Genomic DNA, 72,089 nt, shown 5'->3' on the forward strand with positions numbered 1-72,089 from the left:
ATCCTCATTCCCATTTCAGCACATATTAAACCCCTGTTGGTGAGTGATTCCCCACAGCATCACAGCTCAGAGAAGCAGGTGTTTGACTAATGTTCAGTGAAGATGAAAACATTTTGTGACAGATGTTCAGAGAAAAAGAAAACATAATCATTATTGCTGGGTAATTATAAATTAATTGAGTTTTGCTTTAATTGTGCCTTAGTCCATAAGTGCTGGAAGATGGTAAAGCTGTAGGAAAAGTCCTGATAATCATGTATGTCTGTATCTCAATGGTCTGCTGCCTGTACTCCAGTGGAATATAGTCAGACACACTTCAGATAGTTTTAATAGACCGGTGAGGGTAACGCCGGCAATCTAACCATAGTAAAATGAAACTCATCATAGCCTAATTAAACCTTCATTCACTTTAACCCTAGATTAAACATACCTACACAACACTGAAGTCCTAATTGTAGATGCACTTGAAAAACGTTACTGTTAAGATGACTCTGTATTCAAGAGCTTGCTAGTTGCCCTTTTGAGAATACGTCTTGAAGACTAAGATTAATGTAAGACACTTTTACTTTTTTAAACTCCTAATGGCTATCAAACCTAATGAAAGTTGTGTGGACCATCCAAATATGGCTACCTAATAGTGCTTAAATGCTAATTGAAGATACTTATCATCTGGAATGGGGAACCTTACTGAAGTCAGTTCACAATTTTAGCCTTTTCTGCTGGCAAGCTATTATATTCTAGAAATGATAGGTTAATTAATATATCATAACCATGGGGGAGGTTTTTGTTTGCTTTTTTCTTCCTGGAAAGAAAAACGACATCTTAGCAGATGAACATGGCAAGCAGCATTGTGTCCTGTGAAGAGATCCTAAGTCAATGAAAATCGGAAAGTTTCTCAAGTCTGTTTACTTGTGACAACTGTCTCTCTAAAAAATAAATTCTAAGGGAGGAGTTAAGGCTATTTAATGGATGTTTTATTTTGGATTGAGTAGAATCTTTCTCCATATTTGTACTTCATTCTCCTGTGGCTCTTCCAAGGATAAGGCGTGACAGAATAAAATGTTTTCTTTTTGTTTCCTACCAGTCCTTTTTGACCTGTTATGCCTTGATGGTGGATCCCTTGTAAGATAAAACTTTTCACCATGCTCCATTATCCCTGGTTCTAATTGCTTGGATGCTGACTATTTGAATAATGTTAATTATGATTATTCTGAGAACATGAAAACAATTTCTGCTGCAGAACAAAAAAACCCACAGAAGGAATTTATTTATTTATTTATTTATTTGAGGAAAAGTCTATTTTCCACTTTGCCAATACAGAAGGGATCTGACTTCTGACACATTCTTTATTTTTCTTAAGTTTTTACATACTTATTTGATTTTTATTTAAGCCATACAACTTTCCTGCAAAATACTGCTATATTACTTTCCTGACAAGAACAAGATTCTCCTTTTAGTGATACTCCTCTCTATAGCATAAGTGGGGAGCCCACTGAAGTAACATAATTTGAGCATGATAATGGTCTCTGCACTATTAAACACTGAGGGTTTAATTCATGATCATAATCTCCTCAGTCCAGAAGAAACAAAAGTGCTAATCAATTTTCCTTATTTATTCTCATCCACTCAAATGTTATTGCAATTAACATATTCCAGAAGGTTCACTGAGACTGTGTTTCAGTTTCTGCTCATTGTATTCATCATTCAGATGAATCCGGCATAAACAAGACAGGATTAGCCAAGTCCCTATTCAAGGTTAGTTCAGACAGCTACTGTGAGTACTGGTATCTTCAGTAATCTTTGACAAGATCAACAAAGTCATACGTTCTTGAATTTAAAATAGAAATGTGATCTCTAAGACTGGTCTCTCTCACCAGCCTCTGAGACTAGTGGGAAAGTTTGGGGCAAGGAAGACTTACCCTTGGTGGAGGAGAGTTAGGTTAGGGAAGATTTAAACAAACTGGGCATACACAAGTCCCTGAGTGGACCTGTCTTGGCAACTGCTGATGAAGTTGGCTGATGTCATTCCAAGGTCACTCTTCATTGTTTTTGAATGGTCACTGTGTCTGGGGGAGCTTCCTCAGGACTAGAAGAAAGCAAATGTCATTTTTATCTTCAAGAAAAGCAAGAAAGAGGACCTTGGGAGCTACGCACTGGTCAGCCTTACATCAGTCCCTGGGAAGCCATGGGGCAAATAATCAGGGAAACCATTTCTAAACATATTAAAAAAAGAAGGTGATTTGGAGTAGTTGGCATGCATTTATGGAAGGAATGTTGTGCTCAACCAACCTGTCAGCCTTCTGTGAAAGGTTGACTGACTCAGTAGATGAGAGGAGAGCTGTGAATGTTTATCTTGATCTTAGGCTTTGACGCAGTCTCCAAATTGCATTCTCTAGACAAACCTATGAAGTAAGTTATGACTAGAGAAGTGGACAGTGGGTTGGACTGAAAATTAGCTGAACTGCTGGGCTCCAAGGTTTTCTTATCAGCAGCATGAAGTCCAGCTGGAGGCCGGTCACTGGAGGTGTACCCAAGGGCCGATACTAGGACCAATACTGCTTAGCATCTTCATTGATGACTTGGACGATGGGGGCAGAGTGCACCCTCAACTTTGCAAGTGATACAAAATTGAGAGGAGGTGCTGACACACCAGATGGTTGTGCTGCTATTCAAAGGGACCTCAATAGGCTGAAGAAATGGGCTGACAGGAATCTCATGGAGTTAAACAAAGGGAAGTGCCAAGTCCGGTACCTGGGGAGGAACAACCCCATGCACTGGAGCAGGGCTGGGGACCAACTGGCTGGAAAAGAGCTTGGCAGAAAAGGACTAGGGGTTCCTGGTGGATGACGAGCTGAATATGAGTCAACTCATGCATCAACAAATGTCAACAGCGTCCTGAGCTGCATTAGGAGAAGCGTTCACAGCAGGTCCAGAAAAGTGATCATTCCCCTCTACTCAGCACTGGTGAGGCTACATCTGGAGTGCTGTGTTCAGTCTGGCCTGACCAGTGCAAGAGAAATATGGACTCGGAGCAAGTCCAGGGAAGGGCCACAAAGATGATTAAGGGATTAAAAAATCTGCCATGCTGTGAATGAACTGGGATTGTTCATCCTGGAGGAGACTCACGGGGGTTCTTATCAATGTGTATAAACAGGTGATGGGGCAGAGAAAAGGAGAGTCCTCTCAGTGGTGCCCAGCGATAGGACAAGAGGCAATGGACAGAAGTTGAAACACAGGAAATTGCATTTGAACATAAGAAGCAGCTTGTTTGCTGGGAGGGTAGTCAAACACTGGAACAGGCTTCCCAGACAGGTTGTGGAGTCTCTGTCCTTGGAGATATTAATAACTTGTCTGGGCACAGTTGTGAGCAACCTGCTCCAGTTGATACTGCTTTCAGCAAAGGGATTGGACTAGACGATCTTGAGAGGTCCCTTCCAACCTCAGCTACTCTGTCGTTCTGTCTGCTAATCTAAATACTGTGGCCTTTGTCTTCTTATATTTAGAAACATCAATGCAGAATTCCAAGTTCATTTTCCAATGTGTCTATGTTAAGTTGGGTCAATTTGTGAATAAATAATGAAACCAGTTTGGAGGTAAGAATCACAGTTGCTTCTGTCTGATGAATTAGTTTCATAAGAAGGATCTGGTAGCCAGAATGCTACCCTGAATTCTGCTGTGCAATGCTGTATTTTTTAAAATGTTGCTTTACATCTATGTGCTAACAATGTTGGTGTTAGCGACACCTCGAGTAGCATTATTTGAAAAGGATTTTTAAATGTTCCAATTATATTTACAGGTCAATAGAGAGTAGGATTTTTCTTTTAAAGTTGAATTGGCTCTGCAAAACTGATAGCAAAAAACGTTAAGATATTACTTTAATCATTGAGACTGGTACATGAAGCTGGTTATACAGTGGAAATTAGAGGAAAGGACTAGTTTTTTTTATATAGTGACTTTTCATAAATAAAACTGCACATAGAATTATAAGTTAAGCTTAAGGAAAATAACCTACTCAGCATTTTGAGCATGAAGGAAAAAAATTAGCACAGGTTTTTTTAAAGCAAAAAGAATTCTTTCCCTAACCGAGACACACCTTGAAGCCTGCCTGTGCAGGTATAAGAAAGATCTTAACAATCTGGAAGATCTTCAAAAACAAGCTGGAAAAGTTGCTGAATCACCATAGGACAGTTGAGAACAACGTTAGTGGTGGCTTGTTCCTGCTCTGTAAGCATAGCAGCTCCTTGTAAGCCCTTGTGTTTCAAAAAAGGTCACTTAGGAGATTTACCTTGCTGTTAAAGCTCCTTTTGATGCCAGCCAGCCTAGAATAAATTGTCACTGATGAAGACTTGCATAATAGAGTCCCCTGTGTAGTCCTGAAAAATAGTCAGGTAGTAAAAATTATAGCCTCTATCCACAGTCATGGAAAGTCATCAGGCAACCCAAAAAATTGTATATAGCCAGATTGGTCTGATAATTTGTGTGGCTTGATCACACGTTAACTGTACATAGTTCTACATTAGGTTGCTTCTTACTTTAGCTGAATGATGTAGCTGATAAGCTTGCTTGGTCTGTAGATCTGCAGTGGTTTTTATACTTACTGATACTCCTGACCACAAGAGTATTGCCCTAAATTTCCTTGTCTACTGAACATAATGTGTCTGAGAGAAGAGATTTAAGCAGTTCTGACATGTCTTGTAGCATATTTTTTTGCATCCCTGAGCTAGAAATCCTAAGCTCTTAAATCATTATCTAAAGCTAGAGCTTCTACATAGACTCATGGAGCTGCTTCTTTCTTTCCACTTCACAAATTTTGCTTCTTCAATGGTATTAACATATGCACTCATCTCGCTATTTTAGTCAGAGTAAATGTTCCAGCACTAACTATCTTCTCCCTGTCTGCTTTCAGCTAAAACTTAAACTGATCATGCAGAAGAAACAGAGAGCTCTTTAGTGTTTAAGTCATTTTCACTTAAACATACGACTTGGGATTTAATTTGAAAAACTTTAAAAGCACTTGTTTTTTCCTGTAATAGGAGCCAGAGCAATTGACAGGAAATACAAATAGAAAATGCAGAGTGATATTTTCAATGGATAACTAAAGTAACTACATATTAATAATGGCATTTGTGAGATTACTGAAGGGAAATGGAAACTGCTTTGTGTGATATCCATGTGTGTTCATAGAACTCATTGAGTATAGGCTTTTTAAAGTTTTTTTTACCATTGTACGAACATCTAGAAGCTTGCCTTCAGGGTTTTGGGAACGGTGCACACGTGCAACAAAAATATATCAATGCTTTGAAAAGCTTTTAGCTCGTTCAAAGAAACCTCAAATAAACCTTATCAATAAGTATGAAATAACAGTTTCAGAATAGAGAGAATTTTGTTGGACAGTTATAATGACCAAAAGCATATTACCAGATGCATGTTTAACTGTCAGATCGAAAAGCCTGAATTCTTTCTATCTGTACTGTAAGCATGTGCGAGGAGTTGAAAACTTACATATTCTGATAAGGCCTCTAAAGGACTTTCAATTTTTTTTTAACTGCTGGGGAAGAATAGACCTCATTAGCCAGAAAGTAAAAATGAACACTGAACTCTTAATTTAGTTATGAAAGAAACAAAATAAGAGATGTGGAATCATTATTAGGGGAGCTGATAGTGAACCATCTCTTTAGATTGCCTAACATTTTCCATCATGTAACATTTATTATAATACGTTGGGGTTTTTTTCCTCAAGGCTTTAATACCTTATTGTTTTCACCAACCTTTGAAGTTTGTCAGGGTCAAAGACCTGCAGCTAGAGGCAGGTCTTTTGTAAATCTTGAAATTCTCATTGAAATATAAAATGTTACAAATTACTATTTCCCTTCTTTCGTTTGCATTTCTGAAAGAGATTTTTGTAGACTGCCAAAAATGACTGAACATAAAGACTACAAGTCCATACTGCTGCTGTGATGGAACAATGTGTATTGGGAACATTCAGGACCTGCAGAAGCACCTACGGCAGAAAGGAATGATGCTGAAAGGAAAGTGTGATTGATTCATGATCGATCACCTGCCCCAAAAATACATCCATTTTTCCCCAAGGCTTCTTAAAGGATAAAAGAGGAGAGGAGAAAAAGATCTATATACTTACTTCTGTTCTACCAGACCAAGCATGAGACACTATCCAATCTCCCACTCTCGTATGAAACCCTTTCTTCAAAAGGAAACATTATTTTGATTCTAAAGTCTTCTTCTCAGACACTATACTACCTTTGTGGTTGCTCACGTGAATTTTATTCTTTTCCTTTGAATCTCTGTATAGTAATACAGCAGTTAATTACATGATCATGTTATTGGTATGTAAGAGTTGTGCATCATTTAATACATGAGATTTTTACATAAGGGAAAAGATGAAAGCTTGATGAGGAACTTTTTCTGTAAGGTTTTATTTTTAATACAACATTTAACGTAAAGTAAAGAAGGAGCAATAATGTAAGTAGAATAGACTATTAGTCTGTTTAAAATACCAATTCTAAAGGAAGAGGCAGCATGAGGAAAATAACAACCGTAATATTTTTCTAGGAAAAATAGTCGCTGTTCAGTTGGAAGGTTTACTCCTTTCTGAAAGGAAAATAGTCCAGAGATGCAGTGACCTGAGCTGATAGGTATATCATTCTGCATAACTTAATACTTGTTAAGTTTTAGAACTGTGCAGAATATTTTCACATAGTGTAAAAATGTAGGAAGAGGTAGGCAGGCTAAGGGAAACCTGTCTGGTTTATAGAAAAAGTTGGAGGCAAGGAAAGGAAATATTGAGAATTAATATAAAAGAGACAGCAGTCAGTGAGCATTTAAAGAAAAAGGGATGTGACGATAGGGTAAATTATAGTTATAAACATTTGCAAGTAATCAGATATTAGATAAAATAAATTATCAGGATCTTAAATTTTTAATGAATATAAAAAGTGCAGGCAGTTAGAAATTATAGAAATGTACAGAAAAATTAAACACAGCCATATATATGGTAACACTTTTATGCTATTTATTTGAAAATCTATTCAGTGAAATACTTGCAGGAGCACAGTCAAATTTATGTTTTTTTTCTAATTACCCACAGCTACAAAACATGGAAGACTGAGACTATGACTGGTAAGGCTGGAGAATCCTCAGAAGGTAGGTGTGGTCACTGGATAAGACCAGTGTGTGATGGTGTCTGGCACTTTAATCTTCAGGTTCAGTTGTTGGTATTAGTGTTTATGAAAGAGAGAAGGCAAGCAAAGCAGTGGGTCAACAGTCAGGATTCCCGTATTTACTTAACTTGATCATATTGGACCTACTAGTAATGAAAGATACCTGTGAAACACCTGATGAAATCTAAGGAGAGAAACTGTACATATGGAGAGGCTTTGTGTAATATGCTGTTTGCACTAATTAAGGCAAATTTACATTTACCTCTAATTTTCACACAGGTGCTGTGAAGGTTGAATAAGTGATACATAAAGTCTTTTTTCTTTCTATTATGCAGCTCAGAATGTGAATGCTAAAGCATTTATGACAGTGACCTGAAACTACATCACAACATTGTTTTATTCAGCCTTCAGTCTCTGTCGTGAACTTTGGAGCCCTACAAATGGACAGTGTGTGAAAGAACAAATGTTTTTTTTCCTTATTTCATTAATAATGCATAAAGTAGATAATAGCAAGTTATAAAAAAAAATTATGCTGTGATAACGCTGATTAGGTCATCATTTGGAATGCACTTTGGTGCGAAACAAAATCACAAACTGCATAAATACCTGTGATGCACACTTTTCTCCTTTTCTGGGGACTGTATGTTTATTGCATTTATTCTGAAATATATAGAAGGTATGACATGATAGAGGTCAAATTTGCTAGTAGGTAAATGGAATAAAAACACTTCCCGATACAGTTACTAACATAAAGCAAGAAATGTCTATGGGTCAATCAGACATGCAATTAGCATTTGCATACACTGATATGCAGCTATGCTTATTTTAACTGTCTACTGTGCTGTGTCTGCAGCTTGGTCAGGTGTAAGTGAACTGACACTAAGCTATATTGGAAAGAAACTGGATAAGAGAGGGGCTGCAGAAGCAAAGAATGCAGTGTACACTAATGGCCCAAGTATTTGCACAGCTCCTTAAGTGGGATTTTACAATACATTTTGTATTGGAATTTGTTTTATCCTCAGCAATGGCAAGGGCCTATTGTTTTGGAGTTTTATGCTTTATTGTTTACTAATACACTGGTATTAATACAGAGCTGTTGGTGATTAACTGTCTGCCTCTGAGGATCATCATGTCATTTGTTACAACTGACTTACACATTCTAGAATAGTCCCGGACTTGGGTATTAGTGTACCATGGAGCAAAGCTGTGTGTATGGTTTTCAGCTGAAACAGAGGAGGATATACATGTAATTCTTGAGGTTCCTTTGCAGAATCTCTGGGAGGATGATCTATAAATTTAAGTCAGAACACAAGTATATGCATTACCAGGGCTGCATAGAGCTGTGGTTTGAAGTTTGAGAGGAATAAAAACATGGACTGTAGTAGCTCAGTAGCTCAACATGTGCTATAGAAGTTCCATAGGTTCTGCCTCTACATGATTCTAGATAACACTGTCACATAATTATGTTTTCTGTGTCTGTTAAAAAAAAAAACCCAAACCCAAACAAAAAAAAAAGGTGCTAATTTTAAACATATTATATTTACTTTCTGAATGAAATCAGAGGTACAGATCTATGTGTATATATTTCTATGCAAAAATGCTTGACATGAGCACTGGCCTTCGAGGGCATAATAATTGAATAGGTGAGATTGTTTAAAAATAAACAACTGTTAGGTAGCCTCCCTGACGTTAATTTTATAAACTACTGCTGATACTGCAATGACTTGTGTATTTCAAATTAAACCCAGTTTAGGATAATTTCTTTTTCTGCTGTTCGAACCCATCAAGTCAGTGTAATTGTCACAGCAGGGTACTAGTGATATGGTAAGAATGCCCAGGCTCACTTTTTCCTGAAAGGAGTAAATGATAAATAGAAAAACTCCCAGCAGTTCTAATATAATCCACAGATTGTGAAGAAAGAACATTTTTAATAGGATCCACTTAAAATTCTGCCCCTTGGTCATCGTCACTGGATTAAAATTTAATCCAATTTATTAATTAGCATATATCATAACAATGTCATGCACAATACATATGTAATCAACAAATATATACACTGTGTAAACAGTATTATGCTCTGTGTTTCTTTGGATCTTCCACTTGAGGATGTCAGACAGAACTACAAATGTTAAATGAAAATAGACTCATTAAATTCTGCAGGATTTTCAATTTATACCTGAAAATCCCATATTCTGTCCACAAGATTTTATGTTATTCCCTTTCGTATTCTTTTGTATAACAAACAAGATAATCCTGGGCACTGTCATATGCAGATATTATATTTGCTGTTGTATCAATGGGTGAAATCCTGGCTTCATTAATATCAGCAGGAATATGTTGAAGGAAGCCAGGTTTTCACTTAAGTTCTTTTTCTGGATGTCCTTTCAACTGTTTTGTTTGAGATAATAATAGGGATTTTTCTGTTGCATATCCCAGTTAAAGTGTCAAAGATGCTTGCAAGGTTGCTTCTAATGAGAAATGAAGATAAACATTTCCAGGTAAATACCTCTAAGTAAAAATAGATATAGTTTACTTTTCTTTGCTAAGAATCTTGTAATCAAAGATAATACATAAGATTAGGCCCCTTATGCCTGCATGGGAGCTAAAATGCTGATTAAATACAGTTCTTTTGTCAGTCTGTGTATATAGGACAGTCCCCGTAGTGTTTTTCACCTGTGTGGACAGACCCTTTTCTAATCCTAAACTTGAGAAGGGGAACGCGTCATGCATCCGATTGATACGAGAAGAAAGCTTTTTTAATCTTCTGATTTTAGTTTTTCTTGGATACCTGTTAATGTGCCATTTTTGAGATTGAGTGTTATGATATTAAGCTTTGGTCTTTTAATCCCCGATTTTTGTATCCATAACATAAGAAATAGCTGTCTTCTGAGCAAATGTCACTTTCATCTAGGTTATTTAGACTGCAACAGCTTTGTCTTCTGTCTTTAGAAGAGGTAAAGCACCTCTAGTAGCTGTAAAACAGGAGCCAGTTTGTTTTGTCCATATCTGAATTGATCCTCTTCCATGTGAGACACTATAAACGTGAAAATTTAATGAAGTGTAGAAAGAACAGAGATACTATAAACATCATTGCCTACCTATACCTGATGCATCTTCTCTGTTCTTGTTACGAAACTCTTCAGGTTTTTTCTGAAGTAAACTAGAAATTTCCAGTAAGCGAGTTGAAGAAAAGTCAGAAAGTAGCAATGTTGATTCCAACAGCCTGGATTTTAAATGAAGGCTCTGGTAAGTACCCACAATAGCGTGGTAGTGCCAAAATATTTCTGACCTTTTCAAGTTAATTGTCTTGAAAGTCACTGGTATTCTGTTTTTGTTACTGAATCTTTCCCCTTCCAGTGTTCACAGTGTAAATGTTTTCTGAGTCATGTAGCTTAAAAAATTAGAGATTGCACCAGGTGGTAACATAGAAAGGACCTTGATATGAAGTAAAGAAATGATTAGGTAATATCTGGTTACCTTTCTTTTCCTCTGAATGATCTGTTTTCAGATTATTTCTATTACCTCTCTTCTTAAAAATGTAAATAGTGGACTGTTCTACCTGGTGAAAGTTTTGTTAAGGAATAAGGCAATAACTAAGGCTGCGGTAAATAGGTATATCTTAAAATGTGGGAGAGTATGGAAAAGCAGATTTAATGCAGCCCATGATACTGTCAATCTTTGTTTCAAGAGCATATTGCTGGTTCACGTTCAGCTTGGTGTCCCCCAGGACCCCCAGGTCCTTTTCTGCAAACTCTTTTCCAGCTGGGTGGCCCCCAGCGTGTACTGGTGCCTGGGGTTGTTCCTCCCCAGGTGCAGGACTTGGCACTTCCCTCTGCTGAACTCTGTCGGATTCCTGTCGGCCCATTTCTCCAGCCTATCGAGGTCCCTCTGAATAGCAGCACAATCCTCTGGCTTATCAGCCACTCCTCCCAGTTCTGTGTCACCAGTGAACTTGCTGAGGGTACGCTCTGCCCCATCATCCAGGTCATTAATGAAGACGTTAAACAGTTTTGGACTCCAGTATTGACCACCAGTTACTGGCCTCCAACTAGACTCGGTAACACTGATGACAACACTCTGCGGCTGGCCGTTCGGGCAGTTTTCAGTCCACCTGCCTATGTGCTCATCCAGCCCATACTTCTTTAGTTTCTCTGTGAGGATCTTATGGGAGTTGGTGTCAAAAGCCTTACTGAAGTCTAGGTAGACAATATCCACTGCTCTCCCCTTGTCTACCAAGCCAGTTTATTTCATCACAGAAACTCATCAGGTTGGTCAAGCATGACTTCCCCTTGGTGAATCCATGCTGACCACTCCTGATTACTTTCTTGTCCTTCATGTGCCTGGACATGGTTTCCAGGATGGGTTGTTCTATCGCCTTCCCTGGGATGAAGGTGAGCTGACCAGCCTGTAGTTCCCTGGGTCCTCCTTCTTGCCCTTCTTGAAGATAGGAGTGATATTTGCTTTCCTCCAGTCCTTGGGCAGCTCTCCCAGTCGACGCAATTGTTTGAGATAATTGAGAGTGGCCTCAGAATGACATCAGCCAGATCCCTGAGCACTTTTGGGTGCATCCCATGAGAACCCATCAACTTACCAGTATAATGTATGACCAGTTTGCTTAAGTATTGTCTAACCCGATCCTCTTCCACCAACGGTAAATATTCCTTGCTCCAGATTTTCCCCCTGGTTTCTGGGTCCTTGGATTTCTGAAAGCTGGTCTTACTGGTAAAGACCAAGGCAAAGAAGGCATTCTGTACCTCAGTATTTTCCATACCCTGTGTCACCAGGGCCCCTGCCCCATTCAGCAGTGGATCCACATATTCCCTAATCTTCCTTCTGCTACTTTTGCACTTGTAAAAGACTTCACCAGGTTCAACATCAGGTGGTCTTTGGCTTTCCTAACTGTGCCTCTGCATGCTCAGGACAGCATCTCTATGTTCCTCCCAAATTGCCCATCCCTGTTTCCACCTCCTGTATACTTCCTTTTTGCCTGAGTTTTGCCAGGAGCTCCTTGTTCATCTATGCAGGCCTCATGAGAGTTTTTGACTGGCTTCCTCCTCATTGGGATGGACTGCTCTTGAGCAGTGAATTGACAGAACACTTTTGTCCTGCAGTGCACCTGTTAAAGAAAATATAATTGCAGAGGAGTATATTAAATAGATCACGGAAATGTTTCCTTCTGGTGTTTCTTCTTGGCAGATGTGCTAAATGGTTATTCCTTTCTTCAGATGGTTCTTACACTGTAAAATGTGACCTGCTTTTTCTCTACTACATAAGCCAGGCAAACTGCCTGTGCACTGGCAGAAAGAAAATAGATGAGCATTCTGAAACACTGGAATTTATCAGAGCTATTTAACTGGCACTTCATTTGTGTGTGCCATAGACATTTGAACTGGCACAGTTTTTGTGACTTCACACTTCTCCTTTTTCCACGTCAAATACAATTTCTGTTGGAAATGAGCAGACAGTGAGAATTAATACTGAGGCTTTATTAATCTTTGAAGTGATGAGAATCAGGATTTTTTTTTAGCTGGGGCAACTATGGATGAGTCTCTAATTGAAGGTGTTGCAAGCTGCTTAGAATCCCACCAATAATTCTTCAGAGGGCAGTGGTTCTAATAAGGAAAATCATGGGAGTGGAACACTTCTAAACAGTACCATTAGGGTTCTTCTAACAGAACCCAGTTAATGATATGGAAAGAGGACAAAAACAGATGTTATGTTAGACTTAGGAAGGTCCAAAGCTGGGCTGAAAAAAAACCATACGCACCCACATGGAGATACTGCAGACATAGTCCTCTTCCTATCTCTTCCCTCTCAGTGGTATTTTGCTGTTTTAAGAAACTGATGTAACTGTTTAATAAAGAAGCATCTGTGGAAATAAAAAATAACATTACTCTGAATATATTCTTTGGAGTTTCAATTGAGGGAGCTAACTTCTTTTTTTATCTAATTCAACTTTGTTTCTTATTCATGAATACTTTGGAATTTGTAGATGAATGAACATACGCATAATAACTTAGAAGAGTTGTTTCATTTAAATTTCTAAATGGGATTGTATGTGTTGTTTACTGTCCTCTAAAGACCAAGCAAATCTAATAACATGAGTCTGAGTGATGACAAAATATTAATCTTGCATTGTTGAAGCCAGATATCCTTTAAAAAATATTCAAGGAAAAAATAATTAGCCCACATCTAGGGACTGCCACACAAACGTCCTTCAGTGAAAAATTACTTACGCATTCAATACGTCTTGAAAGGCTTTATTAAAGCATAATACAAAATTCTCTCAGAGCACTGACAAATGCCAGAGGGCAGATTAATGAGAACTGGATAGCCAAGCCACCTGCCTGATTTCTGTACTGACAATTTGCTGGAGTTTTAAGAAATTGCTGAATGAGTCTGTAATTTTTCATTGTCAGAAGTACAGAGTCATAGACTTGCCTTGACTTCTGTGTACAATATAAAGGGTAACAAGAGAAAAGAAGTCTCAGCTGCAGGGACACTTGTAACCACTTCTGGCTGTAATATCAATATAACATTTGTCACCTGACGTGGCAATTATGTGTATCGCAAAGAGGAGACACTTGCTTTGCTGTAGAGTATTGTGGCTCCATATTCATAGCCACTTAGCTAGAGTCAGAAAGTTTATTACAGAAAATTGCAATTAATTACAAAATTGACACATAGCATATTGTGATCAAAACTGATGTATCTCTCTGGGTTTCTGAGCTCTTAATTAGTAAAGCTATGCTGGTTTGAAGATGTACACTAGTAAAACACTTCCTCTGCTGTGGTTGGTTGTACCATACTATATTCCATTTCAAAGAAAGAAAAAAAGACTACAAGTCGTGCAGGTTTCAGTGCTGTTTATTTCTCAGCTTTTCAGAGGTGTGTCTGATAAAATGCTATGCAAACGTTAATTTCCCTCCCAGAGAAGCACTGTGTTCCTTTCTCGCATTTACTCAGGTCTTAGTTCTGTTGTTGATGGAAGGGTTCTTCTACATCTCTCCTAGTTATTGACTAATGCTAACTGGTCACAATCCATAGTAAAGAAAGTTACCCCTGGTGCTGCTTGGCAGACTAGGAAAGTCAGCCCTTTTCAGTCCTGCTGCAAGGTGCAGGCTGTCTCGGTATCATCATCTGGCTGTCATGGTTTTACCATGCTTTGTCTGAGGCAGAAGCTTTATCTCTGGTAGCTGGTCTTGGAAATGTTTTGACAAACTAGCAGCTAGTGTCCGTCTACTACTTCTGAGTGTTTATAGGGTTGTTACTGTAACAGTAATGGCAATAGTTATCCAGGTCTCAGTCTAATTTATCTAGTGATTATCAGGTGATAGGGGTGAACACACTTTTAAATAGAAATATCTGGGGGGAGGTAGCTGATGAAACCTCTCTGCTGCATAATTAATGAGACTCCTCAGAGTATCTTATGGCAGTTTAAAGTACTGAGAATGACAAATACGAGAAATTTACCTCTAAATCCACTGGTTAGACATCTAGTCCTCATTTCCTCTGACTTACAGATGTGATGTCATGTTGAATATTCTATACAGAATGATCTGAGGAGAGTTATAACCTGTGTCCTACTACACAAGTCATCATATTGCAAAAACACTATAATTGGAATGAAATGCTGCCGTAGACAGCTGTCTCAGTGGACCCTAGGAAGAAACAAAGACTAAGATCCTGTCTCAATTCAAGCTGCAGTTCTTCTTTGTGTCTACATTATTGGCATATTTCCATATCTTTAAAATAAAGCACGAAGTCAACCCTGTCAGCAATTTCCTCATACTCTGGACTTGCAGATCATTTGCTAGAACCTTTACTTCACCAGCATTTTTGAATGACCTTGCTTTTCTTACTGGGGTTCCATTTTTGTGTGGTCCTCTCCGTGGAGTTTTCTTGCATGATTCTTTTCATCCATCTTTTAATTTACTGCTTCTACCTTTTTTTTTTTTAAAGAGTGGAAGAAGATCCCAATGCCCACAGTTGTTGAAAAAAGGTTTGACTGAGGTGAAAATACACAGATTTTTTTGCTAAAGACATCTCAGTGGCCAGAAATCAGACAGATAATAAAAGTTGCCATCCCTTTGTAATTCAGTTCTACAGTGTGAAATCAGGGTATGTCTCCCTACAAAAGGGGGAGATTCTATGTGGAGACAGATTCAAACTCATGCAACCTTAGGTACAGACTTTTAGACTTGACTAGACTAGAATATGTCAGTTGAAAGGGACCTACAGTGTTCATCTGTTTTGGCCAACCTGAATTTGAAAGCATTTAAACTCAAGTAGGTTATCATTACCCACAGGCTGGAGTAGAGGGTGCTAAAGGTTTATTCTTCCAATTTAAGAACTGTTTAGGTGTACCCCCAGCTACAGCTTCCAAAAAAGAACTGGCTTCCTTATCCCAACTCTCCAGAAAAGTTGGCATCTTTCATTCCTTAGGCACAGGTAATTCATAACAGGTTTTCCTCCCAGGGCTATAAGAGTCTGACTCCTGAATCTGGAGGATTTTGTTACTTTCTTTTCAGGATTATCTGTGACTTGGTGCAACAGGGCTTTTTCCTCACTTTACTACCTCTATTGAATTCATCACTTGCTGGGGAGCAGTTGTGATTGAATATGGTATAGGGAATTCAGACTGAATTATAGCACATTCATGCTCACCATAGGGCAGGGTGAGAAGCTTCCATTATGCAGACCAAATCTGTCATACCAGAACAATTAATCTGGTTTGCCCCCTCCCATCTCCTTCTCGGGGGCCCTTCAGAAGACAAGAGTTAATGGACTATAGGCAAAGTAACTTGTGCTGGCAGTGTGTTGCTTGTCACCCTGTTCCTCAGTAACCTTGCTCTCTCTGCTCCTCCCATCCCCATCGCACAACTGATGGGTGACATGACAGCCATCCTACAACTGCAGCTCAGGGGATGGGTGCAGATTTGGCTATGCGAGAAGACTGGTTGTCAAGCCATGACATAGGGACACTTTCAGTGCACCATTAGATGTGTGCCTGTTCCATGATCAACACAGCATGTTCTCCATCATGTGATCGATGCGGAATACACTGACATTTTTAGTGAAATTGTGTAACTTCGCCTAGTAAGAGCAGATGGATGGGGAGATCTGGCCCCAAGTGCTTCCATCAAAGCCTGTGTGGCTTGCTTGTTCTAAAAATAATTCACCCTATTGAGGAATATAAGGTCTGCAGGAACTGTTTGCTTCTTCTATTTACTAGGAGATCTGAAGAAAGTGGCTTAGAGGAAGCAAATTTATTACTGTTCCTCTCAGGTCAGCCAGAGAGACTGTATGTACTTCAGTTCTTGCCTACAGAGCTTGTCTCGGGTCAATGTATACACAAATTAAAATTCCCAAATGTGACAGATGGTATTTGTTTTGTGTGCGTGTTCTCAGTTGCATACTGTGTCCTTTCAATAAGTAGCTGGAAAAGGAGAGCTCTTGGAAAGGACAGCCGGGGGTGGGGGTGGCTTTGGGGAGCTAAGGGACCTGTTTGGGGGAGAAGGTTCCAGGTCTGGCAGGAGGAGAGTCACAGTGCAGCCTGCGAGGCTGCAGCCCACAGGGACAGAGACTGCTCAGGAGAAGTCAGCAGGACCCAGAGATAACCAAATGGACTTCCTTGGGATCAGAGGAGACTGGCAAAGTTGGATGCAGTTCAGAAAGCCACTGAGCTATCCAAAGCTATGCCTACAAGCAAGGATCTGTCTCCAAGGACACAATGAGCAGAGGGGAGAGTTGTTTATGAAACTGTTTCATTTTCATTCTGTCTGATGTGGTCACTTTGAATTTTTTATACTTTAAAAGCTGGGTTACTTGTGGTTGTTTTTTTTTATGTAACCTGTCCCTTCTTCAATTTAAAAGTCTTTTCTCTTCTTACATTATCTTTCTATAGAAAAAGGTCTATGCGGTTGCAGATCAAATCTCTAACCAGTACTAACTTCCTACAAATCAATCATTTCTGGGCATTTATTATTTTTATAGTTCCTGTCTGTAGAGGACACCCTCAGCTGATCTTTGGTGTGGCTTTCTGTGATGGTGGAACTAACAATGACTTCCTGAAAGTGAAACCTTTGCTCTGCAGCTTCTGCTATCTTAGTGCTTCCTTCTACACCGACAGCATGTTTTCAATGACTGTTACAGAAAATGCGTATTTTTTTCCTTTTCTGGCTTCTGTATTTTTCTTAGCTACTCTTCTGCTTATGTGCTTAAGTCTGTAAAGCATTTGATGGCTCAGCTTCTTTGAAATATGCAGGTCTTTCCTTTATGGTGCAAGCAGGAAGAGACCTAAGCAAGATTGAAAAGTTGACTTTGACCCATTGTGGGCAGCAGGGTTCTTCCTGTGCTTCGCAAAATCTACTAGGGTGCATGGATCGTGAGAGGAGGTGGAGTCCAGTGTCTTGAGGGTAGATTTCTCAGCCGTATGTGCGACTAGAGAAGTATTTATATTGTCACTTAGGACCAAGATGGATTTTTTTTCTCAGCTCATTCCAATTCTTGCTGCTCAGCTCTGGGTTTTCTCGCACCCGCTCATAGCGTTCACAGACTTGCACAATCACACACAAGTGAGACAATCTGCATGAAAAATTAATCATAGTTTTTTAGATCGTGACATTATTTAGGGCTTTCGGGAATGTGATATAGTCACTTGTGCAGACGTGCATCTTATCAGCAGGTGCCCTTGCCATGTTCAGCAAATGATACTTCTATTCTTTCGCTGGCAGGTGGCTTCAGAACTACAAGTGTTCAGCGCATCTGGCCCTAGTGCTTGGGGACCGCATCGGCATAAAGATGCCATTTCTAATTACCAACAAATCAGAAAGTGCAACAGGAGGATCCTTCCAGTCCTATCTTCTTTTGAGTCATGTGCTACTCCTGAGCTGTAGCAATGTGTAATTAGTCAGTTAGTGTTTGTTGTCCTCTGCAAAGCTCCCTTCATAGGACCTTTCAAAAAAGGCTCTGCCTCATCTCTAAGTATATTCTTGCTGGCCTTTTCTCATCTAAAGAAAATATGGCAGGAAGATAAAGAATTAGAGCTATAAAACACCCAGATAAGGAGACAAAAGACAGCGAGTAAATCATTAGTGTTGCCTCATGATTCAGACAGGTAGGACAATATGAAAAGACAGTCTTTCACAGTCATTGTCACTCTTAAGGTTGAAAAGCCTTAACCAAGGGTATAAAAGGCACATCCAAACATTAGACCATAATCTCCAATGTAAGAAGGACCTAGAAGACATTATGAGGACTTGACAACTACTGTCCTTGTCCATCATGGCCAGACCACTTAGTGCTTGTGAATATATGGATATGAAAGAATGATCGTAAAAGAACAAATTACTTAAATCCATAAGAGAAGAACAGTGAGTGAGTGAAATTAGTTTTGACTGAAATAAAATTCCAGTTCCTTCCTTTACGGTCTCTCACTGATTTTAGTCACAATACTTGTGCAACACCAACACCATCAGTTAAATTCAGAAACGCATAACCATTTATACGTTACATTAGTAACAGTGATATTATGACATTTAAAGGAGGCAGGAGAAGATGCTCATAATATTTGAATATCAAGTAAATGTCATTCAAAGCTTAAGAATGAAGAAGTGAGGGGACAGCATTATTGTTCCTTTCCTTGACCTGTCAGTAGGTAGGTAAGGAGGTCCTGTCACTATTAATTCAATATTAAAAATATTTATTCTGTTGAGAGGTGGCAGCTTTTATTAACAGCAGTTACAGTCGATGAAGTTAATCTGTGAGAAGAAGCAACTCTACATTTCCAAAAGTGCATTGCTTATGGTTATACGCATTGTTTGTGTAGCATTCAGTTCTCATTGTTTGCTATGTTTCTCGGTTTGAACATAGTATTAGACTGTAGTGTCGAATCCACAGTTCTCGGTTTGCTTTTGGATCAAATACTGGTGTAAAGTAGATCTGTTCAGCCACAGCCTTAGAATGTTCTCACTGCTTAGCATTTGTTGAGTGTTATTTGTGTGCGGAAAAGGAGACATTCACACACTGAAGCAAGAAAGAGAGAAATGGGATCATGAACTGGGAAACAGAAGGGTGTTATATCTAGACCGCTGTCCGAGGCTGATGAATTTCCCCTAAGCACAGTGGGAAGGACACCGGCGTGGTGCTCAGCACTGGCTTTATGAAATGCCATGTGCTCTTTACAGTGTCACAGACCCCTTTGTGCCGATGGGAATTTTGTCTGCTATGAGCCATTAATACTGAGGTCGCCATCTGCTTGTTTCTGCTTCTGGGTGAAGGCAAGGACTGTCTTTTTTCACATGAAGTGGTTCTGCAGCCAGTATTTGGTTTTTAATATTTTTATTAAAGAAAGAGAAAGAGCCTGCATCAAACAAATAATTATCCTAGAGGCTTTGTGCCCATTAATGACACAGGAAAATCTGTCACTGTGCAATCCTGAAACCAATAGTGGGAGCCTATAGTATTTGAAAAAGTAGCAGGCCAAACTCTTTCTCTGTATTACAGCTCTGTGAATGTGCTGATGTGTTTTACACAGAAGAGTATTGCCATCAAAATATTACTTACTGGCACTCATGTAGGATCTTCTACAACACAGGGCATAATGCTGCTTTCTGATACAATGTGGCTGAGCCTTCTCTGTATGGTCATTTGCACTCCTCACAGAGATTTAAAACCTAACCATTTTTATTTTCTCATGTTGCATCTTGTTTGTGCAGGAACACTAACCATAAAAGATGCACAGCAATCGAGAATGAGTTTCTCTAAGTCAAAATGCCACTGGCTGTCATCAGCTTGGCAAGACATGCAGTCTTCCCTAAAGTATCTTTAGCCTTCGATTCAATCCAGGACCAAACACTCTTAAAATGGATATTAACAGCGAGCTTGCAAAATGAAATGCTGGACAGTTCTGTCACTTTTTCCAGGAAGGAATTAGCAAAATTGTACCTCACAGCACAGAACAATATGATTAAACAAACTACATTCTGTTTTGTTGTTGCAATGTACTTGTAGCAATAATGTTATTTAACCCTCTGATATGAAATTGTGTTATATTCGGTTTATAAGTTTCACTGATTTTTTTTTTTTAACCAGTTGCTAGTTTTTTATTATATTAAAAATACTAGAGAAGTTTGAATCATCTGCTTCCTACAGAATCTGCAGTTTCTCATTTTCTTTTTTATGTTTGTCATCATATTACTGAAGAGGATAAACTGAGAACAGAAACGTGTTCCCTTTTACAAGGGCCATTCTAAGTGTAAGAAAAAAGATGGGTGTTGAAGGGAGGGAAGTTCGGGAGATGAAAAGGATGTAGTAGACTACATCAGAACTAGTAGCTAAATTCAAGGGAAGATTTCTGTGGTGTAACAAAAAAGAAAAGATTTTCAGGGAAGACATTTAAAAAAGGCTCCTCTCAGGTATTGGAGGAAACATGAAAGAAAGTGTATAAGATAATTGACATCATTAAGTAGGTGTTAATCTTTTAATAATGAATAAATGCTGATAAGTAAATCATTAATAGAGTTATGGCTGGTATTAGGGTTAAGATAGCTGGGGAGTAATTTTCACGTACCGTGGAATATGGCCACAGGTTCTTAGTAAAAAGAGAATGGCCTAAGTACCAATGTACACTGTGGGTTTTTTACCTGCATTTGAGAGCATAACCAAAGATCAATTTATTGCCTCTCTAGGCTGTGTTGGGTAGAGAACTGACACTGGTTTGCTCTGGAACCAGGATCCATAAAGTGTGCTGCTTTGCTTTTCTGACTCTGCCTTATCACTGTACAGCACAGCTCTGGCAGCTGACAGGACTCAGACCATGATCTTTATTTTTAACCAAAATAGCTTTTTTTTTTTAACAGAGGAGCCTAGCTAGTAGATGTGTAAAAAGCCATACCAGATGCCCATTACTTCTGTTTTTTCATTTGATAGTGCAGGTGTGTTTTAGGTATATGAAAAGATAGTTCAGTGCATTGTTCTAGCTTGTTTTCAGATGCATTTAGCAGGACTAGGGATATCAGGAAATAGTGTGTGCTTTTATTGGTAAAATGAGCACTTTTAATATAAGTAGCGAGACACAGTAAATATGCAATTCCCTCATACAGTTTTTCTTACTGCTCTTCAGATTAAATTAGCAGCATAACATCTTTCTTTTGTATTGTAATGTAATGTTTAATTAAGTCTGAGAGCTGCTTTGAGATACATTTTGTATGAAAGACCTTTTACAGAATAACATTGCTATATTTTTACATTGTCAGGTCCAAGAAGCAAATGGAGACCCAGGAGATATATCACAGAGGTTGCTTGAGGTGAGAGCTGAATAAGGTAAATAGCAGATGCAGTGTTCAGTATTTGGATGAAACAAACACTGGATGCCTGGGACAAAAACCACGGAAGTGTATTTTTCTTTGAGCATTATCGTGAGTTGCACCCCCAGTGTTAACCTAATCTTTGCTACTGCAGTTTCTGTTTTAAGAACTGTCTAGCAGAAGTTTTAGTGTGTCCGTTACTCCTTTTCAGATGAATGCTTATTGACTCATTACAGGAATTTTATGAGTAAAAACAGTGTTTGGGATTATTCACTATTTTCCATCACATTGTAAAACTGCTTAAGTGATCAACAAAGAAATTTTAATAGTTCTGCTGACATTTAGCTTTTGAATGTTGTCATGAAACAACCAAACATTTCTTCTAATGACTTGTTTGGGAATTCCAGATAAATAACGCCAAGGATGAAATACATTATTCTATGTAGTCTGTTTGCTTATTTGTTTAGACAGATAAAACTGAGTAGTTCAAACAACATGTGTAACTGTACAACCAAGAGGTCACCAAATCTGACTATTGTTACTGTCTTCCAGATGTCACTTTCAGAAATTCGGTATCTGATCATTGTTAGCTGAGGTCAAGAGAAGGATTTTCAGTGGTATCAGAGAGAACTGCATTATGCCTTTTGTGCCAACAGAAATTCTCTTTAAGGTGAATGCAGCACAGAATACTAAAGCTCAGTATGTCCCAGTTTTGTGATTGGCTGGAAAGCAGGGCTGTTCCTACCTTAAGTTAGAGCAGCTGGGGTTTCTTCTTGTGTAAGAGTTGGGTTCTTGTTTGTCTGCCAAGTCCCAGCTATTCCTAGCAAGTGGACGACCATCAGAGAGACCATTACAAGTCACCAGCACTTGAAACATCTCTACATTGCACCATGTTCCTCTCAAACACAGGAACTAATATGCAGATGATGGAAAAATTAAGTCTCTGTTGCATATCCTTACTTGATGTCCCTGAAAAGTCAAATGATGGCTTTTCACAGTTTGCTATCTTCTTATGCTTTGTGCATCACCTTACGGCCAAATGGCTGCCAAGCACCTCTGATAGCAATAGTAGTAATGATAGGACTTATGTTTTTATATTACACAGAATCACAGAATGGTTGAGGTTGGAAGGAACCTCTGGAGCTCATCTGATCCAACCCCGCTGCTCAGACAGGGCCACCTAGAGCCAGTTGCTCAGGAACATGTCCAGAAGACTTTTGAATATCTCCAAGGATGGTGACTCCACAACCTCTCTGGGTAACCTGTGCCAGTGCTCAGTCACCCTCACAGTAAAGAAGTGTTTCCTGATGTTCAGACGTAACCTCCTGTGTTTCAGTTTGTGCCCATTGCCTCCTATCCTGTCACTGGGCACCACTGAAAAGAGCCTGGCTCCGTCTGCTTTGCACCCTTCCTTGGGGTGTTTATATAGACTGATGAACCCCTGCCGGGGGCCTTGTCTTCTCTAAGCTAAACAGTCCCAGATGTCTCAGCTTGTCCTCATAGGAGAGATGCTCCAGTTCCTTAATCATCTTTGTGGCCCTTCATTGGATTCTATCCAATGTGTTCATGTCTCTCTTGTACTGCAGAGCCGAGAACTGGACACAGTACTCCAGGTGTGGCCGCACCAGTGCTAAGGAGAAGGGAAGGATCACCTCCTTTGACCTGCTGGCAATACTTTATCTAATGCAGCCAGTGATACCGGTTGCTGCCTGTGTTTCAAGAGCATATTGCTGGTTCACGTTCAGCTTGGTGTCCACCAGGACCCCCAGGTCCTTTTCTGCAAACTCTTTTCCAGCTGGGTGGCCCCCAGCATGTACTGGTGCCTGGGGTTGTTCCTCCCCAGGTGCAGGACTTGGCACTTCCCTCTGCTGAACTCTGTCGGATTCCTGTCGGCCCATTTCTCCAGCCTATCGAGGTCCCTCTGAATAGCAGCACAATCCTCTGGCTTATCAGCCACTCCTCCCAGTTCTGTGTCACCAGTGAACTTGCTGAGGGTACGCTCTGCCCCATCATCCAGGTCATTAATGAAGACGTTAAACAGTTTTGGACCCAGTGTTGACCCCTGGGGTGCACTGCTAGTTACCGGCCTCAAACTCAACTTTGTGGCACTGATCACCACCCTCTGGGCCCTGCCATTCAGCCGATTTTCAGTCCACCTCGGTTTTGCTTCCCCTCAGTTTGCTTCAGATTTTCTTCATGCTGAATGTGGTTTGTCACTCAAATCTAAGTGGAGCTGAAGCAATCGTATATCAAGAGGAACAGTTGGGTCTTAATATATTTCATTTTAGACTCGTAGTGGTAATGCAAATGAATGTTCAGATCTGTCCCTTTATCATTTTGTCCAAATTCCTGTAAGAGTTTTCTTTTAGATAACTGCTGGTAGGATATAAAGTACTGTTGCTTTATATTTGATTTTCTTTCTTCACCTGACTATTTTGCTGCTGAGTACTGTTAAATATAGTTATCTTTTCCATTCACTGCAGGAATAGGGGAAGTAGTTGTAGACCCCCATGCTGATACTTCCATTACCATCTATAGAGATGAGAAAGTAAGCTTCTGCTACTCATTCTGTTCTTGGCCTCTCTAGCAGTTCATGCTAGGTATGGACAACTGGTTATTTTGAGAGGTCCCCAAATCACTAATTTTGGCTATTTAGAAGTTATCAGAAGACAGTTGTCTTTAGCAATAAGTTGCATTCAGAATAGTGTCCTCTTGCTTATTCCAGAAGTATTAGACTAACGCTTTTACTTGTGGGTGGATTGTGGTGTCCCTTCATCTGAACTTTCAGATTTCTGCATCAGGATGAAATTAGATAGTATGAGCTATCCTGTAATACAGAAGTGTGACCATGAGCTTTGCTGAACAAAATCTGGAACCACCAATGTCCTATACTTGTGCTTTTCAAATTAAGAGAGGCTTCTGATGAGGGAATTCTAGTAGGGTAATTTTCAGTCTACTCAAATGAGGAAAAAAATGAAACAAAGCAACTCTGAAATAGGAATGTGATTTGGTCTTTGGAGGAGGTTAAAGAATAGTTGTGTAGTTTTATTTTGCTCCTAAACCTTTCATCTTCAGTGTCCCTTTTACAGATAAATGCCTTGATGTGTGTCATGGTTTAACCCCAGTCAGCAGCTAAGCACCACGCAGCCGCTCACTCACTCCCTGCCCCTGCCAGTGGGATGGGGGAGGGAATTGGAAGGGAAAAAAGTAAAACTCATGGGTTGAGATAAGAACAGTTTAATTGGACAGAAAGGAAGAAACTAATCATGATAATAATAACAAAAATAAAATGACAATAATAATAATAAAAGAATTGGAATATACAAAACAAGTGATGCACAATGCAATTGCTCACCAGTCGCCAACCGATTCCCAGTTAGTTCCCGAGCAGCGATCCCCCCCAGGCCAACTCTTCTCAGTTTCTATACTGGGCATGATGTCGTATGGTCTGGAATATCCCTTTGGCCAGTTGGTTCAGCTGCCCTGGCTGTGTCCCCTCCCAACTTCTTGTGCCCCTCCAGCCTTCTTGCTGGCTGGGGGTGAGAAGCTGAAAAATCCTTGACTTAAGTCTAAACACTACTCAGCAACAACTGAAAACATCAGTGTGTTATCAACATTTTTCTCATACTGAATCCAAACCATAACGCTATACCAGCTGCTAGAGAGAAATTTAACTCTATCCCAGCTGGAACCAGGACAATGTGACTGACAGGTATTGTCAAATACTAAGAGAACACCTTTTTTCCTGAGAAGTTGCTTTTATTTTTATTTATTTTCCCACACCCGCAGTATTTTTGGCCACAGCACAGAAGAGCTTGTTTTGCATTGCCAGTCACAAAAATCCAAGATTCATCAAAGTATCAAGGTTTCTGGGTGCGCCATCAACCCTTAGAATCTTTTAAGGTTTGTCTACAATTTATAATATATCTCAGTCATTAGATGGTGCAGGATGTGTTCTTAAGCCTTTTAATGTCAGACAATCAATGGAAATACCACAATTAGCATGACAATACTTATTTTTAAACCAACCTTTTGTCAACAAAAAGCCCTTAGAGCTGCTAGTTTAGCTTGTTGGCTGTCATGCCTCTTGTCCCAGAGGAAACCATCCCTCGCTGACTGTATTGTGCTGTGACACTGACAGCTTTTTGCTGCAGGGAATCTTCATATAGTTTCCCCAGGTAAAGAGACAGCAATATGGTGTCATTTTAGCTGTTTTGGGGAACAGACACAGTACGAAAGACAAAAAAAGTGGAACTGTGGAGCTCATAGGATTAACAAGCAGCTGTGAGGTCCCTGAATTCTATTCCTGGCTCCATCATTGCCTTGTGCTATTGTGAACTAGGAAATTAACCTTGTTCTGTGACTGCAGCACCATTTATAAAGTGGGAATGATAATGCTTAGCACCACAAAGGGGCAGTGTAATTCTTTGCTAATTAATATTTATAAAGTGCCAGATTCTCTGTTGCTCTGCACCTTTGCAGTCATTTGCAAAATGAAGACAAAGTGGCTGAAAAGTGCTGCTGTATTTTGTACCCACTCTCTGCCACAGTGAAGGGCTGTACAAGGATTACAGCCATGGAGAATCTGTCTCAAGTAATTTTCAAGATATTTTTGCCTGTAGGCATAGACCTACTAACTCAAGAGTGAAAGCACCTGTAATAGATATATCCACAGCTCCCCTTCTTAGAATATGGCACACAAAAAAGTTGCTGCGGTGTTAAAGTACAAACTTGCAGGACACTGCTTCACAGCAAACTACTTGTGTGCATGTTCTTACATGCTAAGGCAGCTTATCTGCTAGTGAAAAAGGATTAAAGTGTATTTGTTTACTGTGGAAGTGTAAAAATTAATACCCTAGCTTAAAGTTGCAATAACTCTTAAATACCTTCAGGTATTTTGATAAGCTTAGTGATCACATATTTTTACTTCTCTTGCTGCAGTATTGTAGCAAGTGTTTTAGGGCTGATGAGGAACACAGGAGTTCAGTGATCCAAAAGAAGTCAAAACTTTTGGGGTTTGGTCCTGTACCTGCTTTCTTCTCTTTGTGAGAGAAGGCCTTGGATGTGAGCATACCCGTAATTTTTACCTTCTGGAGATCTTCCAGGTGTCCCTGACAGGTGAATAGAATCACTACTCTGTCATGATTCTTAGTTAGACTGCCTGGAAGACAGCAAGACAAACTGCCATCTTAATTAATTGATGAAAATGAACAAAGAAACAGAAAAATCATCAAGTTAGCACAGTGAGAAGATGTATTTTTTTGTCATTTGGCAAGAAGATCTTTGCAGACCCTTTTTGGCAGGCTAATGCTAATCGATGCCTGTTTGCCATGCCTAGCCCAGCTTTTCTTGCAAGTAAATATAAAACTTCTTTGGAAATCTTACTACATGACATATTCTAGGCTATGAGGGAATGAATAAGGAGCGTCAGTAGTTTTGGAATTGGGAAGAGGAAATTTGTTAGTTACTAGGTTGTGCATCTACTGTTCTCATAGGCTGAAGGCAGAACGTGATTGCAGCTTTATTCCTGCTCAGTTCAGGTTTCATTTGAAAAATTATGGAAATAAGAAATTTTGTTCACTTTTTGTCCGCTTGTCCTCAACACTTCGCTTTGCATGCAGCAGTGGCCAGAATCACGTATATGTTAATCACAAAATTGCTTTAGTGCGCATTCTTATTGCCTCTGATTATGGGCCTGTCACCAAGAGCCTAGCTGTTCAGAATATTTTCTGATTAATCATGCTCTTCTCATCACACACTTCACCTGTAGAGTATCAGATAATGATCCACCTCACTGTGAGTTAAAGGTTTCCCAATAAATAGAAACCGTGACTGTTGGGAACTCCAAACAGTGTGGTATCCATTAATTAAAATGATGGGAAACTCTTCTGTCTGCGGCTTGTCTCTAGCAGATTAGCACATTAAAATATTCACTCTTTATGATTCCAAGCAAAAAAAACAGGGCAAGAGAACCACTGGATAAGGTGATATGAAGTTAGCATGAGCATGATGGGCAGTATGAGCCAGTATTAAATGAATGTCCTACCTTGCAGGCTCTGTGACGATCCTCCATCTGCTGTTATTGCACGAACAGAAATGTGTTTTCTTTCGACATCTGTTCGCATTTGTGTTTGCTCATAGAAACCATCATGTAACTGAAATAATCCAACTCATCCTGTTATAAATACAAGGACAGAGGGGCCTGCATCCTATTCAGTCTATCTTCTTCAGCTACTGTAATATGTGCTCTAGTTCCTTGTCCAGTCTGTAGCTCAGGAAATAGAATTTCTACTGCTTCCCTGTGGAGAGTCCTCTACAGTCTGACACCATAGGTAATAGGCATTTTTTATTACAGATGAAAATGGACCAGTTAGAAAATAGCTATTGATATCCTTTAGTACAAAAAGTAAAACAGGTTCCAGAAGGTGAAATTGAGTGAATTAGGGAGGCAGGAGGGGAAGAGCTAAAATCTGCTTTCAGTGCCTTGTCTGCTACATAAATGTTTTGAAGATTCAAATCTTTGTGTTGTATGCCCCCCTTGAAATTTACCTTCTGCAGGAATGTCTCCTTGTTCTGTAAGACTGCAAGATGCAGGGGCATAAAAAAATCTGGGACTGCCAATTCCAGTGATGTGGTGATGGGTACTTTATACAATATATTTATATGTACATTATGTACATATAATATGTACGTTATATATGCATATTACACATACATTGGAAAGACAGATCAGTGATCAAAATAGTGATCACTGATAGATAAGTCAGTAATCAGCCAATATAACTAACGACAGTGGTTTGGTAAAGCTTTTTAGGTCTCGAGCAAAGTGAGATTTACCTCATCAAAATAAAGGTTTATCCTAGTAACCAAGTTATTGTGGCTTACCAAGCTACCGCATAGTGCCTGACTTGCAGTATTGTTTATGAGTTCACTCTTAGCCTATGGCAAACATAAAACAAATTTGATTTAGTATAGTCAGCAATGAAGGAATCTTAAACTGAGTCAGATTTCCTTATATTGAGAGCAAAATAAGGGTAAATACACACAGTGTGGTTTAGCTGAGTCGTGGTCACTTGTATACATTATTCCTTATTCTGCTCTAAGGTGCAGACCACATAGAGAACAGAGAAGCTATATAATACAGTAGCTGATATAAGGCTCCTGAATTTCAGGGTGCTGTCGTTTAGTCTCTGCTTTTCCACTGACTTGGAACATGACACTGAAAAAATCATTACAGACTCCACACCTTAGCTTCTCCAAATGTTGGCAGTGGCTAATAATTCTTAGCTGCTTTTATAAGATATTTCTATATCCTCTGATTAGAGGTTGAATTTAAAGGTATAGCCTTCCATAACGATAAATTAAGTCAGGCTTTGTTTTGTACCATATTTTTTATGAATAGGTCCCTTAACTGGGAAAACCCCTCTATGTTATCAAGTAACTGACTAAACCTGAAATGCTTTTTAAGTGCAGCTTAAGTGCAGCTAAAACCAGATACTCCTTTAATCAGATGAGTGGAAACTGTTCATGAGGGTGAAATTGAGTCCTAAATGTCCAGTTAGTGTGAGACTTACACACCAAGTTAACACTGTTGAGATTTATTTTTTGCAGCACAGTGACTTCCTGAAAGCATGGCGAATCATTCCATGCATGTTTCCTTGACCAGGGCTAAAATTCACAGGGACGGCAACCTGTTCTGCTCTAGACATGATGTTAATACTCCAGTCAAAGCTACTATTCCTTCACGCTAGGCGAGGTAACAGGACTGTCAGGCACCAATGTTTCTCTCTAATCCTTTCTGGGGGAGGTGGAAGTCATGCATGTGATTTGTTTCTGTTCTCATAGGGCATGCAGGGGGAAAGCTGGCCTGTTTCTTTAAATGTACATCCTATAATGGGTTTTCCTGAGAGGAGGAAGGCTACAGATCTGTGCCTGGCAGTTTGAGTAGAAAATAGTAATTCTGTGATAAATCTTCTGTTTCTTAGGAGGTGGTTGCACAGTCCTATGACGATTGCTAAAAACCCTCTGACTTCTGCACCAGTGAAACTTCCATTTGGTAGTGAGCTCTTCTTGTGTGTGTGGACTGTTGGCCCTGGACTTTCTCTGGTACATGGCAACATCTAGCATGGTCACTGAGCACCTTACAGGTAGGAACAGAGACTTTGAAAGTAGCTGTCACATGGAGCTAGAAGAGAGAGCAGGTCAGATTCATCTGTGGAATAAGACTGTCATCTTCTGAAATGGAAAGAAGGAGCAACAAAACAAAAACTCAGAGGCAAATGTTTAATTTGGGAGTTATCACTGGAAGCAGCATTAATTTAAACAAGTAGTATATTTTCCCTTAAATATTCCCAAGTTTCAATCCAATTATTGTAAATTGGAATTTACTGTTTAAATTATACTAACACATTTTAATACATTTAATGGCAAATCATTAAAGTCTTTAAATGTACAATTGCAGTTAAGTTTAATCTGAAACTCAGCCTTAACAAAATCATCACTTAGCAAGTCTCTGCAGTCTGTCCAGATCTGCTGAAACAAGGAAAATATTATTTCAGCTGCTACATTGGAGGTAGGAATGGACTGAGTAAGTTTCCCAAACTTGAAGAAATAGAGAGAATTAAGAATTGGGGGTAGAACAGATTAGTTCCTACAAGCCTCTTGAGGAACATTCAGGCTCATTATTGAGTCTCTTAGTATCCCACAATGAGCTGCATCAGGGAGTTAAACTCATTAGAAAAAAATCGAAGAGTTCAGATTTCCCCTTCAGAATATATCTATTTTACAAACAGAGGATCGAATGATCAGTGCTGGCAAGTGGTAGAGAAAGGAGGACATGACTGAGAGTGAAGGAGACACGGTTCCTCTTAGCAGTAACGCTAAATTTGATTGCCTCAGTCATATCATAAAACCTCCAGTACCTGAACAAAGTTACTGCAGTTTTATTCACTGAAGTCAAAGTGTGAAATATTTCAAGCCAAATGCACACTGGTGAATGAAATCCTTTTGAAGTTTTCTTCCCTTTTGATGAGTTATTTAGATAAGAATTACACTTATGCCAAAATGTTGTCACCAAGTCTTTGTTTTAATTTACTTTTTAATCAGGTTATTATGTCATAAAGTTCCACATGCACGGTTCAGCTTTTTCATCATTTTATTTCATACATTGTAAAAAGAAAAATTACTAGAAACATTCCAGTGAAACAACATTCAGTGAAAAAGCTGTTCCTGTCTTCAGCATAAAATGAGATTCGAAGGGATGTAGTGTTGCAGTAGCATGATATTATGTGTGTTTGTTAAAGGGAGGAACTGCTCATTTCAAAGAGTTTAAACCAAATAGGATGGAAGCGGTTTGTTGGTTTATTAATGACATGTAGTTAGAAGGCAATTAGTGAACTACACACTCAGGAGCTATAGAATTGTAGAATCATTTATGTTGGAAGAGACCTTCAAGATCACACCACTTGTGGCCCGCTGCCAACTGGATTTGACTCCACTCACAACAACCCTCTGGGCTCACCCAGCCAGCCAGTTTTTCACCCAGAGAAGAGTACGCTTGTCTAAGCCATGAGCCGCCAGCTTCTCAAGGAGTATGCCGTGAGAGACAGTGCCAAAGGCCTTGCTGAAGTCCAGGTAGACAACATCCACAGCCTTCCCCTCACCCACTAGGCAGGTCACCTGGTCACAGAAGGAGATCAGGTTGGTCAAGCAGGACCTGCCTTTCGTAAAGCCATGCTGACTGGACCCAATCCCCTGTTTGTCCTGCACATGCTATGTGAGCGCACGCAAGACAAACTGTTCCATAATCTTCCCTGGTACTGAGGTCAAGCTGACAGGCCTGTAGTTCCCCGGATCCTCCCTCCGACCCTTCTTGTAAACGGGCGTCACATTGGCAAGCCTCCAGGCATCTGGGACCTCCTCCGTTGACCAGGATTGCCGATAGATGATGGAGAGTGGCTTGGCAAGCACCTCCGTCAGCTCCCTCAGTACTCTTGGATGGATCCCATCTAGTCCCATAGATTTGTGAGTGTCCAGATGGTGTAGTAGGTCACTAACTATTTCCTCCTGGATTAAAGGGGGTATATTCTGCTCTTCGTCCTTGCCTTCCAGCCCAGGGGTCAGAGTACCCTGAGGATAACTGGTCTTTCTATTAAAGACTGAGGCAAAGAAGGCATTAAGTACCTCAGCCTTTTCCTCATCTCTGGTAGCAGTGTTCCCTTCTGTATCCATTAAAGGATAGGTGTTCTCCTTGGCTTTCTTTTTATTGTTAACATATTTTTAAAAACATTTTTCATTGCCTGTTACGACAGTGGCCAGATTGAGTTCTAGCTGAGCTTTTGCCTTTCTAATTTCCTCTCTGCATGACCTAACAAGATCCCTGTACTCCTCCTGAGTTGCCTGCCCTTTCTTCCAGAGATGATAAACTCTTCTTTTTTTCTTGACTCCTAGCAAAAGCTCCCTGTTCAGCCAGGCTGGTCATCTTCCTTGGTGGTTCGTCTTGCAGCGCATGGGAATAGCCTGGTCCTGAGCCATTAAGATTTCTTTCTTAAAGAATGTCCATCCCTCCTGGGCCCCTTTTCCCTTCAGGACTGTCTCCCAAGGGACTCTCTCGATCAGTGTCCTGAATAGGCCAAAGTTTGGAAGTCCGTAGTGATGTTTTTGCTGACCACCTTCCTTGCCTCACCAAAAATTGAGAATTCTATCATTTTATGGTCACTAAGCCTGAGACAGCCTCTGACCATCATGCTTCCCAGAAGTCCTTCCCTGTTTGTAAACAGTAGATCTAGCAAGGCTCCTCCCCTGGTTAGGCTCACCTACCAGCTGTGTCAGGCAGTTCTCTTCCACACACTCCAGGAATCTTCTAGACTGCTTACTCTCTGCTGTGTTGTGTTTCCAGCAGACATCTGGAAAGTTGAAGTCCCCCATGAGAACAAGGGCACACAATTCTGAGACTACTTCCAGCCGCTTGTAGAATGATTCATCTGTCTCTTCAACCTGGTTGGGTGGTCTATCACAATATCTGCCTTGTTGGCCTCCCCTCTCATTCTTACCCATAAGCACTCCACCTTGTCATCAGAATCGTGTAGCTCTCTACAATCAAAACACTCCCTAACATAGGGAGCCACCCCACCACCTTGCCTATCTCTTCTGAAGAGCTTGTAGCCATCCATTGCAGCACTGCAGTCATGGAAGTCATCCCACCATGTTTCTGTGATGGTGACTAAGTCATATCTATCCTGCTGCACAGTGGCTTCCAGCTCCTCCTATTTATTGCCCATGTTGCATGCATTGGCATAGATGCACTTGAGGTGGGCTATCGAATCCACGCCCAACATCGGCATGCGGTCCCCAGACTCATACCTGGTGCGCCTAGGTTTATCGCCTCCCCCCCTCAAACCTAGTTTAAAGCCCTCCCTATGAACCCCGCCATCTCATGAGCGAGGAACCTTTTCCCACTTTGAGATAACTGGACTCCATCTGTTGCCAGCAAGCCCGGTGCCATGTAAACCTCCCTGTGATCAAAAACCCCAACGTGTCACCAATGGCACCAGCCTCTGAGCCACGTATCAGGTGTGTTTTCCTCTTCCTTTCAGTATATTTCCCTGCCACTGAAGGGATTGAGGAAAACACTACCTGGGCTCGCAATCCTTCCACTAGTCTCCCCAGTGCCCTGAAGTCCCTTTTGATTGCCTTTGGATTTCTCCCTGCAATCTTATCACTGCTAACCTGCACAACCAATAGCAGGTAATAATCAGAGGGCTGAACCAGACCCGGGAGTTTCCTAGAACTGTCTTTTACCCGGGCCCCAGGGAGGCAGCAGACTTCCCTGTGGGATGGGTCAGGTCTGCATAATGGGCCCTCTGTCCCCATCAGAAGGGAATTGCCTGTGACAATTCCCCTCCTTTTTCTTTTTTCAGAGGCTGTGAGAATGCGTGGGGCTGCCTGGCTGAGCCTAGGCACCCCCCTGAACAGGGCTTCATCTACACCCTGATCTTCATTGGCCTGGTCCTCAAGTCCCAGAGCCCTATACCTGTTGAGCAGGGGCAACTGGGAAAGTGAGGGAGACTGGGAGGGGATTCTCCTCCCTCCCCAGTCAGGGACCTGTATCCATTCCCCTCCATCTCGTAGGTCCCCTCCTGCCTGGTGGCAAGAGGGCAGGGGCTCCTCCGCTTCTTGAGGAGCCTCCATCTGCTGCCTCAACCTCAGGGATGGTAGGGTGGAGGTCCACCAATCTACCTCCCTTTCACACTCCCTGATACTCCTCAACCTTTCCACTGCCTCCTTCAGCTCTACCACCAGGCTGAGCAGATCATCCACCTGGTCACAGCCCACCCAGGAGATGTCCCCGCTGCCCTCCGGCACCAGTGATAGACTCAGGCACTCCCTGCAGCCAGAGACCCGGACAGCTGCAGTATCAGCAGTACAACACAATACCAGGTACTTAAAAAATGTTAATGAACATCTACAAATGCCTAAATTCTCTTCTTTAGCTGACCCTAAAAGTTCTAATGCCCCCTGCCCGTGGGAGCACATGGGCTGCGTGGGTTACAGGCACGTGTCCCTCTTTGGGGCGTGGGGGTTCCCCTGTGTACCCACCCCTCCTGTTAGAGATGTGGCTGCCCTGCCTCTGGGCGGACCCCTGCCGCTTGCCACGATCCACCGATGCGCACGCTGGTGAGAAAACACCCCACGAGTTCACGTGCGCACGCTCCACGGGTGGGTCCTTCCTTGTTGCAGCCCATACTGCCAGCCCACGAGCTGCATGTAGGTTGCCCGTGGCATTTGGGAGACAACCCTGGCAGGCACGGGCAGCGCCCTGGGATGGCAGCAGGGCGATTTCTGGCAGCAACAAGCAAGGTTTGACTGCTGCTGTTTTCGCTCCAGCATATGTCTGGCTTGCTACAAATTTTCCTACTTCTTTTGTACTTCTTTTCAGGCTGATTTCTCCTTTGTTTCAAAAGTCGCTTTGTAATTCTCCAGGTGCTGTTCAATCTGGTTGACGTTTGTCTTCCTCTCTAACATGACCAGCTTTGAATGTCCTCAGCTTCTTTAGCATGGACCAGTTTGGGGCAAATGGCCTCCAGATAGTTTTGTGTATTCGATATGTACACACGCTATTACATTCACATTTTAACAGGTGGTGTCATCCAGGCTGATGCCAAGGGTGGACCATGCAGGCACCCCCACAGCACCCACATCTATTAAATGAGTGTTGTTAGTATCCTACATAGCTTATCACGTAGTCATCTCTGCTGTCATGACCGGGTCAGAGTTTGCCCTTTATTCCACTGAGCAGGTCAACTAAATGTGTTTGCTGCTTATAAATTAACAAATGGTCATATCTGTAAAAAGCTTTGAGAATAGTGAATGTAGAATGAGGTTAGTATCACCCATTACTATTTTTATTAATAATATATTACATAATATTGTATGACAGAAATGGAAAAAGAGTGAAAAAACCTGTTTTATGTGTAATCATTTTGAATTCTTTTCATTGCCTACTTCTATCAAGTAAGCATACTATCCACATGTATGAATTAGTGTTTCTGACTTTTAGTTCTGCATTCCTACCTTATCAGAGGATAATATCTGATAATGAATGAATAAATGAATAAATTCAAAGCTGCACAGAAACTATTCACTACCAGAGATGAAACTTACCTTGGCTTCCAGCCTTGATAATGGTCCCATTTACATGTTTGATAGTAACATTGCATTGGCTTCTTTCAGATATCGTGACAAGAAATAACTCAATTTAATGCATTTGCTATATCAAGGATTCCAGAAAGACTGTATTTTTAAAATTGATTTTTAAAATCTGTCATGTATATTAAATTGCTGTCACTGTCTTCTACAGGTCAACCAATGACCTACACGCACAGAACATTTGAATCAGCTTGAAGATACTCAGTTTTCCTCACTGACACTGTTGTTTCCTTAAGAAATTCAGATTTTGATAAACATTTTCAGCGTTAATTATATTTAGATGACTAAAAGGATACAAGAGATGAGATGTTTCACAGCTGATACACTTGGGGACCCAGAGCCAGGCAGACCCACTTTGAAGTTGAGTGTTCATGGAAACACAGGCAAGTCATGGAACCTCTCTATGTCCCTATTTTTCTCATTTGTAGTATGCAAGGATTCACTAATCAGCATTAATGGACTAATTCCCAAATATTGCAGAAAGCATATTTCATGGATGCTTCATTTTTTTCCCTTTTTACCGTTGATTATCAGACCATTACTTTGTGTCAAAGTTTCTCATTAATATGGGTGTGAAGATCTATTTAATCTATTGAAGGAAGTAAGCAAAGCCTCTTTTTGTGTTTAAGAGCATGTAAGAGAGAGAGGCAAATTGCATATCTGCATTTGTACAAGATAGATACTACATGAGCTGATAGTCTAGAAAATTTCAAGCGGCCCTATGGTGCAGTCATCAGATTTCATTACCAAACAAATGGTGGGAATTTCATACTTACAATTTATACAAAAATAATTATTAAAAAAGTGAGCAATCAGGAGAGACAGTCTTTCTAAATGTAGTATCTTTCTAAATCACAACAAAAAGGCAAACAATCATCCAGTGTTCCAGAAATATTAAATAATTAATCTTTTTATGTTTATTTTGGTGTTTTAATATTTTAATTCATTTTTATACATATAAATTGGTAATTGGTTTTTGAAAGCAGTGTTATGTTTCCTGTGTGGTTATGAAATTGATATCCCCATTGGTAATAGGGGTTGAGTAAACCATATTCAACCTGGTGATTCATAATTGTTACGCTAACTCATAAGAGGGAAATGGAATAGTAATTGCTGTAGCTTAATTTTAAATTAAAAAGTCTAGGGAGCTCTACAGATTAGTACTTCTTAGCAGAAAGGTTTGAGATATTCTATTTGGGACTCAAAAGGTGGTTAAAATCTTGACTCAGGCCTGCCCTTGAGGATCAAAAAGTTTGAATGATTCTCCTTGCTCCTATTCTGCCCCCGCTCCGTAAAACTAGAGTAGCTCCCAGCCGTTCATCGAGTGTCCTCGCTGAGCTGCGCCACAGCAGCTTCCGAAACAAATTATCAGTGGGTAAGGTTCATTCCAAAAGTTACTATTCCTCTTCTTTGAGGTTCTTTTCTCAAACTACTTCCACTTTTTTCCTCTTTTAATGCCTTTTCAGTCAGTCCCTTTCCTTTCCCCATCATCTTTTTTTTTTTTTAATTTCCTGTCTCTTTTTCTCCTTCACTTTGTGTGGACTTCTTTCTGTGAGGCAGAAGAGCTTGCAGGTTTTCTTGCTTTATTTGTAGCATGAATGCAGTATCTTTTTAGCAGTTTCTGCAGTTTAAGGAAGAATTGTAATGATAGTGAATATACTTTGCTATCACATTACGTATTTTCCCACATGTATAAATGCAGCATAAAAATCAGTAAGCATTGCTTTTAAAATCGACTTTCTTTTGTGTATTTCTTAAGGTATCTGCTTCAAGATTTTCATCTGCACCTGGCCATGCAGTTCTGAGTTTTGCTGCGGTCCCCGGTTGTCCTGGGTGGCAGACTGTTCACATTTCCTCTTGTAAGAATGGCTTCAAAAGTATAATAGTCCTGAAAGTGGTACTGGGAATTTCAAGCCTAATGTTCCATCCTGGGGGGATGAAGAAATCCCAGACTACTGTGTAGATAGCTAGTCACCAGTAGCGCGATCCTGAGGTGGAAAATAATTATTATCTTTAACTCTGTTGCATCTTGCATGTAGATTTGTTAACAAAAAAACAGATCTAAGAGCATTTAAGTGAATGTTGCTTGTGTAGGAATCCCAGATGAAAAGAAACTTGAACTCCTAAATCCTCTTCATACTTCCTTTATTCTGCTTACTTTCTCCTCTGAATTTTTTTTTTAAACTTTTGATTCTCCAGTCACTTAAATAACGTTATAAATGAATGACTACATTTTTCTCATTTAATCATTCATTCAAGTAACACATGGGACATTAGGGAATATGTGGTCAGTAATTCACTACATCTGAGAGCAGGGGCAATCTGAACTTCTCATTGTGGGAAGCCAGCAGAAAGGTCGTAGACCTTGCTGCTCTTTCTTATAGCAATTGGAAGGATGGAGGCAGATGGCTACACCATGTTGACTTTTCTACTGGAACATCCCAGTGTCTATTTTTCTGTGAAGCAGAGTATTTCTCCTTCTTCCTGTGAAGCAGAGAATTTCTGCGTTGAATGTTTTCCAGATTGCACAGAAGCAGAGATAACAAAATTTCAGTCAGGATGACCTGGTAGGAAAAGCACAGGGTGGGGAATCAGAATGTGTGAGTGCTGTTCCTTACTCCAATACAGAAACCTTAAATAACCTTCAACAGGCCCATGAGTTTTCTTTAGTATTCCTCCTTGCATGATACCTAACCCACAGAGGAAATGTGAGATTTAATATATTTGTCTCTGCCGACACTAAGTACTTCTTGAATAGGAGGTACTATAGAAATCCAAAGTATTAGTTCTTTGATATTTTTAAAAATTAATGATAATGTTTCTTTTTTGTTAGTTTTATGTGCACAAAATTAGAATGGTAGTAATGGCTGAATCAGTACCAAACTGATCAGATCTGAGTCAGCAAGATAAACTAAGCAAGCTTTGATTTCCTATTTCCAGTACTCTGGATTGGCTTTTATAGGGAAGAATTAATAGAATATTCATTGAACAAGCCCTTTTATATTGCAAGTAACATTGTTTTTTCAGTGATGAACCTTTTTGACTCTGGACATGTAACGAATCTTGCATTTTACTTTCAATATAAACATCAACTAAGCTTTGATAATTTGTATTTCTCTAGCCTGCATCTGATTGAAAATGATCAATTTACTGGAGCATTTCCTATCTACTGTTTAATCAGTAATTAGTTTCAAGTTAAAAAAATGCTTCTCTCTCAGAAAGACCACATTACACTTCTAGTGTCTGATGGGAGATGAATACTGATGTTGTATATTAATAAAGATCTAATGCTAGTAACTGGATTAGTAACTGTTGGGACAGACTTGGGCTGTGCATGACATCCAGGAATTTTTGGAATCTGAAGGAATTTGGTGTAAAAAGGCTGGGAGACAGAAGAAATATTATTTGTGTAAGCAGGAAAGGTCAAGTCCAGTTTCACTGCTGCAAGGGACCATTGAGTATGAATGCTGGTCTGTCATCATGAATTGCATCATGATAAGTGACTGACCCTTGCCTATCTTAACCTAATTTCCACATATCGTTCCTAGGATACTGACAAGGTTTATGGGGCTGTCAGATTGTTGAGAACTTTCAGCCTTATTTAACACAAAAGGGAGGCAGTTTAATATGAAGCTCATGGAAGAGCATTGTAAAAAATGTGTTTGGACCCTGGTTTGCACTGACCACTTGGGAATGTTATAAACCCAGGAGAGACTGAGAAGGGTCAATTAAAATGGTTCCTAGATAGATGAAAGGGACAACACTTATCAAAATAACAATATATGATAATGTGTTGTCCTCTTATTGTAGACTACAGCGTATATTGGTTGTCTTACCAAGCCATTGGGAAGCCTGGCGATGGTGGATCACTACAGACCTGACTCTGCTTGTCCATGACTGGGTTTGTCATGGTTTTCATGCCTGTCTGCTTTTGGGCATTCTATATATTTGAGAGAACACAGAACATTTTGTTTTTTCCTTCTAGTTCTTCTGTGGTCATCTCTTTCTCATGGAAAATAGCCTTCAGAGTCATCCACAGAGAAACAAATCTGTATGTTGTATAGCTGTTAAGGGGAAAAGAAGACAGCTTGTTACTTAATACCTTAGTTGTAGTCTCTTCTCAGGCTTCTCTGTACAGGCAGGCCTTTCAAAAAAAAAAAAAAATAAATTCCCCTTTTGCAGTCTCACCTTTATTATGTTCATAGACTTTAAAGGAGATTGGCTTGGTCACAGCATCTACAGTGATGGATCTGAATAGCTCTGTGGCTCTTAAAGCATTAGTGGTCTGTGATGAGCAGTACAGGACAGTTATGAAGGATGGATGGATGGTAATTTTGGTAAAGCTCTGTAAGCATTTGCTATATATCTCTTAGTGTATCTGCTTACCCATTTTATCACTGATATAGACACAGTTATGATTTGCATTTTCTGGAAGAGTAAATATGTAATGCTATAAATTATTCATTACACCTGTGTATTTCAATCAGAACAGGAGACAATAAACAGCAAGAAAAACAGTAATAAAGGCAATGAAACCTGTATTAGAGTCCATTCTTGCTAAGGTACTGGCAGACCTCAGAGATTACTCCAAGTTGCCCACAAACATATTCTGCTTCTTTTTATTAGAAAAAAGCATTTCCATTAAGCAGTGCATGTTATTGATCTCTTGTGGAGCAACTTAAGGTTTGAGCAGAGTTGACACTTTATGAATGGTACGGAGTTACATGAATGTTCCATGTCACCATTCATATTTTTTTTCACATCTAAATCTTGCTGAATAAACTCATTCCTCCAATCAAAATGTATCTTTATTCAGTTTTGGCAGGAGTGATTTACATCAGTTTAGGGGCTCATTTAAATACAAAATATGTTTTAAAAGTATTTATGAGTAACACTGAATTTTTTTTTGTTTTATGCTTTAATACTAAGTTAAAAAATCTTGGCTGTGTTTAAGTAAGCATCTTAATTCACGGATCATGTTCTGTCTTTGAGCCTATGGCTGTCATTGCTAATGCTTATATTAACATACTAGTATCTTAGCTGGCATGGGGTTAAAGTCAGGTCATACAATAATCTCTAGCATTCCTTGTTACCTTTTAAAACATAAGAATATTAACCCCAGAATTCAAACACTGCAAAATTGGGAAAAGTAGAGAGTTTTGATCCCCAAAGCTTGAATACAGCAATTATACACAAAACTTAACGAAGAAATGAAGAGGAAAAAAAGGACGCTTTATAGTGTGAAAAAGGATAGATCCATCCTTTTTCTGATCTTGGAACGCCATAGTATCTTAGTGATTTATCAGAGAAAGTTATTAGTGTCAAGCCTTGCTTCCCCAGAGTCTTATCAGTGGAATATATGTAATAGGATTTGGGAACAGAAGTCAGTTATGTGTATAATATGACAGGACAATTCAAATTGGAAGGGAGCACAGGAGTTCTCTAGTCCGACCTCCTTCTCAGGTCAGGGTCAGCGATGGGGTTGGACCAGGACGTCCAGCTGAGTCTTGAAAACCTCAAAGGATGGACAACTGGAGATGTGGTCCAACATGGGCGTGGTGGAGGCAGATAATCACTTCCCTCGATTTACTGTCTGTGCTGCTGTTAACGCAGCCCAGGATGCTGTCGGCTTGCTTTGCTGGCGGAGCACGCTGCGTCCTCCAAGGCTCCCAGGACCCTTTCAGCACAGCTGCTCTCCTGCTGCCAGGAAGCACACCATAAAGCTCAGATCATGAAATGAAGACCTGAAATATTTTATTCCAATTTGCAAACAAGACGTTTTGACGTATTTTTGTTCCTTCTGTTCTCTTTGAACAATTAAAACTGAATTACATTGATCTAATTTTGCAAAGAACTAGGGTTATGACAGAACTGAACATCATTCTATCTGCATTTCTTAAATCGGTTGTAACCGCTAACCTATCCTCCTCCTCAGGAATATCCTCTCAAAAGCTTTAAATAATATTATTCTGTGTATTCAATTCAGCTTGATTGAAATGTGTGTTATGTTTCTCATATTTTACTGAGATTTTATGGGAGAGGAAAATATAATATGTAAATTGCCTGTGCAGGAAGAAAAATGGAGAGAAGAGGAAAAGTGAAGCAAATATAGTATCTGCCAGAAGCCAGCAGTTATTCTTTGACAACTGACTTGCAAAACAGGGACAGGTTTTGTATGTTTAAATCATAACAATAAATAAATAAATGAAGCCCTTATGCAGCATTTTGTGCAGGATACTGTGGACTTTATAGCTTGGGTTTTTGCCATTTGTAATGAGAAAGGACAACAGATTGGAAGAAGCCAGCATTAAACCATAAATTAATGAACCGTAATGTCTTTAAATCCCATTGTGAGCTAATGTTAGATTGTCATTGGTTAAATGCTTTCAAGGACTGATATTAATAACATTCTAAAGCGAGAGATGTCAGTTCCCTAATGGAATGGGGCCATTCAAGCAATATATTTGAAGACTGGTCAGCAAGCTAGCAAGAGCAAAGTGTATTCAGGGAGACAAGGGAAAAGGAAGATCAGAGGATCATCACTTAATCCTTCCATCTTAGATTGTCAGAGATGAGAGAATAAATCAGTTTTTCACAAGAACAGTTGTCCTGCTGGGCTTGTGTGATGCTGCAGTTCCAGGAACAAAAGCGACAGGGGAAGATTTTTGTTACAATACTGCTCTGAAAATGAAATAAAGGAAAATAAAAAAATCCTTCTCCCTAATTACAAAACAGAGGTTGTTAGAAATATCTTTGTGTCTTGCAATTTTACGGTAGCACTCATCCCACAGGGGTTTAAAGATTTTCTCACTAAACTCACTTTGCTCTCCATCCTTAAGGATGGGCATCCATTTCTGTCATGTTCCACTGCAGGTGCTTAAAAAATGGAGATTGGAAATGAAGGAGAAACAACTCTTTAGATGTGAAAATACAGGGTTATTGTAGTAGAATGTGATGGAATTTAGCCAGTTCCTGGAATAATAACGAGATTTTTTTTTTTTTTTTTTTCATTTCACTGAGAAGTTATAAGACTATACTTGAAGGCATATACTACTGGCATTGTACAATTTCAGATTATTTCTCTTTTTTGTTTGGAGAGGTGAAAGTACATTTGGGGCAGAACTGTACGGTCCACAGAGATCCAGCCTATTTCGCTGTCTTTATACTGTTATGATCCATAGGTGCTTAAATGTTCTCCTAGGCCAGAAACCATTCTCTCTGAGCTGAGGTAGCTGTGATAGAAAATGAGATTGGTGTGGGGTCAGACAATATGCTACTAACAGCACGCTGGACTGAGGAAGCTGCGCAATGCTTTTGAAAGCCAAATGGGGTGCTGGAAGCTTTAGGATTGCTTGAAAGGCATGAAGCTGGCTTGTATTAATTCCCAATAGGTGTGAGGAAGTCTGAGATGGGAGAAGGTTTGATATTTATATTCAGAGTACTGTTGGAAGCTCTGCCTAGACCTAGTTATGCTTCTGGACATGAAAATTGCCCGTGTATTTACAGGGATTGGTGGAGTCTGTACCCAGGCAGTATCTTGCCATCTGCTGTTACGAGAAGGGCTTTCATTTGGGAGACAGGAATGGAGAAAATGCTTCTATTTTAAAATAAGAACTGTGGAGATTACAGTGTGGGTGATCCAGGGATAGCCAAGGAAGTGCATGTAGTTGCTGTCTGTTAAGAGTACCAGATTTTTAAAACAAACAAACAAACTAGACCAAAACAAAACAACATTTTTCCTAATGCGGGGCTTGATTACTGAGTCACCTTGACCTAGGAACATACAGCAGTACGAAGGCTGTTAAACTGAAGAATTACATCTTTTCACTATTGGAAGAGACAATCAGCAGATCAAGCCCCACTGATGGGCATGTAGGGAGATTTACAGCCCCCATACATGAGTCGGGTGATATAGATATATCCTTTGGAACCTGTTTTCTGTGTGCCAAGGAACGCTCCCTCCTCTAGCACACAGTGTGGCTCTGATGGTTTTGGCTGTGCCTTTGTCAGGGTTTTAAGTCACACCCTAATCTATGGGATTGATTACATGATTATTCTGCCTTCATTACTCCCAACTGTACATTAGTGTCAGACTTCTTTCTTCTAGAATGGAAAAAGAGAAAAGTCTCCTGAGTGTCCACAGCGATCTATTCTAAACCAAACGGTAAATTCACAATGCCCAAAAAGGTAATATAGTGAATACCCTGCAGGGTCTTATTCCAGTTAAACTTCTGAGGGAGATGGATGTTCCTTTCAAATTATTTTATTGGTTAAATGTAATCACACAAAGTAGTCCAGTCCTCACAAATTTTTAGAAGATGATACCATGACCCATAAAAGGAATATATTGGTCTTTATCAGTTTTTACATGAAAGACTGTCACTTTCTGTTAGAAGGTAGCATTTATTTTTTTTTTTTATGAGTTGTTTGAAAGCAATGGGACAGTCGATTTTTATTTTTGGTTTAACACAAAGGACATTGTATGCTTTTGGCAAAATGCTAAATGTTTCTTGGTGAATCCTTTTAAAAAAAAGGGAGGGGGGGGCTAGTAACAGCAACAGATGGGCGTATAGCCCGTATCACTGTGACTGGTGACAGGGGATCATCGTGGGAACATAACTGTTTCTGATGGCTTTTCTGTTTTAATGGTATTGTTGTTTGAGGAAATCCTGGATAAGGACTGCTGCAAGCTTGCACTTCTTATGCTTATTCTGTGTGAAGCAAAAAGTTCAATAGTTCTAGCATTCCTGGATGCAGTTTGCTTGGATTTTCATCATGAGAAGAGAGCTGTGCTTTATCATGGTGCCAGCAGAAGCTCTCAACACTGTGCCAGGCATCAGTACAGAAGGTGGCATGTGGCTGTCGTAGCCAAAAGGAAAGGAAGGCAGCATGGATTAAAGTAGCTTTTAGGCACTTTTGAGGGTGTTTTGCATGGCACTTTAAATGATGTAAAAATCAGTAGTGGTCCACATGCTCATTTGGAAACCGTCACTTCAGAGGCAATCACCAGGGCTCGTGAGGCAGGGGTCATTATCCACTTCTTCTGCCTGTGTGTGCAGTGAGGACTCCAGTCCCTTTATAGAAAGACAGAGAGCAGAAATTGTGTAGATGTGTGACTGCTGGCACAACATTGGGAGTGACATAGAGAACTGGTTTCTTCTTTTTCCTTCCCCACATGGGCTATCAGGGAAGCAGTGAAGAAAAAGGGTTTCTGCTGTTTCCCATACTTCAATTTCCTTTCTGTACAGAGAGAAAAGAAAATGGAAAGAGAATGGAAAGAGGTAGTGTGCCAAATAGGAGCAGAAAGCAAAGCTGAATAGCAAGGCAGGTCAAATATCAGCTGATGACTGTGAATTCTGAAATACGTGTCCAGCCCTAAACCACATGATTTGGGGTGGCCTCCCCACACTTTACCTTGAGTGACTGTGAGATATTAGCATAGCTGAAGATCACGCATATTTACTGAGATTCCTTTCATCCTGACTGCAAGAACTCTTCAACTCCACGTCTACTCATCCCTAACCTATAAATTCAATCCCCAAATCTGTCCTGTTCTGCATCTCTTCAGTCCTGTTATTTTTTTATCAGGATTTGTTGTAATTTTTCTCTTCCCTGGCCTTGTTGGGCAGAGTGATGTCTGTGTCTTCTCATACCTGGTGTGGATGGAGCAGATGAAAGGCTCACAGGATGCGTCCCCATCACTCGTCCAAGGGGAGAGGTCAGGCTTGAGCCAGAACTGGCCTGATCTGCTGCACCTCTCTGCTTTCCTCCAGCCCTTGCGCCTGCGAGAATGGTGCGATTCCAAGGAGGAGCTCTTTCCCCCCATTTTGGGGGGGACAGTTAGTTAGAAGTGACTTCCCAAAGGAAAACTGGAATTCATGGGAGGACTGGAGAGCCACTCAGCCAGCTGCGACCACAGTGGTGTGACTGGAGAAGAGCAGAGGCAATGCTGTAATGAGCAAGATGCTGCCAACTGTTTCTTCATCTGCCTTGAGAGTTTGGGAGTAAAGAAACAGAGACAGGAAAGGAAAGTGCAGCCAAAGGCACTTAAATATCATTAGAGTTATGTAAATCAGGAAAGTTAAAAAGACAGAACTGAAGTGTTATTTCCCTCCTGGGGAGTTCCGGGGATAACTGAAAGGGGGGAGGGATGTCTTGAACAAAGATGAATTAACAATTTTTCTCCAATGTGAGATTTTGTGGGTAGACAGGAAATAACCTTATATTGATGTCTTATTTCTCAAGGTTGATAAATATAAATACGGAATATAATCCTTTAAGAATAATATTTTTCAAAAAGTTCATATCTGGCTTTAACATTTTCACTGTGCTGACGGTTGGCCCATGAAACAAAAATAAATACATTTATGTGGATTCTTCTTGTTACTCTCCCAAAGTGATTAAAGCAGTTTACTTTTAACTGCACATTACTTAAATTACTTTGGCTCAGAGTAGCAAGTGAAAACAGGGCTATTAAAGACGACAAAAGATCATCTACTTACCCAACTCTTCTCATGGGCAGGATTCATATTGAAAAGGTATTATTCCCTACAAATATGTCTGCTAGCAAGGATGATGTTCAGCTGGGGTAGGGAAGGCCGGTGCAAAGCAGCCTGCCCTACACAGCTCTGTGCCCTACACAGCTCTGTGCCCTACACAGCTCTGTGCCCTACACAGCTCTGCTGTAACGGGCGTGTGTGACTGATGGGAGCGATCAGTTCTGCTCAGTGCTCGCCCTTCAAGGGAGTTTTGCTGAGGTCAGGTTGGGGCGACTGTATTTATAATCTCATGTCTTTAAATGTCCCAGATCTTTGCATAGAGGTTCAAAATTAGGAGGGGTTGAGTTGTGGTGGTGTATGAAAGACTGATCAGAAAAGTGTGGACAGATTGCTAAATAATTCTCTGGTCTGCGTGGCAAAGGATAGGCAGTAGCACATTATTAAACTCTAGATCAGTATTTCCTATGTTACAGATTTCAGCTCGTGCCCTCTTTCCATTCATTATATGGGAAAACAAAAATCTTATCTGAGTTAAGGCACTAAGGATGGAGATATTAACCTGTGGAGATGTAACTTTCTATATGTAACCACCTTACTATAGCAATGCCACCTGCAAAGAGAGAGGCATACTGTAATCAAAGCTCTCGGCAGTGTGCAGAGAAGTAGCAGATGAAGAGGCGGGGAGTTGACATAAGAGCTGAGGAGCATCCAGCCAGGGGCAGTGCTGGGTTTTATGGAAAAACAGAGTGTGCACGGAGAAGTCAGCAGCTAACAGAACATAAACAAAGCCTGGGCCCAGTACATGAAAGCATTTTTGTCTGAAACTGCCAGTACATCTGCACTGCAAAATACTGTCCCACAGAGATAACCAAGAAAGCTGACTGTGGCTGCAAGGAATTCCGCCTGGGGTTAATTTGCTTCTCAGGAGCGTTTTACAGCCTGTCCTGTGCACCTAAACCAAAGCTTCACCTTACAGGCTCCAGTGCGTTGTGGACATACCCTGATTCACAAAGCGTAGAGGTTGAGGCTGGTGAAGGTTATGACGCCTGATAACTCTGAACATTTGTTACAGAGAGTGGCTTTAGCATAATTTACGGGCAAGCCCCTGGCTCTTCACATCAAAGTGAGGGATTCAGAAACTATTCATAATAAACAAGTCTATCTGATAGTAAATGAGATTGTCTTAACAATGTGTCATGGTACTGAAAATCTGCAATTGCTTTTGCTGTCTTGAGGAGATGTTGCATTTCAAACATTTGAGAAGTGATGTGCTACAATAGCTAGGCCAGGGGTTTTCTGTCAGCCCCAAGATATTCAGCTCTAAATGTGCAGTTAAGGATTAAAGACTGGATGGAGATTTCTGGGTTTGTCTGAACGGGAAGAGCAGCAAGTGAGAGCGTAGGAGGTGCAGTTCCTGAGAGAGGGCTTTTTTTGGAGACAGCTTTTGGGGTGTATTTTAGCAGCTAATTCACGTGAACAGTGAATGCCATCTCCAGTGCAGCCCTTGTGAACGTGCAAGAAGAGCTTGGAGGGATGCACGGCAGCGTTGTAGCCTACTTGCTGTTCTGGAAGTACAATTTTCTTCTCCAGTGCTGGCCACTGGACCTGATCAAAGTGGGATTTCTCAGCTCTTTTGCAGGAAGAGAATAATCAAATCCTGAAAGACTTAAGTGTGAAATCCCTAGGAATTAGTAAAAGTACTACATATAAAGAAGAATGCCTGAATGTTGAGAATTTTCATGACCAATGAAAGGATTCTTTGCTTTGTGTCACATTGTGGATCTTGTGTACGGTGTGAGAACCTTCTTCTCTGGGGGCAGCAGTAGTGTGACACAGGTGTTGTAGATTGTGCATCAGGATTAGCCTGTCTGCTTTGCCCACCGACACCGAGGGGACACTGCTTGAAAGCTTATATTTAAACTGTAGGTTTTTCCAACACAAATGGTTGTTCTAGCTTTTTTCATGAAGTTGCATGAGTTTCTCAGAACTGCTAGATTCACCAGAAGGGCAAAATCCACATTAAGGAGGAACTGGTGACAGCGCTTAGAGGAGGCAGAAGATACCGCCTTTCAAGGAGGACAGAAAAACAGTCTCAGAAGAAAAAACGGCTGTGTTTCAACCTTACAGTAAGATGCTGCTTTGATGATATGGTAACAAGAGTGTGCTTTTCAAAAATATCTAAAAGATGTGTTTAAATGTGAGCCATAGGAAACTGCACAGGTACTTGCTAATTGGGCCACTCCGCTTCAGAGGCTTTTGCCATGAGTCATAGGTGAAACCAAGTCATATGTTCATAACGCTGTTTTATTCATCAATCTTAGCTGAGAGATACAGAAGTGAATTATGCTTTTAGACATACCAGAGAAAAGACGAGCAATGGGCTGCACTTTTTCGAAACCTGAGAGTTGTGCCAAAAAGGTGCAAAGTGATTCCCGGCTCAGCGGAACCTCACCTGCAGAGCTGCAGTCCGCAGAGGTCAGCGGTAATAGGGAGACCACAGCCTTTCCCCCAAACAGGCAAGAAATAGGTAACCTTACTGAGTCTGGACTCGAGCATAAGTTGGGAAATAAGAAGAGCAGCTGCTGCTCACAGAATCAAAGTATGACAAAAGGCAGGGATTTCCATCTGATGGTGAGTTGAAGACTCACACAGTGGGGGAGAAAGCGTGTGGCCCAAACCGGCAGCAGCTGCTGAATCACAGGTTTAGTGATTCCTCACACCTGTGACAGGCAGCTGCTTGGGAGCTGGTGTGGTTCATCCTGCTCTCCAGCACTGCCCTGGGTCCTGCTGCCTTCCTGCAGGTGTTGTAATTGGAGATTTTCTGCTCTGAAAAGGCGGCCGGACTCTTTCAAAGCCAAGGAGGTGATATTGTATGCTGGTCTACCTTGGAGCTGCCTGGGAGTGCTGGGGAAGAGGCAGGCAGCTGCTTGTGCTCCTGCCTTGGAGCGGTGTCCCATGCGGTCCTCCAGGTGAGGAACCTGGGAGCTGCTCGTGCTAGTGCTCTCCGTGCTGTAAAAATCCCAGGGCAGCAACAAATGCCTGGCTGAGGTGCGCAACAGCCCTGATTTCCTATTCCCGGGTGCTACAGACAGTCAACTGCCTCTCCACAGAATTTGTGTAAAGCAACTGTACTGCTCCAGTGGATTTTTATAGCCTCTTTGGAGAGATGTAAACGTTTATCCAGAATAGAAAACCGTGGAGAATCTGAACGTCCATCTCAATCTCAGTTCTTCTTCAGCTTCATCCAGAAAAGGAGCAGGTTGGTCACCATGCAGAGGTGCTGCGTACCATCCTTTGAACCCACTGGCCTTGGCTATATTCACGTGAAATAAAACTGTGACTTAACTGTCTGCAAGCGTGGGGACTTTCTCCTTGAAAGCAGTGTAAAACTATGGAGATTTGGTCCATAAAATCTGTGTCTCGGCTCCCTTTCACAGCTTTTATTGAAGTGGCTAACACTTAATGAGTCCTCAGAAGCATTTATACAATTCTTGTGGGTACTTCAGGACCTAAAACAGGTCCTGACTACGTGATCCCCGTTTTATTCTGCTGTGTTTGGTCAGCTTTTTAAGTTTGCTTGCTGAGTAACCATCGGTTCCTTGATTTTTCTTTGAGTTTGTTTTATCTGTCTTCTTTACAGTGCTCTGTAAGAACACTGACCTCATGGCACTGTTTTCCTTGGCAAGTGATGCCTTCAGCTCAAGTTGGAATATGCAATTTGCATAAGGCAAGTAAAAACCATCTCACGCCCTGTTTAGGAATATTGGTTGGAAAGTAGAGCAGCGTAATACAGAAAGAGGCTACAGAAGAAAACATGTATCTCACAAAAAAATCATTAACAGCAAAAGCAATATATATTTAAATTGCAAGAAACTCCCCTCTAGGGGCCCTGGAAAGACAAATGCACAAACACTCACAGATCAATATCGAGAAAAGAAAAAACCCAAGCAAATAACATAGCCCATCTCTTGTGGAAGTAGGGAGGACACAGATCTAAGGTGCCCAATGCAGCTGGGGTGGGGGGATGAGGAGGGTTATATTCAGCCCTCAGGTGCAAAGAATAGAGCCCCCTCTCCCAGCAGGTGACCAGCTAGCTATCCATAAACGAAGTGAAAATGAGAACCTCCCTTTTCTAGCCATGCCTGATAGGGATCTCACATTGTCTACACCTGCTTCTCATGCTTAGGTCATTTGCATTTCTCAGCCTCCTTCAGTTGGAGAGATGGATAAGTGTGAGCTCTGTTAGCATGCTGAACTTAAGGACCTGAAAGGACTGCTAATCTGTTTCAACTTGATCACGAGGCGGCTGTAATTTAGCAAAGTGCTGGGCAGTATTTGAGGTATGGCATTTCTTACTATTTTTATGTTTTGCAGATAGCTACTGTGTGTGTCAGTGTATTCTTTTAATCAAAGTTCCCTTTCTCTTGATCCTGTGAGTGCCTTGAGGTGCTCTGTCTCCCGGGACAGGCAATCGTATGGTGATGTTACTGAAGTGGAAGGAGTGCTATCTCTGAATTCTTGTCTCTCTTTTAGATGCTAAGAATTTGCTAATGTGTTGTGGCTGTTTTGCACAGCTGCTGCAGTGCATAATCCTGTTCTAAATGGCTATTTCGTGGCTGCTTTGCATTACACAAAGGCACTTAACCATTGAATTTCTCCTCTGGCAGACCTGGTATGTCGGTCCTGGTGAATAGGTATTTCCTTTGTCATCTTGCATTGTTCTGACCTTGAATTTGTAGGCTTGTCTTCAAAGACAACTGTTTCCACCCTGGTCAAGGAGAAGTTTATATTTTGTATGAAAAAGCTGTATGTAAGAAATTGTGAGATAACCTGAAATCCTGGCTCTCTTTAGGCTCAGCTGAAAGTTAAATACTGCCTTTAGTGAGGCCTGAGAGTGAACCTGAGACTAACTGCTTAATTAGCCTAAAAGGCAAACTTGGGGTTTCAAGTCTATTTTCTCCTTGCTGTCCTCCTTTATTCCTCCTCCCATCTCCTTTCTCCAATTTATTTCCTTAAAATAGCAGTTCTGCCTGTATTTTTCTTCTGCTTATACCTAGTCCTAATTTTAGGCATAGGCAAAATGGAGGGTGGCTGCCTGCTTGGCTTTGTGCCAGCATTAGACCTAGTGAAAATGGCAGTGGCTGCCGCTGAGAGAGGCGTTAGGATACGTAGGTTGAGAGCAATGGTTGGTTGAGAAAAACAAGGTAATGGAAGAGAAGTTGCTCCTCTCAAATGTTTGACTCTGCTTTTCATCCCAGTTTTGTCCTACCCGCTCTGGTAGCAAAAGTAGCCTGACCCTATCTTCTCCTCTAGTAGTACTTATGCGAAGAATACTCAAGGCAACTCTGCTTATAGGCTTTTCTCCAGTAACAGTCAAGGCTAGTTTTACTGGAATTAAAGACAAGCCCTTGTTCTTCTGACTTGGAACGCCTGTTCCATCTGGGTTACTGCTTGTTAGAGACCTATGTCTTGATTTAGACTCCCATCAAATAAAATACTGTCAGTGGGAGTCCTGTCTGCAGGATTCTCCGGTGTCTGAAGACATTTTTGGCAATTTCATGGCCTAGTATCTTAATGCATCTGAATTGGTTTACTGTTTGGTTTTCTTCCTTAGCTTAATAAGGGTAAATGGGGAGAAACCTTTAAGTGGTCTTTGGAGCCTACTTTTTGTTTAGATATTTAAAAAGCTGAAATTTAAATAAAAATGCTGCTACTTGCCTTACTTTTATTAAATTCTAGGCTGTTCATATAAACCAAGATTGTTCATGCTGAACCTGTAGGCTAGCTAATAGCTTCTGGGCCATGCTCTGGGCTTGTCTATCTTCTGCACTGTTATGTTTTTGGTCTTGTTGAACACGTTTTGCTGTTGGTTATACTCGTTTTAGTTGGTGCAATAGTAAAAGGAATAAGTTTCTCTGAAGATGACTGGGAAAGGTTGCAAAGATGTTTGTTTAAAGATTTAGCAAGGGTCAATAGGAAGTGCATTTGTCTCCTGGTAAATTTATGATGAGGCCACAGCATAAATTAGCGGCGTTATCTGAAGACTGTTGCTTGAACAGTCTGCTGTCTTATGGGTAGCTTTATAAGTGATTCTGTCTTGAAAGCTTCTGTGTGTTTGTGACCCGTAAAGCTCTGTAGCAATGTTTATGCAAGTTTATTTTTTCCTTACAGCAAATAAGTTTGAATCATCTACTGCTGCGCACTTAACAGCGACAAAACACTTTTCACTCTCCAAGCGATCACTGGGCAAAATTAGCCTCTAAAAGCAGTTGTGTTAGAAGTGGAAATATATTTTATCCAGAGGAACCTCAAGTATAGAAAAAACCCCAAATGACTCAAGGGTAGCATAACAAATCGCTGGCATAACCAGGACTTTCATCTGTTGACGCCCTTTTTCACAGTTACGAGGTATCTCTTGCCCGCTGGCAGCTTCCTCTAGTTGATGTGGTTCTCTGAAAATCAGCCTAGGCTGCGGTTCTTAGCTTATGAGTACATCTCAAAAGCTCAGCTTATACAAATAAGTTTGTGCTTCAGTCAAAGATAGTGTTAAATCAGTTGCGGCCACCCTGGGCCAGTTCCCGAAGGATTTATTCAGCTGCTTATGTTACTTTTGCAGTCCATGCTGTTATAACTGCATAGCTACCGCTGCCCAAATGAGCTCATTTAAATCTGCATTGGGTTGCGTTGTAGACAACCTAAACTTCTCTCAGCAGAAGAATGCTTACTCGGTGTTTTAGAAACTTAGTTTACTGGAGTAGCGAGCTGCCCGTGGGATTAGGAGGCTGCCTGTCTCTCTGTTCCTGTTGTTGAGAGTGTTGGCCCCTGGGTTTATCAGTCCTTGTGATTTGTGTAGTTATAAAAAACCTGCTTGCAAACGTCTGCATTAGAGATATCCTCTTCATCTGTGTGTGTAGATGTGTTGCTGTTTTAATTATTTCCCCAAACTGTTGATTGTTCATCTGTCATTTTCAGTGATCACACCCACTGAACTCCAGTGTGCAATAAACTACCTTCTGATCAAAATGGGTTCATTTACCAAATGTTTCAGGGAAGCAGCCTGGCAGAAATTTATACTTAGCTGATAAGAAATGTCAGAGCTGAATATTTATGTGTTAATTGCTGTACCAACAATATGCTTACATCTGTAATCTTGCCTACAGGATCATCACAGAATTACCTCAATTAAAGAGAGAAAAGATTTGTGTAGGCAGATCATGTCAATCCATTCCCTTAGTCTATTACAGGATTCCCCTGCCCTCCCCATAATGGCTTCTCAGGGCTTGTCCAACCTAATATTAAAGGAATCAAGAGATGGAAGATTTCACTATGTCCCTTGAGAGAGATTTCTACTCTTGCAATGTTGGGGTTTTTTTCTGATGTTCATATCACACTCTAGTTTCTGTAATTTCATTCATATGAATATTCTTTTATTATAAATGATGGCACTCATTGATATAAAAAAAAATCAGTGTAGAATCAGCGCCATATTTAAATGCTACAATAAGGTAAAACTTAACTGATACACACTGTAGATTCTGATCCTTTGGGTTTTTTTTTTATAGCTGACATATGCTATCAAATATGAACTGCCACACTGGAACCTACTGTAAACCAGTGTTACCCCTAAAAGTGCCTAGAGGTTAAAAGACGCTGTCTTTTTTTTTCTTTTTTTTCCTTTTTTTTTTTTACTGGCAGCTGGATGCTTGAATATTTCAGAAAAAAACAAAGGCAGCGTGACAAAGCGACTGTATTTCAGTATAACATTATGTATTGAAGAGCGGTGTGCCAAAAAGTAGTATGGTTATTATTGCTATTAATGTGGCCATTCAGCTATTTCTACGAAAGTGGAGAATAGTTAGTGCTGTATGGATAATCTAGCAATGCTCAAGAGCTCACATTGGCCCTTCACTACCTCCTCTGTGGCTAAACAGGGCCACATGATTTGCAAAATCAGCAGTTTCTTTACCACATCCAGCAATAATCGTGCAGTCCAAATGGTTCTGTGTATTTGTCCAGTAAATAGAACAAAATTGCTACTTTACATTTATATCACTACTTATTGAGCGTTGAACTGAAGGAACCTGTGTGTATTTCTTCTGCATATGCTTTTCAAAGTTGTATGTGTTACACGTTGAAGTACAGTGTTGTCAATTTGTGCAATGGAATCACTGTCAGTTCAAATCAGCTTTCCAAACAGTTCACTGGAAACTCAGTAGAACAAATGAGCGCATGCAGTCTGAAGAGGAGATGGGAATTATGTATCATCACAGCGATGTATGAACTGCTGTGATATTAGATTATTTTTTTTTTTAAAGGCATGAACAGAAACTTTAGTTGTTGTATTACATCTTATTGTAAGAGCTGGATGAAACCTGCAAGAAGTTCTATTTAATGCTATTAAAAATGTCATTTAGGTGTCAAGAGTCTGGATACTTTTACCTTTCCCTTTACTCACACCTAATTGTCTTCTCAAATGCTCTTCCTTGTGTAGCTTTTGCCCTCTGCTGGAATAAAGCAAGTGCAAGCCTGTGTGTTGCCGCAGTAGGATTTGAAAAACGTGTACTTGGTTTTTCTCTTCCTTAATGGGTGAAATCAGTTTCAATTAAAGTTTGTGCTCCTTTTGATCTAGAAAGCATAAAATATGCATGACGGCTGTCTGCTTGATTATTCTGCTCTCTCCTGGCCGGAGGTCTGTTTGGTTATAACCTTAACACTAGTGCCACATGTTGGAAAACCTTCGGTTGCTCTAGGGGTTGGAGCCAGCAAAATACTTGGAACAAGAAATCTTGTATGATCACCCTTAGGTGATGACAGTCATCCCTAAGCTCGGTCGTTTACAGTCATAGGTGCTTTTGAAACTGTGTAATGGCTCCCTAGCTGGCAGCATCTCCTCTCTGTTTTGTTATAACCGGAGGGAATCGCCGCCCTGTGCGTGGCGACAGGGTCTACATGCCAACAAGTAGGGAGACGGGCACGGTGGCTGTTTCGGCCGTTAGAAGCTACTGATTCTTGCTTTTAATGAATTGCAAATAACAACTCAAAGCCTTGATTAAAAAATTAATGTGCTCCTGTCTGTTGTTACCACCTGTAACCCCCACTTCCCACCAAATCCTACAGTGATAAGGGCTTGAGCACTTGCAGGTAAAGCTTGCTTTGTCTGGAGGGAGCGTTTCAATGGAGAATGTTTGCTGGGGTTTGCTAAAGAGTCCTCCATAAATGAATGCTCAGTTAGATCACTTCCTTATCAGAAAAATCCGTAGTCCCAGCTCCTCCTTTTTGCATGTCAGAGGTGTAAATGTTGCTGTATTCATTTGCATCTGGTTTTGGAGGCAGACGTTTCATCTCGCCGTCTTAAGTAAACTGTGTTCACAAAAGTGGAGAAGCTTAGCCTTAGCCCTTTCAGAAATTGTCCTCTCAAATCCTTCTGTGGAGAAGGAGAGGGAGGAGAAATCAATAATTTATGGGATAGGGGGAAGAAATCACTGTATATAATCTTGCAAAATCCTATAAACAACTGAGTGCTGCCAAGACAATTCCCTGGGTATCATCTGTGCTCCTCAGTAAAGAACAGGCCACAAGAGAGGCCAGATTACCCTTCAGGCAAATAATCCTGGAGTCAGGAAGCAGATGAATTTCTCTCTCTTCCACCAGAATTAGAAATTTTCAAGGCAGTCAGAGGAGGGCAGGAATAGCAAACTGGCTGCATGGTAACCGTATCTCAAATGTGCAGCAACAGCCTGGTTAAATAACACTGTTACGGTTGCATGGCCAAACCTGTCACAAGTATTTCCAGAATGAAGCGTGGCCATGCAACCTTAATTCATCTGTAAGTGTGTATCCGTCACAACGGAATCCTTGATTGCATTTCTCGTAATGTTGTTCCCCTGTACGGTATTGCATCAGCCTATGCACAGCAGCTATCTAATATAGGGATGAATTAGGGGGGTAGTGAAGGAGCATTGCTACAGCAGGCAAAAAAAAGTGTGTATATATAGGGGTCCATCTTGGGACCAGTACTGTTTAATATCTTCATCAATGATGTAGATGGTGGGATCAAGTGCACCCTCAGCAAGTTTGCAGATGACACCAAGCTGAGCGGTGAAGTTGACACATCTGAGGGACAAGATGCCATCCAGAGGGACCTGGACAAGCTCAAGAAGTGGGCCCATGTGAACCTCGAGAGGTTCAACGAGGCCAAGTGCAAGGTGCTGCACCTGGGTCAGGGCAACCCCCGGTATCGATACAGGCTGGGGGATGAAGGGATCGAGAGCAGCCCTGTGGTGAAGGACTGGGGAATCCTGGTGGAAAAAAGCTGGATGTGAGCTGGCAATGTGCGCTCGCAGCCCATAAAGCCAACCGTATCCTGGGCTGCACCAGAAGCAGTGTGACCACCAGGTCGAGGGAGGGGATTCTGCCCCTTTACTCCGCTCTGGTGAGACCCCCCCTGCAGTACTGTGTCCTGCAGCTCTGGGGTCCTCAGCACAGGAAAGACATGGACCTGCTGGAGTGGGTCCAGAGGAGGGTCACAAAAGTAGTCAGAGGGATGAACACCTCTCCTATGAGGACAGGCTGAGAGAGTTGGGGTTGTTCAGCCTGGAAAAGAGAAGGCTCCAGGGAGACCTTATTGCGGTTTTTTAGTACGTCAAGGGGGCTTGTAGGAAAGATGGGGACAGACTTTTTAGTAGGACCTGTAACGATAGGACAAGGGGTGACAGTTTTAAGCTACAAGAGGGTAGATTCAGACTAGATATAAGGAAGAAATTTTTTACAATGCGGGTGGTGAAACACTGGCACAGGTTGCCCAGGGAGGTGGTGGATGCCCCATCCCTGGAAACATTCAAGGTTGGGTCGGACGGGGCTCTGAGCAACCTGGTCTGGTTGAAGATGTCCCTGCTTATTGCAGGGGGGTTGGACTAGAGCACCCTTAAAGGTCCCTTCCAAGCCAAATGTTCCTATGATTTAAAAACAGTCCTGGGCAACTACATTCAACTACTGTTTCTGTGTTATACAAACCCTTTCACTTAAATGATGCTTCATCAAAGGTGATTACTAGTTTTGTGTGTTTGGCACCCAGAAAATCATGAAGCCTGGTGTTTGACTTGCAGAAGCACTGACTATGTAGAGATGTAGTTGGAATCTAGATCTATAGACCGATAAATAATCATAGAGTTGGAAGAAAATGAGAGATATCTTGTATCGTGTGATGGGATTGACTATACCTTTATCAGTCTTACAGATGTTTGTCTAACTTGTTCTTAAAATCCTCACTGACAGATCCTCCATGCAGCCTAAGCATGCTATTGCAGTGTTTATCTATGTTTGAAAGAAAAAAAAAAAAAGTTTGCCAAGTGTTTTACCTTGATTGTTCATGTTGCAATAATGAATAGGACACGAAAACCAGGCTTAAACTGACATTGGGAGCATGTTACTGTTTTGGGACAGGGGGAGGGGAGGGTAACAACCTTTTACATATTTGAAGACTTTTGGCTTCCCTCAGCCTTTGAAGGCTGTATGGTGCTTATCTGTCTAATCTGCTTTTTGTAGGTGGTGTATTTTACCTTTCTATCATTTTCATTTCTCTCACCTGGATGTTCCTTGACTAGATTTTATCACTCTTGAAGTGTCTTCCCCCAAATGGGTAGAAATATTCCTAAAAAGGCTTTATCAGTGCTCAGTGCAATAGAAAGGTAACTTCATGTGTCTTGCAGGCTTTTTTCAGTGTGTTACAGGAAAGCAGGAATTTGTGCTCCTATCTCATCTTGGATTTTAATAGGCACCAAACAGCTGTTCCACTGGTATTGTTTTCAGAAATGGGTGAAACAATGTGGCTGAAAATTTCCAAGATAATTCAGTTCAAGGTGTCGTGGTTTAACCCCAGCCAGCAACCAAGCACCATGCAGCTGCTCACTCACTTCCCCCCACCCCCTCACCCCCCCGTGGGATGGGGGAGAAAAGAAGTAAAACTCGTGGGTTGAGATAAGAACAGTTTAATAGAACAGAAAAGAAGAAACTAATAATGATAATGGTAATAAAATGACAACAGTAATAATAAAAGGATTGGAATATACCAATGATGCACAGTTCGATTGCTCACCACCCAACTGATCAATGCCTAGTTAATCCCTGTGTGGCGATCCTCCCCACCCCCACTCCCCCCAGTTTATATACTGGGCATGACGTCCCATGGTCTGGAATACCCCATTGGCCACTTTGGGTCAGCTGCCCTGGCTGTGTCCCCTCCCAACTTCTCGCTGGCTGGGCATCAGAAGCTGAAAAATCCTTGACTTTAGACTAAGCATTACTTAGCAACAACTGAAAACTTCAGTGTGTTATCAACATTCTTCTCATACCCAACTCAAAAACATAGCACTGTACCAGCTACTAGGGAGACAATTAACTCTATCCCAGCTGAAACCAGGACACAAGGGGAAAAAAAAATAATGCTTCAAGCCAAGTAGTTGGAGTCTGGTGGTGATAGGCTCCAGGAAGGAACAGGAAGGCTCAGGTAGTCTTGAAATCGGCTGGTCTCAACTCCACCTCTAATAAAGCTAAATGTAGCCCAAGTGTCTTTGCAGGCCTTCAGGCAGATATTCCTTACCTTCCCAGAGAAACCTTAAATATCTTTATTGAATGAAGGTTGTCAGAAAGTGGGCGCAACAGCGTGAACTTTACCAGCCAGTTACTTCCGTGGGAGACTGCTGTAGTGTTCGAAGAAAAATAGTTTGCCTAGTGAATTGCCATCCTTGTGTCTTGCACCATAGGGATGTGTATGTGTTTTGGTTTTATTCTTTTGAGATCTCCCGTGTAAGCTGACTAAATCAAAACTCTCCTCACATTGGATTAAATGCTGATAAAGATGTAATTTATCATGTTACAGGCTGCTTTCAACATAGTGAAATAAAGACGTGTACCTCTTTCATATACGAGTAGAATGCTTTTACTAGAAAATAAATCTTCAGTACTGGTTGGCTGGTATAAACACATCAAATATCATATCCAGTATCTGCTTGCTATATTCTGAAAAGCTTTTGACTGTTAGAGAAGGCCAACCCTTGACTCAGAGGCTCGGTAATTCTAATGAATATTTCAAATAAAAAGCAATGCCTACTCTCCGCTGTTTCCAACAGGTGTCGGGGTTTGTGTTGACAGGCTGTGCAGGAGGATGCACTGTGGTTCTCAACTCCTCATCAAGAATTTACAAGAATCCTTGTAAGACTTGATTCTGTGGTTAAAACCTTCTGCTGTTTAATTCTTGGTGTCTGCTTCCAGGTGTTTGTTTACTCAAAGGTAGCATAAGAAATGGACTGAAGTAAAATGTTATCCACAAATTCTGGTGTCCAATTTGTATTAATACACTGTTTCACTTGATGGGTCTTAGTTCAGGGTTCTGGATAGTTTGTGATGGTGGTCAGGCACTGTCGAACCTTGTCACCGTCTGACTCATTAATGGGATTGCTCTAAGCTGCTAGAGAAACTGTTGCGTTAATGTTATGTCATCATCAATGTCAAGAGGAATAAGATTTGAGCTTTGAAAACGGTGGCAGGGAAAAATGAAGGACATAGTCTTAAAGGTGTCTTACTGCCTCATTCAGAGCAGCAATTATCTTTCTCAGACCAGATACCAAGACTGACTGGATACAAATAATATAAAGATTAAAATTTTCTCTATTAAATATGTTTATGACTTAGTGACGCTTCTGGCATCCAGAAACATGAATGTCATAGAACCAGGTGCAATTCAAGTGGAAGGCTGAAGAGATCCCCTACTTGTGCAGGCACTCCCAAGTGATTCTCCAGGAGATCAGATCTGTGTTCGATAGTACTGAATTTTGCAAACCTTTGGTAGGACACTTACAGAACATACCCTGAGTCTTGCTAGGTAAATGGAACATTTTTCTTCTTCACTTAATTATCTGTCATCCACCTTTAGTTGCTGTCATTGGTGTGACTGAGCAGAAACCATTTATCATGGTTCCTAATGATCCTTTATTAACTAATTAGTCAGTGAAGCTCTGAAATAGCTTCAAGATAGCCCCAATACTGAGGGAAGGCATGTTAAAGCTCTTACTTTTGTAAGTGAATTGCTGTTACCTATTCTTCTTTTGTATTCAGTCACATCCTTGGAGCAATGGGAGTCCCTCATGTTTTAAGGAGGCTGCAGGCATGCACTTTGTTAGACAAAGGATGATTTTACTTTGTGACAGACACTGGTGTTTCTCTCTTACCTCTTTCTGGGAAACTGCTACCTCAGATCATACTTGGTTGCCTACGTACCCTAGTCATGGTTCTGCCTGAAAACTCCTGGGGATAATTGCTTAGCTGTGGACCCCCTTGCAGTATTCCCAGCCAGTCCAATTTGGGAACAGTGTGATGAGGAGTGTTGGCATCTCTATGGTGTCTGGATTGATTTGACAAAAGCATGTAACGCTTTCGCTTGATCTACTCTCTGAAAGTTGGAGTGAATTGGGCTGTTCTGATGTTCTTTTAGCCCATTCTGTTCATGATGGAAGAGGTGTTGTGTGACAGGAAATCTTTCTTCAGTGGAGTTTCCTGTGAAAGATGGAGTTGAGTAGGATTGTATGTTCCGATCTACTCAGCCTCTCTTTTCAGTACTGTGGATCTTGACCTTAGCTTGTGACGTACTGAGAGGAATTTGTTCAGCCCTGGCAAAGTTATTCAAATCTGAGTTTTGCAAAACAAGTCAGCAGCAAATCTAGAGCGTTTCACTGACTGCTTTATAACACCATCCCAACACAATGGGTGTCCAAAAGGCGAGGCCGTATTTCAGCTTGCCCTAAGCTAGCTCTGCAGCCCTCTCTTTGTTGTAGTTACAGACTCAAAGGTGCACTTTTCCTGATGTTTTGTCTCTCCCGATTGATAATAAGTACCTCTGCACTTCTGGAAAACAAGTGTATCTTGAAAGATATTTGCAAAATTTTCTTTTCCATGAAGGAGGAGGACAATGGTCAGTATGATGGATCACTGATTTAAATCTTTGGCTGTATTCACTTGCCACAGGTTAGGGCCAGCATGAGGGTGCAAATTCCAGAATGCCCAAGCAGGTCTTCTAAGCTAGCTTGCTTGTGGTGAGAGACCACCTGAGTGACAGTGCAAGGACAACCCGAAGTCCTCCCTTACAGCATGCCAGGTCAATAATTGTGAGGGATAAGCTTTGAGACATCTGGAGACAAATCTTTCCTTGTGCTAGCATAGCTCTTGACGTGAAACATGCAGATAAGCTGGAGGTCAAGGGAGAAAAGATGTTTAGAGAGATGCTGTTGCCACATCCGAGTCATCTAAAAATTGCATGTTCAGCTTGTAACCATGCGTGTTATGTGCAGGATGATGAAACTAAATATGGCTATTTAGCACGGAAGAAATTGAAATTTTTGATTAATAAAATGAGAGAAGAGAACTAGAGGGAATTAACCATTTTCTTTGTAGATGTTCTTTGATATTGCAGTATGACCAAAGTTGTGCTGCAGTCAGTGCCCTTCTGACTGAACTGAAATGAGCCGTTTCTGACAACATTTTAAAGCAATGAAGGTGCTCTATTTCTTAGCCTAATGCATACCTGCACTCTGAAGCATAAACTATATTGCCTTGTGATGGCAGCTCAATGGTCTCTGTAAAACGATTGGATGACTCGAGCCTAGCTAAGACTGGACTATGTTGCAAAAAATCCCCCCTTGAAAACCAGAAATCTGAAGTCCAACTCCCTGTGCTAAGGGACTGAACTGCCTGGAGAAACAACTTTTGCTCCCTTCTTTTGCCCTCTACAACAGCAGCACCAATGCACATGGGAGAAACCCTGTGTGGGGGTGTTGTACAGTTGTGGAGTTTGGACTCCAAACGGAGGAGTTGAGTCTCCAGCACCATTGATCTTTCCTTGGAGCTAAATTCAGGATATATTTTTATGTTTTGGAAATTGTAGTATAAACTAACAGGCTCGAGCAAAGCTGAAGGGAATAATATCAAGATAGAGAAGAGGCATTTGTAGAGCAAAGAATGAAAAACAGTCTAATCAGATTGAAAGAGACTTTGTACCCAGTGCTGCATACAGTTAATAAGATATAGTCATGTGCCTTGCTGTATTGGGACTTCACTGTACTCTGTGTGGGTCGCTATTGTATTTAAAAAGAAAAAAAGGGAAGGGGGGAGGGTTGGGTGCGGAGAGGCAAAAAGACTCTAATCTTTGAGAATATGCAATAGAGGTCACCCCCAGGGAGGACAACAGACCTGGCGTAACAGCTTCTCCACTGTTTCTCAACCTTGTAGATGAAAGTAGTTCTGTTGGTGTGGTAAAGAAAAAAAAAAAACAAAAAACCACAACTTCCCTGTGCAGTGGTGCTTTCTGGTGCTGACAGTGGCTATGAGGACCTTTATTCAGATTAAAGAATTATTGAGCAGTGCACAGTTCAGCTCAGGATCTTGAGAATGCAACATATCCTGCAGCTTTTCTAGTTGTGGACAAATTGGCTTCTTCCTGTTATTGGTGGTGCTGTCTGATTTTTCTTTTAATTCCAAAGGTTAATCAGTTGTAGATGTATGTAGCAACTGTATTTCAGTCAAGAAAGCAAACTTTAGAAGTTGAGAGGCTGTAATGTATTAACGCTATATGTGGCAGTATCGTGTTCTGGTGAGATCCTGTAGCTTCACCATTATTATTAAATAGAAGTATTTGTAAACTGACTTGCTCTCCTGGGGAAAGACTAGTTTGGGGGGTTTATTTTTATTTTTTTAACTCTTGGCCAAACTTGAAATGTAAAATATCAAGGGTTTGGTATTCAGCTGATTGAGTGCTCTCGGCTCTAAAGGTTGGTCTCAGTAGTTAGACCTCAACTCCCAGGAGGTGCCCCATAGCTGCGGCATCTCCCTTTTATCAGGTACTTGCTCAGGAGGGAAGGGGAATAGGAGATGTTATGCAAGATGCCTGGGCAGCAGAGGAGAAACAGGACCCTAAGATGGCTAAGGTCATCTGTCACTGAGGCAGCCCATTCAAACAAATGTAGATTAATGTTGAACTCCTCCAAAACTGAATAGATGATTCTGCTTGAAAAAAATCAAAGTGGTTTTGTTTTGCATCAGCTTGGCTCAGATTTTTTGTTTAGGCTTTACTTGAGGAAAGCTGTAGATCTGTGTCCCTTTCAAAATGTTCCCCCAGAAAATTGCCCTGAAGAAACAGGTTTGGGGTTTTTTTTTGTTTGTGTGTTTGTTTTTTTTTGTTTTTTTTTTACTGAAAAATTCTTCAGCCTGATCTGTCATTCAAGTCTAGCATCTCTCAGGGCCCTGTAAAAATGTTCAAATTGGTGCAAATCTCTGTCCGAAGATCTACAAATCTAAATACATAAATAGATAAGGGGTGGGGGGTAAATTGAACCACTTGCGATGAAATGAATCTGGTAGTTGTCTGTCACATCTTTGTCAGATAAACTAATCACATTTATTTGAAGTTTCACATTGCTTTGACAAGCTTCTACACTCGATGCCAAAGCTTTTGCACCTGAACCCAGATCCCAAACTCTCCAAAGCTTGCCTCCAAGTAGCAGAGATGGCAATACCAAAGAAAAAGGCAGAGCAAGCCTGAGTGCCTCTGGCAGGAGAGTCTAGGGTGACAAATATTTGAGAGGTGTGTGCCTAAAGGTGTAGGTCAGGATGTCCCATACGAGGGGTAGTTCTCAGTGCCCCAAACAGCGACGCTTTGCGATAGACCGGGCACGTTGTATCGCTGAGAGAAGGCTGAAGGGCAGCGTAGCGGAACAAGCTTCTTGTGCTGGGATGAACTGGCCTTACAGAGACCTATGAATTGTAATACTGCCTAGAAGGCTGAAACTGCAACTATTTTATTTTGATGTGACTGAGTAAAATAGATTGTGGAAGACATCTGCTTTGGAAATGTATTTGGCACAATAAATAACATTTACATGACGCTTCCAGGAAATATCACTGTGACATTTACTGTTGGGTTTTGTTGTTTGTTTTTGGTTTGTTGTTGGTTTTTTTTTTTTTAAACCTGTATCCTTACCTAACCTTTTTGAGACAGAGAGATCAGCTGCTTTAAAGAGATAGCTCATACTTTCCTTTCCTCCTCTGAGCAGTGGTTTTATTATTATCGCAAGAGTGCTACAGAGGTGTATGGCATTTCGAAGACACTTCCAGATCGTTACTCAAAGGGATTTATAATTTGGTCTCTGATCCTATATTGAGCTTTTCAAGAACCATCTGTTGGGTCTTAGAGAGCCATGGTAAAGTGAGTGAAGTGCCCGAAGGTTTTAGGGTTTAAGTAAATATAGTACAACAAGGGAAAACAAGAATAGCAAATAATGCCTACGCTTCAGCCCCTGCCAAAGGACCTGAGCAGATAAGGAAAATGGTAATGAGTGTGTATGAAATGCTTATTGCTACCTCTGTATCTTTTTACTCCTTCATTTAAATAGAACACATATACAACACTAATTAATTTGTAGGCTAAAATCTATAAACAGTGGAATAAAGAGCCATATGAAGATGAATGGTAGAGAGCAAATTCCAAGAAGAAATTAGAAGAATAAGAATCCAAAGTTTTGATTTTTGGATTGTATCTATGTATCACAAACAACAGAAAGTCACATAAATTTTAGTGTTGCCTTTTTTTTGCAATATTTTGGCAATGATCTTGATGTTTTGGTTTGAGTCGCATAATTGTTTAATTATCTTGTATGCTTTTTTAAAATTTATATTAAACTTTTTGACATAACAGTTGACAATATGACCCCCTGAAGAAGTGAAACACAGGCTACAAATAAGAACCCTAAATTAGTATAAGTGATCATTTTGGGGAGTCTGGCTCATGATTTTTTTTGTCACGTGGTTTGCAACATTGGGAAGTTAATTAAGAAAATAATTGCTGCATGTTGTAGTTGCAACATCCTTCACCACTAAAGGACCTTTAGATGAAATTAACCTACCAATAATAAATATATATGGGGAAAAGATCATTGCAATGGAAGAAACTAGTAGAAAAAAATGCTGGTAGATGTGTATATAAGTTTCCTGCCAGGTATGGGGGGGGGGGGGGGGAGACAGTCACCTACAGAATGCCTTTCCCTGCTTTCTTATCAGCTTTGGAGTTATTGTTTCAGTCCTCCTTTCACATCTTCTGAGCTGCTCTTTTCCTCGCTCTTCTGTTCTGTGTTTGCTGGAGTGCACGCCCTTACCTGTCAGTGCCTTGTTGTTAAAACTATATCTTCCGTGAGGTTCTGGTGTCATTGCCATTGAGAAAAATCTTCAACACGAGGAGAACCTGTCCTTTTCAGCGCACGTTTCCGAGTTATTGGTGTAAACAACCTTCTGACATCCTTAAGGTTTCTTTGCTTATTATAGCCTTTCCATCTTCACTGGTTTCATGGTTCCCATTAATATCAGCTATTTTGTGCCATTGCTAGACTACGCGTGACCTTCCTATGCTACCTTGATCTCTGTGCAGAAATCCTCCTTCTGCAAAAGGCTGATATTCAAATAAACTCTAAGCGACAATGATGACCGCTCGCATGCGTACAGCAAAGCGAACCCTTCCATACATCCTTGTGTGTTTGACAGGGGCACGAGCAGGATACGCGTTCAGCTATTGCTGAACCCTACTTACCCGGCGTCAAGCCCTTCTGTTTCTCGTGCTGCCCTGCCAGCGAGTAGGCTGGGCACGCACCAGAACTTGGGAGGGTACACAGCTGCGAGAGATATTCCAGACCATACGACATTGTGCTTAGCAATAAAAGCTTGGAGACAGGGAGAGGAAGGGAGGAATATTTGGAGTTACGTGGGGGTTTTTTTGTGGTTTTGTTGTTGGTTGGGGGTTTTTTCCACCCAAGTTGTTGTTATATGTGCTGGGGCCCTGCTTTCCAGGAAGGTGCCTAGATATCTCTCTGCCAATGGGAAATAGTAAATAAATTCCTTTTTTTTTTTTCCCACTTTGCTTACATGTGCATCTTTGCTTCACCTATTAAACTGTCTATCTCAGGCCATGAGTCTTCTCGCTTTTGCCCTTCTGATTCTCTCCCCATCCCTCTTGAGGGGAGTGAGTGAGTGGCTGTGTGGGGCTTAGCTGCCTACTGAGGTTAACGCAGCACAATACCTTATGTCCAGATATAAGAATACTGATCAATTAAAGGGGTTGGGACACTATATAGGCATGTTAAAATGAAGAATAGGAAAGGGGATTTCAAGGAGGAGTAAGGCTAAGGAGTCCTTTACATTATGTAGGTCTCCAACCCCCAAGAGCTGGACGTGTTATTGCTATCATGTGCTGTATGGACCAGGATGTTATCCTGAGTGTGGTTGCAGGACAGAAGGGTTTAATAGACTAGGTGACTCCCGGTCTAATTTCCTCCTTTGACTGATGAATTCTGGTACAAAAGGATGACTGATGGTCTAATTCCTTCATATCAGTAAGGTCTGGGCTGAGACTCGCAGGGAATGTACCCAGACCCTTTTGCCCTGTTCTTGCCAGCTTCCTGCCCTGATAGCACTCTAGCTGCTAGCCATGCTGCAGGAGGATGCTGCTTAAACATTGTTGGGCTTTCCTTCAATAAGAGCGGTTGCTGTTGCCTGCTGAGAAGTAGGAAATTATATGTATTTCTTTTTGCCACAAGATATAGCTGTTGTGGGCAGATGTGTGGTATTGTTTTCCTTTTTTCGGTACTTTTATTTGCACGCTCAGAATGGCAGAGCACGCTGACTTAACTCTCACCAATCCTCCTCCACGTTCCCCTCTGTCCATTTACCCAAACCTACTCACGGCAAATAACTTTGTGGGGATTTTAAACAAGTCAGGATTTTCTCTGCTTGTCCCCACTACCCTTTCCCACTCCTTCCCACGCCTTTTCTTTTATTATTGCAGTAAAGGAAAATATCACGTGGAGATATATTATATTGCCAGATCTTTTTGTTATTCTCCTTTGTCAGTGAAGAACCAAAGGCAGTAGAGGAGCACGGAGTGTTTGTGTTAGCACGGAATCACGCCAACAGAGCGTGTAGTCATATTTCTAAAACTTGTATTTTAAGATCTGATGTTTAGTAGCCCTTCTGTCATGTGGTGCATCTGAATCATTGAGGGAATTAGGGGAAAGAGAGAGAGAGAAATTCCTTTATTTGGAAGCTCTACTTCAAACCTACTCCAGGTCAGCAATGCAGAAAACCTGCCTGTATAGCTTTTAGGGCTTGTATAGGAAAGAATATGATACTCTCTTTTGTTCTTTCTGGACAGAAATGGCTAGGATTAAATTTGTCATGAGTGATATCACTGGGCTTTCTTAAAAGTAAGGCTAAAGCTCAACGGACACGTGAAACGAACGGTGTCCTTTTTATCTTTGCATCTCTTTCTCTGCCTACAAGTTGCCCGTATATTTTGCAAGTGTACCACAAATAACCACATTGTATCTCTTGCCACGGACAAGTAAAAGATGGCACGTCCTAGAAGTGCCCACCCAGATTTTTTGGCAGTATTAATTTGAGAGGAATGTTCAGACAGCAGATTGTTTTGCGAACGGTTTTAGTCTGTAATCTGGTCCCTACTTTTTCCAAGTTGCATCAGTCACAACACTGAACAAATGCAGAGAAAGGCTTTTCAGTTCTCCTGCTCATTAGATTAGATATATCACACAGCTCCTGAGTCACAAGGGTAGTGGTTGCTGTGTTTGGAAAAAGCAGGGAGGGGAAGGCGGATGACATGTGGGCAATAAAGCAGTATTTGCAGAAAAAGCAGTGGCAAGTGATCTCTTGGGTATCTCCCCTAAACATAAACAGAATTTTTAGACTGAGGATTGTTTGTATTGTGATTAAAACTGGCTATTCCTCCCCCCCCCATGTTTCCTCAGAAAAATACTCCATTTATCGCAACTAGAAATTTCTGGGAATGTATCAATTCTGATCAAACTTACTGAGAACGTGTTTCAAAACCAGGGTGACTTGTAGGGAGGGTTTAAGAGAATTGACTACAATAATTGCTTGAGTTTTGCATGCTTGTTGCATATGACAAACTTAAATATGTGATGACTAGAGACCTTTCCCCCTACACACACTTTTTTCTCCCTTTAAAAGTCTAGTATCATTCTAGTGCAGAGCGGAAATACTTTAAAAATCTTGAAAAATGGTAGTGAAATACCAAGAACATTTTCCTCTCTGATCTGGTTGAGACTGGAAATCCCTAAAAAAGGTGATATAAGATGTAGACCACATAATGCTCTCATGGGATGGGATGTTTTCAGGCTGCCTGTGTTCTGTGTGCAGCTAATCCATTTCCATTGGCATCATGGCTGCAGCTTAGGCAGGATGCATCTGCACACACACGTTACCTTTTTATAGGGCAGAAATGGTCCTAAAACCTTGTTTGCTGTTCTGGCCCTTACAGGTCTGTCACAATCCCATGTGGGTGGATGTTGGTCATTTGAAAGGCATAGCTTTTACAGAATTTAATGTAATTCTTGACTATATTTTAAAAAAACCCATACTTTTTATTTCTTTTGTGCAGAAACATCCTATATCCTTAGCTCTCAACCTGTATTAGTCCAATAAAGGCAATTAGTTTTCCCTGTGGAAGAAAACCTGCTCAGTATTTGGCAGCTGCCCTTGGAGCATATCCTTGGAGCAGATGGCTGCTTGCCTGCCAAATAAGATACAAATTAGATTTCCAGATGATTGAATGACGGTGGCAGGAAAGCAGCCATTCGTCTTGACTCCTCCTCAATTGCAAATCTGGTTAATCAGCGAGAACATAACCACTCACCGTTAGTGCATGCACTCTGCCCAGCCAAGATATCAGCGGATGGGCCCCACTGGGAAAACGGGGGATAAGTTAAAAGAAAATATTTTGCTCTTTGTAAACATTTGGTTTATAATGAATACCAAATCTGTCTTCTACACGAGTGAATTGCCAAGCCTGATTTAGTGCATAAGAAAAGCAAGAAATTAGTATAATAGATCAGCAGCCCCGATACCCTGTCTCCGTCAAAGTCCTGCACTGGCTCATAACTAGGCTGAGCTCCCGTGCAGCAGGATGATAACTGTGGAGCTGTTATTTAACTGTGCAGCAGTTTTATTTATGATCAGCTTTTAGGTTCAAGCACCAACTCCCCATTAGCTGTATTTGTGTGATGGGATCAAAGTACGTGGGAGCATACCCTGCTTGGCCCAGGAGGACAGGCAAGCAACCTAGTAACTTGTGCTTCCCTTATGTATTGTTTCTTTCTGGATTTTAAATAAGATACATCTTTATATTTGAAGGTGGCTGTTTAAACATAGTCAAAGGTGAGCCGGTGATTGCTGACGTGTAAATGTAAGAGCTGGACAAAGGGCTTCAGTTCTGTTCCAAAACCCTTGGAAAGGACCAAAGACCCACCACGCGCTTGTGAAGTGGAGCCATGTTCTAGCCAGATAACTGGGGGAAAAAGCAATGAAAACAAAATGGCTTTGAAAATGGAGTTGGGGGAAAAAAATCGAAACATTTTTTCCCATGGTGGAAAAATAAATACAGCAGGACCACTAGTATGCTCAGTTGAACAAATGTGTTTCCAAGGAAGTTTACAGAGTTATACTGGTACAATTGTGAAGGGAATCTGGCTTAACACAGAAGTCGGGGACTAGATCTTCAGCTGATGCAAGCAGATGTGGCTTCTACTGAAGTCCATGAGGTTATGCTAATCCACAAAAATGGAAAGAACTGGCCCCAGGACAACTACAGTCTAGGGACTGCTTCTGCCCTTCCATATTCAAATTGCAGGTTTCTCTGTATCTTTATCTTCTCTTTCTTTCATACAAATAGTGGGGAGAGAAAGATTTGCAAATGTGCCCTACTTCAATGAATCTCATTTTTAATATTCTTTCCTTCCAGAGATGATTTCTTTCTACTTTTCTATTTAGCGTATCAATGCGTATATAGCTGTAAAAGCAACTGTGTTAAAGTTACTGTGCAGCAGAAAAAACCCCAACCCTAAAAAGACAGAGAAAAATATTTGTTGCAGCTGTATCTAAAAATGGTTTGTCAATTTTCTACCCTTCATTAAAAATGCATTGCCTTCCGAAGCTGTTCTTCGACCTAAAGAGACTTAAAGCTAAAGAAATACATATAGTTATTTAATTTTTAAAGAAGAAACGTAGAGAGGATGAGACCAGAGTCAGCACAAAGTTTTTCAGTAGGATCAGCAACACTCAGGTTTGCTGTCCCGAGGGTAGCTGGGGAGTGGGCTGCTGAGGCTGGGGGGGGGAGAGGCAGGGGGGGCTCAGCAGCGGTCAAGGGGGATGCGGGACCTGGGCAAGGGAAGGACAGCGGGACAGCCCCAGGAGCTCTATACAGGCGACAGGGCTGGGAGATGACAGCAGGGTGTCAGGGATTAGCAAAGGTATTGATAAGTCAAAATGTTTAATAATAGGTAGTATGGAAGGTGATGAGAAAGAGTCAGCAGGGTTTGGGGGAGTTCTCCCTTCTTCTCGTTGCCTTTTTCTCCCCTGCTGTTTCCTTGCTCCTGTAAGGAGGGATTGTGTGATGAAGTGGCAGGGCCAAGCTGAAGTTCCACAGGAGGGTCCTGGAGAATCGGGCTTTCTTCTCCTGCTTGTGCTCAGGACGGGGCTGCAAATGAAGGTGGCGGCAGCCGTTGCTGTTGCGGGGCTGCCTTAAACATCCTTCAGCAAAAGCAGAACTGTGCCCCCGTGACGGTCACGGAAGGATCACACAGCAGCAAAGCAGGGTGGTTTGCCACCCCAGGCTGGAGCTGCGGCGTATTTTTGGGGTATAGGTTCTCTGGGCGAAACTTCAAAGTTTGGCTGTGCTCTGAAAAGAAACTAGAGGGGCTTTAAAGTTTCCATGCCTGTTATTTCTCGAAAAAATGTGCTCGGTTTAGAAGTAAAAGAAGGTTCCTTATCCTGCTGTTTCTTTGAATGTTCAAGCTGAACTTTTTCCCTGGCTTTCACCTGTTACAAAGGCATACTGCCCTAGATTTAGACCCTCTAAAGGTTTATCTACATTTGTTGAACAGATATGGTTTTTTCCTAGTTCCATCTAACATTTGTTTGTGTTAAAATCTTAAAGTAGATGAAGTGATTAGCAATTCAGGTGTATTTAGCTGAGAGAAATCCACAGGTTGTCCAGTGTTAAATTTCAGTAGTTCTTCTGTGTAAAATATATATTGCCATCAATGCGCTAGAGATTTAGAAGGAACTAAATAAGACTTTTGAAAAGCCTCTTTTCTTTTTCCTAGTAAAAGCAGTGGTACACCAGTGTCGCTCCATTGCCTGAAAGCAAACAGCTACGTTGATCCAGGGGCAAAAAGAACTCACTTTAGTTTACTTCCCTTTGCTGTATGGGCTCTGAATAGATGTCACAATAAAAAGCCAGCAGTAGCCTAAAATGAATAAGCCTAAAATCGCTAAAATCACTGCACTAAAATCAATAAGCCTAACAGTCACTACATAAAGCAAATGCATGTGAAGCTAAGCCTGTGCCCTCATAGAATCTGTTCACCTTAGCAAATAAATCCACTAATATTTCCATTTTGCAAGGTTGGTAAGAGGTTATTGGGTTTGGGGTTTAATTTCTTGACGGGGAAACTGAGGCACAAACAGTATGAGACACATCTGTTGTACTACGTTGTCTGCGGCACAGGTTGTATTTGAACTGAAACTTCTGGAATTTCTACTTTTACCTTCCTATAGCATCTCTAGCATCTAAGGCCTGAAATAGGCACTGTCTTGGCATATGTTGCCGGTGTATACTCAGTACGCGTGTCTCTCTACACTACCAGTAAAATCTGTTTTGAGAGCAGCATATGGGCAATATGCAGACAGGGAAGAGAAATTTTTCAGCAAAGCTACTTTACAGAAATCCTGTGGAACCTTTAACTTCCCATGAACTTTATTTATTCATTCGTTCACTATTTCATTTTAATCCTTCCTCCTTTCTGAGGCAAGAATCTAATCCAGCTAAATGATGCATTTGGAAGTCCTGACGTGGATCACCAGGGTGAGTTGGTGCTATGTACAAAACTACATGAATATTCAGCGATGGTGGATGGTCAGTGTGACAGGACAGAGCCTGGCTGCCCAGTCTGTAGAGGAATCTATCCCCTAAAATAACTGGGAGGCAGATGGCACATGTTTTATTAAATAATGTAGTCTTTCTCTTCTTTGTTATGAGCCAGGTGAGTGCCAGTTACTAACTGGTCCTAGGACATACTGTGCTTCCTTGGGACAGAGGACTCGATTATAGCTGGACTAGATGCTGGAGCTTATCCACAACTGCCTTCGTGCTCATGAATCGGAGTTTCAGCGTACACCTAACCCTCCGATTCCCTTCGCTCCCATAGCGGATTTTTTCATGTCAGTGATGATCTTTTCTCCCAGGTTCCCTCTCTCCTCTCTCCCTTCATTTGTTC

The 72,089-nt window shown here is 41.0% G+C and overlaps 1 long non-coding RNA gene across 1 annotated transcript; it reads left to right on the forward strand.

Moving 5' to 3' along the window:
* The first annotated feature begins 9,609 nt into the window (after positions 1–9,609).
* Positions 9,610–21,472, forward strand: LOC126049428 (uncharacterized). The gene is made up of 3 exons (XR_007509186.1): positions 9,610–9,673; positions 10,319–10,421; positions 21,434–21,472. It is a non-coding gene; the product is annotated as an uncharacterized LOC126049428 (long non-coding RNA).
* Positions 21,473–72,089: the final 50,617 nt, after the last annotated feature.

The sequence above is a fragment of the Accipiter gentilis genome, chromosome 22 (genome assembly GCF_929443795.1).
Source record: "Accipiter gentilis chromosome 22, bAccGen1.1, whole genome shotgun sequence".
NCBI classification, from domain to species: Eukaryota; Metazoa; Chordata; class Aves; order Accipitriformes; family Accipitridae; genus Astur; species Astur gentilis.